Source organism: Leguminivora glycinivorella, chromosome 6 (assembly GCF_023078275.1).
Source record: "Leguminivora glycinivorella isolate SPB_JAAS2020 chromosome 6, LegGlyc_1.1, whole genome shotgun sequence".
Classification (NCBI taxonomy): domain Eukaryota; kingdom Metazoa; phylum Arthropoda; class Insecta; order Lepidoptera; family Tortricidae; genus Leguminivora; species Leguminivora glycinivorella.
In genome coordinates, this window is record NC_062976.1 from 11,130,711 (window position 1) to 11,202,799 (window position 72,089).

A 72,089-nucleotide genomic window follows, 5' to 3' on the forward strand; every position below is an offset into this window, starting at 1 on the left:
CTTTTCAATAATTGTCTCTATCGATTACCTATGAAATTAATTAGTGCAAAAAAGTGTAGTGAAACTAGTGAGTGATATTATGAATAAATATATTTTCGAATAAATATGTTATCGTCAGATAGTATCAAGTTTCGTATATCGACTTTATTTTCGAATTGACGGACTACCTGGCAAAGAAATACTTAGCTTATTTATCATGTACAGTCACCGGCATAAATAAGTGTTGATTTCTGTACCTTGTCGCTTTAAATTGACATTGACAATTTCGCATGACATTTCAAACAAGACGTTAATGTGACAAGGTATAGAAATCATCACATATTTATTCCGGTGACTGTACATGTCTGCGGGCGTAGCATACTAGTTGGATAAACTTTATCGCATCGGTGGCCCAGAAATCTGGGATAAAATGCTCGCAATAACTTAAGTTTGGCTAAAATATGAGGTACGTAGGGCGTCTAAATGTCCTGAGTTACGCAAAGTTCTTTGAAGTCCATTAAACTTATATGAGACCCACTTCTAAAAGTTTATAAAAGTCCTATATCATCCCAAGCCAAATTTAAATACCTCAGTGAAACCTCAGATGATCTTTTCATTCATTGAAAAATTTTATGTTACATACCCTGTTTTTTTTCAGTTAATTGAAATAACGCAAGAAAAAAAGATGACCGGAAAAGTAAAAGTAAGAGAACATTTTAGAAATTTATTCCTAGAGAAGTTAGTGCTACAGATAAATACCTAAATTCATGGGGTTACTGAGTAATTCTAAATATAATATGATAGAGGTAGAAACTCGTAGATATGATAATCAATGTTTGTATGTTTTGTAAACGCGATACTTGATGCATTTACATTAAGCATATCTACCCAAGTATCCTAGATGCCTTATTATCAACATAATATCGGTACACCCCCACACATATTAAAGACTCTGATTTTAAAATACAGATAAGTCAGTATTAACTCTAAAAGTTAGAAGTCAGTGTAGGCCGCGGCCTGGCGGGATGTATGCAATAATGGCGTGTCACATTGTATAGGTACTACTTAGTCACTGTACTCAGCTGAAAAATGCTTTTAATAATACGATTTTCTTGTCAACGGTAGACTTCAAAGTAACGATTCATACGATTTTAAAAGTGCAGAAGAACAAGGCAGTAGTAGATGTAAAAGAAGTTAGAAGTAAGTTTAGGCCGCGGCGTGGCGGGATGAGTGCGATAATGGCGTGTCACTCATGCGGCACTGGATGCTGCAGATTTACATCCCGGTGATTATGACTTCTTCATACACACGAAAAAATATACAGGGGCCTCTGTACAAGGGCGCTGTCTTAAGACTAAAGAATACTCATATTTTTGACGTTCTCAAGCAAAGGTATCACATTTTCGGTTAACATAACGATGACATTTCTAAGATTTTATCTCGCAACTTTATAAGAATAACCTGTTTTAATGTCCTTATACTGATGAAATGTGGTAACTTTTGCTTGAGTTCGCCACAATTTACCAATAACAGCGAGGTTTTTATTAAGTTTTGATTGGTGATTTGAAACTTTCTAATAAAAATTTAGACTCCAAATGATTGATATTTAGGAAATGAATTCTAAATCCTGTGTTAGAATTAGGTACGTCTCAAAATATTAATATGAATTGAGTGCCCAAAAGTAAACATCTATGATCTTATATCCGGTACACGTCTGAAAGTAATGAATCTAAATTATCGAGACTTCAATCATATTGATAATTTATGACGTGGCCGTAAAATTACGCCATGTGCAGTATCTGATTGTTGTGAAATTCCAAGTTCCAACATCCATGTTTTTTTTACCCAGTTACACCATAATGTAACCTTCAAACCAATGTTAAAAAGTAAACATTCACCTTCTAAGCGTTTCGTAATTTGCAATTTGAATTCGCAGACAAATTAATTCAGCGAAACTGAAGTAAAATGATGGTTGGCGTGAAAACAACGGTGTCCCAAAATATGCCGGAGTCCACACAATCTGCAAGGGCCATGTGGCGGCACTACACGCTTCTAATTTGAGGTTGGTTCTAGTATTTGTAAAAGTGACTTTCCAGTTGAGAAGGATCCGTATGCTTCCGGTGCAATAAGTAAAAGAGCCCAGAGTGGCGTAAGAACGATGATCCGAAATGTGCTGGAGTCCACGCATTCACAGGCCACGTGATGAGAACTGGCGGCATTTGTAAATCTGGCTTTCTAGGAAGGATTGCTTTACTAAGGACTGTTTTATAGGAATTTCTATTGGAAAATCCCTGGAATTTATTGCACTTGAAGCTTGTGGACCCTTCGTAATAGAATATGTTTTTATTTTAATTTTATTGTAGGTAGTTTAAGTGACGAGTGGCTTATCATGTAGCCTTCTTTTACCTAAATATGCAAAATGGGTTAACATACTACACATATAAACCTGCCCGACTCACAACAAACAACTAGACACCAATTTTACAATTCAGACGCGTTATCATTGAGAGTGTCACTTTTTTTTTAAATAACCTACGTAAAAAACTCGCTGTTATTGGTTATCACCAAATACTGAAAACTGAACGGTCCACGACGTGTCACCACTAAGTACAGGTGCGAATGAAGTTTGTGGCTACTTTGTTATTCAGTTCGCGTACTTCAATTTCAAAGGTGGTTTGTTATACCCTAACAAAGAAAATCTCTGAACGTATATGGACAGAAATAAAAAAATCTCCACTAACTAATTTTCGTTTTCGAGTCTCCTGTGAATACTCTTGAACGTGTGGAAAATATCTGAGGGCCTTTGACGTGTTTTCGCTTGTAGGAAGATAATAACCTGTCTTGTTTCGCGTCGTACGTCATCCGCGCTGTTTCTGTCTGTGCGCGTGGGAGAGAGGGGGATGGAGCGAGGCGGAATGTCGGTTTGTCACTGACGCATCATTTGCACTGTTTGCTAGACCGTTATATGAGTTTGTTTTTGGCAAACTTGCTGGTATTGCGAGGGCCTTTCAGGCCGGCTCGGGGAGCGTTAAGTTCACGCAGGAGAATTGGTTGCCTTCATTACAATTAACGGGCTCTGTTTTCGCGTCTGGCGAAATACTGTTATTTAGACTAATTAACCGAGTATTGTGATGTGATAGGGAAGAGAATAACAAAGGTTTTAAGTTCCATTCCGGTGCTTACAGCGAATAGTACAATACAAAACTTGCTTAGCAAATTGTAATGGCGTCGACTGAAATAGCTATCATTCGCGTTTATAATTAATGAAACTCGAAGATTGTTTAAGAATTGTTTTAGAAGAATTCTTTACGCTGTTTTAGGATGACAGTAAGTTAATAATAGAGGTAGATGAGTATGTAGCTATAGGAGTCATCGGAATTAGAAACATTTGAATTAATAATAGAGCTTATACTTACTTCAGCACATTTCAAGAAAACACATTTGTTTTTTTTTGCATTTTTTAATGAAACTGTGTCCCAACAATTTATTTCATTCACTATCTTCTGTCACTTTAATCAGTTACGATCCAGAAGGATATTTCCTAAATATCCAAAATTTTGACTTATGTTTTGACTTCTTTCGTTATTATATTAATGAATTACAAACATAAGGTTTAAACACTTTCAATATAAATGTATTTTAAATCCTATAACATTAATATAACTTATCCAAGGTTTATTATAATTAAATATTACATTTAAAAAAAAAACGGACAAAATAAAATACCTTAGAAAAGAAAATCACAATATGTTCAAATGTTCTTCAGCTCAATTCGCGTTGAATTGTGTCCCTCCCTTGTAATAACTAAATGTATATTAATGTACGTCCCATCCATTACAGTAATATTGTTTTCTTTTTATTATTCGACCTCTAAAGCTTCTACTATACTGAGCTAGTGCCGAGGCGTTCCCTTTTACGGTTTCAAGTAATGTCATTGTATGGTGCGGGCTACAAAGACGACAATGGTAAGAATCCAGTAATATTGTCCTTATGTCCGGCCGTATAGAAAATTGGACGAGTTTATGATCAAAATTTGCTCGTCACTTCAACTTGAAGTTTCTTGGGCAACATGTTCCTTGTAGGGAATTTTTACATAAATATTTCCTATAATTTTGCTGTTAAGTTAGATCACAAAACTTCGCGTTCGTTACCATAATAACTACCAGGCAGGCAAGCATGGTCGTATGATAAACGATATAACGTCAGGCCGTCCTTTTCGCACTATTTGTAAGTGTGGTAAGGACGCCCCGATGCGATAAAGTGTATCACACTAGTGTGCTACGGCCGCATGATAGGTTTCCCGCGTGCCATCGGCTACGTTCGTAGCGCGTAGCACGCGTAGGCAATGAATATACTGAGTTGTTACTAAGTTAAAAACAGAAATTACAATCTCCTTGGTAATATTACGACAGAATAATTTATTTAAAACATCCAAATAAGCGACAATGTAACATATAAAATAAAAACGCAGAAATTCCGTTTGCAACGTACAAAATTCCTTTTCAGACCTCTAAATATAGCACAGATGAAAGCAAAAGCCATGGCATCATTAATTCCCTTAGGTTAATTCCACAAAAATAATCTCAATTTAAAAAGCAAATTAGATGAGTCGGTAATACCTCGGGCCCATTCTCTCCAACGATGACGTAAGAATTTCATTACAGGAGAGTTCCCTACGCCCGCTGGCCCTTTTTCAAGAGGATTAAGTTGTAATCCTGCAGGAGGACTGAAATCATTCATTAGAATGCAATTCCTAGCTTTATTATGTCCAACACAATGTTTTCGCTGCCCGATAATGGATTTAAATCACTTTTTAAATGTGATTCATATGGTAAATTTCAGCACCACACGTTAGGGTGACCGCGTACTAAAGCGGATGGCGAAATAATTGACTGCGAGGCTAAAAATGAAATGTGCCCAAACTTTATTTAGTTTAATAACCGGACAAGTGTATAAATTAGGCCGTAAAGTGGAACAAATTACCTGTCACGAAAACAACTCGTTCATTAATTACCGAAAGAGGTACTGTAAACATCGTTGTGTAATTAATTGAATCAAGTGTTGTTAATTCGATATTTATGTTTTACTAAAAATTTAATAGTTAGGACCATAAATTATTGGTGTACCAACACCAGCTTCATAATGAGTTGGCGTAGGTAATGTAAGTAATAGGTAATAAAAGATAGATATTTTTTATACAATTATAATGTAATGCCATTAGGCGTACGTATCCAATGATTACATTAGGCGTATAAAGTACGCCTATACTATATGTAATCATAGAGGCGTATTTTATACTTTGTACTTGTAATTTCTCGGTGCTCCAGAAACTTAACGATTAAAGGCTATGTCTTTGCACCTAGAGTTTATTTTTCAAGTAGATATTATGAGTATTATAACCGTATGCGTTTATAAAATCAAAAAAAGATACCTTAATTACTTTGGCATACACTATACCAAAATAATTTTTAAATACAAACATTATGCAAATAGACAAAACCACATACAGGGGGTGGACATTAATATAATAAGGAAAACTGTTAATTTGAGACGAATCCATCACACATGGGGCCCTAATTCGACGTAACTCAGACAGCGCACACACAAGGACAGCGCGATGAGCCCTGGTATTAAATCTAGATTACCGTTTGGCGTTTCCGCCCGGCTGGATAATCAACGGGACTATATTAAAGCTATCACTCAGGCGCATGACAAGCACGAACCGCGTGTGACGTCACCATACTCGCCGATCGAACGTAAATTGTCGAGTATTGTCGTGACAATTACGAATTTACATGAGTTATGGAACGACCCTGCTTGAAAAATGGCTCTGGGTGTTTTTAATTGGTCTTGTTGCCTCCGTTGGGGCTGCACTCGACGTTTCACTTTTTCGGTTTTTTTTAGTTTGATGTGTTATTTCAGTTTCCATCATATTTTAATAGAGCAATAGTTACGTGCGCCTTTCACAATCGAGAAGCAGCAATTAATTTCGTAATAGCTACTGTTAAAGGAAGAAACAATGTCCTAGGGTCCTATAAAGTATTTTAAATGAATAGAAAATCAGAAATACGTGTGAGACGAATGATATATTGTCCAAGAAGAAATTGTACATATGTTACCATGGAAACCATGAATATTAATGTTGCTAGTCATAAGACATACATAGGTATACAAACTACATTCTGCAACATACTCCGCCGACAGAAAATAACAAATAGGCTTGAAATCAATAGCTTCTTAAATATATATATATACTACATTTTTATTAGCTTCTTGCATAGTTGCATTACACAGCTTTATATTTGAGTGGACTGTAATCTTTTAAGGTTTGTAAATTGAAATTATGTTAACACTTACTAAAAAACTTAATAAGCAGCTATGTAGGCAATTTCACAAGATTGCTGATGTAGTTATGAAATAGTAAATAACATAAGACACATTTTATAGAACAAAATAAACATTGGATGCAACCAGCATCAACATAAATAATCCATACCATGACTACCTACTCATAGAACAGTTATAATTTAGTAGGATTTTTAGCCATGTCATAATACACTGAACTAAATATCAACATAGCATATTATGAAAGTGTCACATAACACATTTTGTTTAAAGAAAAATATTATTCATCTAAAGGCAATATACAAACTTTGGTAATAGAAGTTGTATGCACTTTACCATTTGCCTTCTTTACTTCTAAGGCTCTTACCTTCCCATCCTGACCTGGAAAAACCTTGGTTACTCTAGCCATAGGCCAAGTCATAGGTGGAGTATCTATTTCACGCAAGATAACTAGAGCACCTACTTTAATATTAGGCAAAGCAGTCTTCCATTTAGGACGGTTTTGCAAGACATTTAGGTATTGTTTAGACCAATATCGCCAAAAGTGTTGCTGCAATGCAGTGCATTTCCGCCAAAACTTTAATCTATTATCAGGTAAGTTCGTGATATCCTGCTCAGGATAGCAAGTTAAGGGAGCACCGGTTAAAAAATGCCCCGGCGTTAAGTAGGAAAGATCCTCTGTATCTGATGACATTGGCGTTATCGGCCTACTGTTCAAAATACCTTCAATTTGAACAAGTAGTGTGTATAATAATTCATATGTTAAAACATGTGAGCCCAACATTCTTTTCAGATGGTATTTCAAACTTTTCACCGCCGCTTCCCATAAGGCTCCGAAGACAGGGGAGTAACTGTGTGCTACTCTGCGGCGGCGCCACCATAATGAAATTCAACTAATTATATGTTAAAATGATGTTCGTAAGACGTACAGTATGTACGTATAATTTTATGACTGTACCTATAGCGGGAAACGAAATAATGGGCTTTTATTGTGGCGCCGCTGCAGAGGATGCTCTGCAGCGGCGCCACTCAGTTCTCATAGATAGATATGACATCATCTACTTTTTTCTCATGGAAATTGATGTACCAATGCTGTTTATTATGTACGTATTGAAAAAATCACTATAACTTAGTAAATTTATGTACTTTCAGTAATTCCGCATTCCGCCTGAACGGTATGAGCTAGTATGTAAGGAGGTGTACCTACGGGTAAGCGAGAGGGAGATATGTTCCTCCCCGCTCGCTCCCGCGCTCGGCGCGTTTCGTTCTAGGTTTCAATAATTATTATTAAATTTATGCCCCTGTTGTACACTTTGCTTTTTACTTCGATTGCGAGGAATTAATTATATTTTTCTCGGCAATTTACACCACGAAATTGTCATAAAGCGAAAGAACATAATAGGTACATAAGATAACCAATTCCCGCCAACTTTTTTTTCAACATGTGATCAGAGTTTCAGACGCTTGGTTTTTTGCCAAGTCAAAAATTTTTTAAACGATAAGTAATCGAATCCTATTTTATTTAATTTACTTAATTTAATGACAGAAAATACGGAATTCTAATAAATTATAGCAAAAATAAAATAACCTATCAAAGTTTTGTCACCTACACAATTTTATTGCTCAATAAAATTGTGCAATATGTTTTAACTGTTTGTCTCTTGAGACCGATTACCTTAGTCTTAGGCCGGCACGGCAACAGACAGTCTTAAAATTCATAATCTTAAAAAACAAGAGTGTGTGTGGACTAGGGCTTCCAAATACCGGACCTTATCCAATACCGGTATTCATTCCGGTATTGGCGATTTCAATTCCGGGATCCCGGTATTGAAATCGGGAAAATATAAAAACCAAGTAATTTGCTTAAAATAACAAATTTTATTCAAAATATCGTTACTTTTCATGCGTGTTATATACTACAGCGGAATCTTGCCAATCCGACTTAGTGAGGTGTCAAATCGATTACATTTCCAACTTCATAAGTTTCGATTTCAACCCAAACGGTTCGCAAACTTATGTGGCCAAGTCCGTTCAACTTCTATTGTTTTTAAGTATACATAGTTCAAAGGGCTACGCCCTGTGCTCTTTATTTTTGTTATGAGTCCTCAGTCCCAAGTACGCAGTATAAAAGCAAACGGGAAAGAGCGCCAGATCTCTACTCAGGTGATTCTGTAAGTTAGATATCGCCGCCATATCGGACATTTCACAAGAAGACGCGGCTATAGCAAACCATGTTTTCTGCCAAATCGATCTCTTTAAGCTCGTGCGGAATAGAACCTTTTACATTTTAATAATAACAAGCCTTTGCATATATAACCAGATGGTTCAAACGGCATCCTTGCGACACTTACGGTTGTGGCTGTACAGCCCAATTCGATAGAGGATCCCTCGTCCGCACACACGGCAGGTGTATGCTCCCCCAGATGAGCGGGGTTTAGAGGCTTGCTCGTGACGCCTCATGCGTTTATCATTCAAGGAGGAGAACCAGGCATTGTCGTGCTTGGATTGAACGTCATGGACAACACGGCGCCACGTGGTTCGGTCTTCGGCCAGTCGTTGCCACGGGTCGCATGGAATATCAAATGTGACCATGTCACGCTTCACGCAATCTTTAAAGCGCAGCGTTGGCCGTCCGATCGGTCTTTTTGCATCTACAACATCTCCCAGCGTGGCAAACGAGTCCGCTCCATTCGATACACATGCCCGAGCCACCTCAATCGCCTCTTCTTTAGTATGGCTGTGATACTAGGAAGCTGCTGTGGCTCATTCATGCTGTGTTACATTTTATAGTCAGTGTTAATGGTGTAGTTGTGCTGTAGGTTTAACTATAATATCACTTTATTAAATAACAAGCATTAAGAAGCATTTCTCGATTATAGTTTCATCATTGACTTTTGAAATTAGAACATGAGATGATTTTTTTTTAGAAACACATTGTAATCAATATCCGTGGTACAATTTAGTGGTATTTTTAGGGTTCCGTAGTCAACTAGGAACCCTTATAGTTTCGCCATGTCTGTCTGTCCGTCCGTCCGTCCGTCCGTCCGTCCGTCCGCGGATAATCTCAGTAACCGTTAGCACTAGAAAGCTGAAATTTGGTACCAATATGTATATCAATCACGCCAACAAAGTGCAAAAATAAAAAATGGAAAAACATGTTTTATTAGGGTACCCCCCCTACATGTAAAGTGGGGGCTGATATTTTTTTTCATTCCAACCCCAACATGTGATATATTGTTGGATAGGTATTTAAAAATGAATAAGGGTTTACTTAGATCGTTTTTTGATAATATTAATATTTTCGGAAATAATCGCTCCTAAAGGAAAAAAAGTGCGTCCCCCCCCCCTCTAACTTTTGAACCATATGTTTAAAAAATATGAAAAAAATCACAAAAGTAGAACTTTATAAAGAATTTCTAGGAAAATTGTTTTGAACTTGATAGGTTCAGCAGTTTTTGAGAAAAATACGGAAAACTACGGAACCCTACACTGAGCGTGGCCCGACACGCTCTTGGCCGGTTTTGTATTTCGTGGCGCTAGAGGCGCTAATGCACTAATAAAATAAATCCGCCAAATCATTGAACAATTAGCCAAAAAAGCTGAATTGTCCGACATAGATTATCAAAAATCACATTAAGAAATAATCTATGGAATCACACATTACTTTGCGGAAATCCATGATAATCAAAATCAAAAAGATTATCCGCGGAATAGGAACACTTAATTTACGGATTAGAAAAGTATTTTTCTTGATTTTGATAGTTAAGGAGTGATTTCCCAATTTCGGTACTAAGTATAGGGAATGTTATGTACGGCAAAGTTTTGAGCTAGATAGAGTTCAACACACTAACGCACACGCATAGTAAAAATAGAGTAGCTACGGTATACGTTAGTTCGTATGCATTAACCAATTTTTTGAAAAGTTATATCTATGATATAGATGCATCAAGGCGATTTGTTTACAGAGGATTTGTGTCCTGTTGCAACTACGTTTGATGTGTTGCTCCTCTGTCACACTTACGTGCGAATTCACAAGTGCGACAAATGTGTCAAAAAATGTTCGCGGCCGACCCTCCTCAATGAATGCTTTTGACACGTATCTTTAATTCTTTATCTAGCTAATCATCGAAAAAACAATCATTTTCATACAAATATTGCAAAATACCAAACAGAGAATGTGTCAAATCGAAAAACGAGAGCAAGAAGAAGATTACGCGTGTAGTAACCATCGTGATGCAGAAATTTAACGTTTTTGATGAGTGATTTACGTTAATTTGGTAGTTACTAAAAATACCGGGATCCCGGTATTACTAAATTAAATACAGGTATTGGAATGTGCCCAAAAAAAGGCGGGATCCCGGGATCCCGTGATACCGGGATCCCGGTATTGGAAGCCCTAGTGTGGACGGTCGCGAAATTGTATGGAACTCCGTGCACTCAATCTGATTTTTGTACTGATTATGGCTTCCCACAGACAGTCTTAAAAATTCATAATCTTAAAAAAAAATTGTATGCAAATTGACACTGACAGATCTGTCAGTGTCTTGTCAGTGTCAGTTTGAACTGTCAGATTGCATACAAGTTTTTTTTAAGATTATGAATTTTTAAGACTGTCTGTGGGAAGCCTATGATTTTATCAAATTATGAATTTTAAGACTGTCTGTTGCCGTGCCGGCCTAAGACTAAGGTAATCGGTCTCAAGAGACAAACAGTTAAAACATATTGCACAATTTTATTGAGCAATAAAATTGTGTAGGTGACAAAACTTTGATAGGTTATTTTATTTTTGCTATAATTTATTAGAATTCCGTATTTTCTGTCATTAAATTAAGTAAGTAAATTAAATAAAATAGGATTCGATTACTTATCGTTTAAAAAATTTTTGACTTGGCAAAAAACCAAGCGTCTGAAACTCTGATCACATGTTGAAAAAAAGTTGGCGGGAATTGGTTATCTTATATACCTATTATGTTCTTTCGCTTTACGACAATTTCGTGGTGTAAATTGCCGAAAAAAATATAATTAATTCCTCGCAATCGAAGTAAAAAGCAAAGTGTACAACAGGGGCATAAATTTAATAATAATTATTGAAACCTAGAACGAAACGCGCCGAGCGCGGGAGCGAGCGGGAAGGAACATATCTCCCTCTCGCTTACCCGTAAGTACACCTCCTTACATACTAGCTCATACTTGGCTCATACCGTTCAGGCGGAATGCGGAATTACTGAAAGTACATAAATTTACTAAGTTATAGTGATTTTTTCAATACGTACATAATAAACAGCATTGGTACATCAATTTCCATGAGAAAAAAGTAGATGATGTCATATCTATCTATGAGAACTGAGTGGCGCCGCTGCAGAGCATCCTCTGCAGCGGCGCCACAATAAAAGCCCATTATTTCGTTTCCCGCTATAGGTACAGTCATAAAATTATACGTACATACTGTACGTCTTACGAACATCATTTTAACATATAATTAGTTGAATTTCATTATGGTGGCGCCGCCGCAGAGTAGCACACGAGTAACTAGGTATGAAATGGAATGTTGTTCCCAATTTGGCAGTTACATTTTGAACTTGCATTTGATGACATCTATTATTATTTAATTTATATAGCTCAGACAACTGAGTACTAGCTGACTTAAAAGTAGCAGCATTGTCACAATAAACCTCGGTTGGAACATTACGTCTTGCAATGAAACGTTTGAAGCTAGCCAAGAATGTATCAGTAGTCAGATCTGACACCAACTCTAAATGTACTGCTTTGGTAACGAAGCACACATACACAGCAATGTAACCTTTTGTAGTGATGACACTTCTCACTCTTGACTGCTTTATTAGGATTGGTCCCGCAAAGTCTATGCCAACCTTAGCAAACGCACGATCTATGTTGACCCTACCAGCGGGCAATGAACCCATCAGCTGTTTTGCGGTTATACCTTTTAGTCTAAAACATGTGAGACATTTATTTACAAACTTTTTTACCAATCGCAAACCATTTACTATATAATAGCGTTGACTTAAATTGCTAAGCACTTCTTTTTGACTGGCATGTAACAGCTTCAAATGTTCATTTTCAATAATAAGGTGAGTCACCTTAGACTCTTTAGGTAAGATTATCTGATGCTTTTGACTATAAGGTAAGGAAGAATGTTGCAAACGTCCACCTACTCTGAGAATGCCATTAGCATCAATGAAGGGATTGACAGACAGCAAATACGATGCAACTTGCCTACCTGCCCGCAATGAGGCTAGCTCTTTATCAAAGAACTTTTCCTGTTCATTTTTTATAATTAAATGCAATGCCTGAGTTGCCTCGCTAAATGTAATGAAATTAAGCTTAACTTTTTGTGAACCCAACCTCACATTTTTACAGAACCTTTGTATATAAGCAAGCACATTTACTGCCTTATTAATGTTAGAAAACTTATCTAACAAATCATTCGCAAGAGAAACCGATTGATATGATGCCATGCACACCGGCTTGGATCCATCTGCATGCTTGATCTCCGGTAAGTTGTCAGGTACATTCTTACAGTCATCGGTGAATTTATACTCTGGATCAGACATGCAAGCTGGACCACACCACCACAGTTGGTTACCTTGTAGTTCGCTGGGTTGTACACCTCGACTCAAACAGTCAGAGGGATTGAGGTCAGTTTTTATATACAACCATTGAAAACCCTTTGTATATTCGTTGATTAATTTGACTCTATTAGCAACATAAGCATTTAACTTTGTTGGATCCGTTTTTTGCCATGCCAGAACAACCTGAGAATCACTGAAAAGATGCACACTTTCAATAGAAATCTTCTTACTTAATGTATTGTATGCTCTCAAGCATAATTTTGCCATTAAAAGTGATGCATTTAATTCTAATCGTGGCACAGTCAATTTCTTGTCTTTAGATGCAATGCGACTCTTAGAACAAAGAAGAGACATAGATACTTTACCATGCTTGTCAGTGACTCTTAGATAAATAGCAGTCCCATATGCAGAAACTGAGGCATCACCAAATGCTACAAGCTGAGCAGACTGAATATTGTCAACAGTAACATTTCGTTTGATTTTAATCTCTTTCATTGCCTGCAAATCATTGTAAAAATCTAGCCATTCTTTAAATAGCATTGGTGAGGGCTCAGAGTCCCAGTCAGTACAAGACTGAGTCAACTTTTGCATGATTATTTTTGCTTGGACAAAAACGGGTCCAGCTAGACCTAACGGGTCATAAAACTGGCTTATATAGCTTAAAATTTGCCTTTTTGTCTTAGGGACATTTTTTGACATTGGACATGAAAGTTTAAAAGAATCAGAGTCAATATCTAACTTTAAACCCAAAGTTTTGATGTCCTTATTGAGTTCCAGTTCCCCAACAACCTGCTGTTCTACTGGAATGTTTGTCAAAATTGAAGGGTCATTGGCTGCCCATTTATGCAAAGTAAAACTACCTTTAGCAAGTAATTCTATCAATTGGTTTTGTGTGTCAACAATCTTTGCCAAGCTATTCTCTGTATGTATGATGTCATCTACATAGGTCGAGTTAAGTATTGCCGAACTGGCCAGAGGATATTGCCTCTCAAATCTTGTGGCCAGCTCATTCAGGCATTTTGTTGAAAGATAACTAGATGACTTCATGCCATAGGAGACAGTGTTTAATTGAATACACTTTATTGACTCATTTGGAGTGTCTCGCCAAAGAATGTTTTGCAAAGAACGCTGCTCTTTTTGAATTAATATATTGCGGAACATACGCCTAATGTCACAAGCAATGAAATACTTGTGTACCCTGAAAGACAACAGTATGTCAAATAACTCCTGCTGAACAATTGGGCCATTCATTAAAATATTATTCAGTGAAATCTTATTGCTTGTTAGCATTGATCCGTCAAAAACCACACGAAGCTTTGTAGAGACTGCATCGGGCCTCAAAACAGCTGAATGTCCCATAAAATAGACAGGATCTTTATTAAGATCATATGAGGAAATGTCAACATATGATCCATGACCTAAATCAATATATTCATGTATGAATCCTTATACCCGTCATACAACATCTGATCCTTCTGAAATCTCTTTTCTAGATTATAGAATCTTTTAAGAGCTAGCCCAAATGAATCTCCTAATGTATTGTTCACATCATAGATAGGTATTTTCAATGGCAAAGAAACTGTAAATTGATTATCTTCTAGTTTGACAGTTTCAGTGAACAATTTTTCGCACTGCTGTTGTTCAGATGTATGTTCCGCATATATTTCAGGTACTTTTTCTGTATGCCAAAAATTGGACATCGTATCACGTATATCAGTTTGACATTCTTGACAGAAAAGAGTGACAGCAGGTCGCTTAAGAATAGAAGATGGAACATCACCTCCTACAATGTAACCAAACTGTGTGTGTACCAAGCTGGGTGCGGCATCAGGATCGCGCAGCTCCTCAGGCTGCGACAACAGGCACTGAAAAAAGATATTTGCAGCCAATAAAATATCTATCTTGCTCGGGATATGAAAGGAGTCATCGGCTAATGTTATATTTTCAGGGATCTTAATTTTTGAAATATCAATTTTAGTTTGTGGCAACATTTCCTTGGTAAACTTGTCTACCACTAACAGTTTTACATTTGTTTTAAATGGATAAACACATGAGAAAATATCTAGTTGCAAACTATGTTTGATGCATTTATCATTTAAAGTTACACCAGTTATAGTAGTTCCAGGTGAGAGCGGATGACCTAGTTCCTTTGCCAGCTTTGCTGTAACAAAGGAATTCTGAGATGCACAGTCAAGCATAGCCTTGACAATGATCTCTTTCCCGCTTTTGGAAATCACCTTGACCTTAACCGTTGGCAACAACACCAGTGGCTCATTATTAACGTTAGCCAACGACACTGATGGCTTCTCTTCATTCACATGCAGCAATGAATTGTGGTTTTCCTTGCACTCCTTACACCTAAAATGAAATTTGCACTTTCCTGGGTGAGTGTTAAGGCAAGTTTTGCAAAGCTTTGTTTCCTTAACAAACTCAAGTCGCTCAGATATTGAAGCTAGAGAAAACTTAGGGCATGCATATAATTTATGTTGCTTACCACAGTATAGGCAGTCCTGGGATGGTTTAGTAGTGACAAACGATGATGAAGCTGCCTTAGCTACAGCTACCTTACTCGCAGCACCGCTTGCTGTATCACCCCGTCCCTCACTGTTCTCTAGGGCAAGTGCCCGACTTTCTAGAAATTTCAAAAAGTCACTTAAGGATGGTTGCATCAAAGAATCCCTACGTAAATGATACTCACGGTTGGATATTGGGTCAAGTTTTTTAGTTAACAGACAAATGAGAATGCTGTCCCATTTCTCTATAGCCTCACCTAGGTTCTTTAGTGCAGCTAAATGCTGTTTAGTTACAGAAATCAGTGAGCGCAAGGCACTATGACTCGATTTTGTTAGCATAGGCAACTCAAACAATGCATTTATATGTTCATTGATGATTCTAAATTTATTATCGTACCTATCTGCTAAAATTCTTAAAGCTTCGGCATAACTTTGACCTATGACAGGTAGGTTTTTGATTAAATCAAATGCTTCAGCTTTTAGGAAGCTTCGTAAGTAAAAAAGCTTTTGCACACTGTCAAAACCTTCATTATTATGAATAAGGGCATTGAACATTTCAATAAAAGGTCTATAATCGGTGTATTTACCTGAGAAAGTTTGCATCTCTATATTAGGTAATTTTAATTTAGAAGATACGTGAGGCGTCGCTGGCGCTACCGATCTAGCGTCTGAAGAGGTGGGTCCAGGTCCAGACAACTCTACGATGCGATTTCGCATCGCGGCGACACACTCGAAGTATGTGGTTTCGATGGGCTCGGGATCCTCCTGGTCTCCTACATCCAGTGTGAGCTGCTCATAGCCATCGAATGCCTCCTGGGCCCTCTCTATCATCAATTTCAACATCTCGATGTCATTGACGTAGGTCGAGTCCATTTTGTTTTTAATCCTCGTTAGCGCTGCTTTTTTAGCGCCCCGGCGCGCTATAAGCGCACGACGCTCTTCTTCGGATTTCTCCATGTTTTAAAACACCACACCATGCATAACCTTTTAACGTGCACACACACAACAAGCTAAATTTACTATATTTTTTCACCAAATTTTCTGAAACAAAATAATTGACAAGCACATTCAAACCCAAACGTTACTTGTTTGTTTCTGTCGCTCCTTTCCACGCGCGCGCGATATAGCTCGCAGCGCAGCGCAGTAAATTCGGAGATGCGTTTATAGAACGCGTTGCTGCCGGCTCGTCGAACGTTGCTGGCGCGGCACAATGGCGGCACCTTCAAAATCTGCTACGCCGAACGAGACGAACAGAAATTTTGCTTGATGGAATTCGCTCAAATTGACGCACTGATTTTAATAAAACACTTACTTGTTCCACGGCTGAAGGACCATGTTAAAGGAAGAAACAATATCCTAGGGTCCTAAAGAGTATTTTAAATGAATAAAAATCAGAAATACGTGTGAGACGAATGATATATTGTCCAAGAAGAAATTGTACATATGTTACCATGGAAACCATGAATATTAATGTTGCTAGTCATAAGACATACATAGGTATACAAACTACATTCTGCAACAGCTACATATCTGGCAGAGATGATTGTAGGAAGATTAACAATAAAATTATGAAATAGAAAGGGTTGTATCGGAATTAGTCGGATTATTGTGTTGTGCTACAGAAGGGACGCCCACTTATCGTGTTGACGTAGACGATGCAGTTTGAGCAATATTAAATCTGATTGACGGTGACCTTTCTGAATTTAAGTTCTAGAATCTATTCTGATACTGTAACCAATTATATAATAAAAGTATGAAGAAATTGCGGACTACGGTTTACTTACTTAAGTATAACTTATGCCTTTTAGTTACCCTAAGAATGCAACGTACGCGAGATACCCATGCTTATAAAAAATAAGAATTTATCTTTAGCTGTTTGCTCAAAGATATAAACAAACCAACGAATGATTTCCTTTAAAGCAACTCGCTGTTTCATTCCACCAGTTCCCATCATAATTAAACACTATCTTTCCATAACGGCATCAGGCTTTGTCATGATTACGGACGCGAGGGCATTTAGCTCGCGATACGTTCTCATTCGGAAAATCGCAAAGGATAAATTACAGTAGGTTGAATTGAAAATAAAAAAATGGTAACTAAAAGTATTACAGGAATGCGTAACAGTTTGTTGGCTTCCTTCTCTTGTTTAGTTGCCAAGTGGGACGTGCCGTCTTTTTAAAGTCACGACCAGACCTGCTCAATTGTTCATGTACCAAATTACTACAATCGAGGTCTCCAGCGCGGGACGCAGCACACTAGCCAGATAAACCCTATCGCGGCGGTGTGTCCCTCTTTGCATTTAAAAATAGTGCGGAAAGGACGGACACGCGATCGTGCTTGCCCACCAGAGTAGTTAGTACATATTTACAATCCATATTTAACATTTCTTCTAGAGTTTCTTTAAATATGAAACTGGTTGTAAATAATATGTTGTTGTTGTTGTTCGGCATTATCCCTTGTTACATGCACCGGATCTTCTGTACAGCCTTGTTATTGTGTTCCCAAACAGAGTATTTTTACAAGCGACGCGATTCCCTACCGCGCCTGCGTTAATTGGATGCACTGACCGCGATGCAGGCGGGATGAAAATATTAACGCCGCAAAATATATCGGGAGATTGGGATGTTTCCAGGTGGGTTGCTCCATTATCTAGCGAATATTATGGGGAATCGTTTTATCCGCTGGCATATTATGCATTTCAGTCGATGATAAACACCATGGTTCACTTCATTTTCATAACATATGATTAACATGGAGTTATAAATTCCACAGGCTGATGAACGGTTTTAGAAAAAAAAATACAGTGAAAAGTATTGTTATGAAGAAGCCGGTTTTAAAGTCACGACGGTGTTCCCACACTGGCTGTTACAAATGTTATATAACATGGTGACAGGGATTGGCGATGGCACGCTGTCCCTGTCGAACAATGTTATGCAACATTCATAACAGCCCAATGAACTTATTTTATTCGACAAGAAATTACTATTACAAAATACAGTTACAGTAATCACATCGGAAACCTGACACAATGTATACATCAATGAATGCTATTTTTACTATGGTACTTAATATTGGTATGCATTAATTATAATTCGATTGAATTGAAATTCTTTTATTAAATGTGTGAAAACACAATAGTCAACATTAGAACATTAACCTTTTCCAGTACAATAATCAACCAAACGTAATTAGTGGTTGATGTCCGATTCAACAATACCGGTCAAATATTAGTATTGAAATGGTCTCCGGTGCAAATCGGTTCCATTTACGGGTAGCCTGGGTTAATCATGCTGTGTTTGTGTTATTACTAATGTTTGTTATGGATGTAGAATTTATTGGGTTATTTAATTATTGCAATCAGTTTTCAGTAATAACATTGTGCAATGTAAGTGATAAAATCACGTTTTCACTCAATTGACGGGTCATAGGTACATTGTGTTGTTATATGTACATTGATTTCATTACGTACTTTAGAATTAAGTAGGTATTAAATATATTCCAAACGTCCTATAATGAAGAATAAAGTGAATGTCGTTGCGTAAATGCTATGTTGATAAAACGTCGTTACACCCCGCCCACAGTCAGATAAATTTGCATTGTGAATTTAACAAGTTCGACGTGTTGCGGGTTTATCCTTTTGAAACAAAAATATTTTAGTAAACAGAATAAATCACAATATTGATGATACAAATGTGTACGGGCAACAAGGTCAAACTTGTTAAAAGATTGAATCAGCCAATCATATGTTTAAAACAATATGTGACATGTTGCTTTTATAAAATCGACTTGTTGATTCAAATAAAACATTGAGTTATAACTTAACAAAATCTAACTTGTTGTTGGAACCAAAGAGCACGTAGGCGCTATTTTAACCAAAAAAAATTTTTAACGAACATGAAATCTAGTTGTTTTTTCTCTCAGTGCATTACTAATCTATTTAAAAAAGTACCATACTATCACATGACACAACTTAGACTTTCGCAAAAACACATCATAAATGCACCTGAACATGCTATACACATTGAGCTACGTTTAGAAATTATGGTAAGTCTAGAAAAAATTAACCAGTGTAAGTTTAATGGTATTAAAAATGCTTATTATTATGACAATTTCGAATTGAAACTGTATGTTAAAAGTGTTAACTGCGCACAGCAAGGTCCGTTTATTTATTACGCGATAAGAAGTTATTTACAATATATTGATTTAAACTAACACGATCTTCACTCATATTATTAAATTAAAACGGGACTTAATCGCGTAAAACTTACGTACGTAAAACTTAAGTCCCGTTTTAATTTAATAATATAAGTTATTTACAGTTAAACAACACTTATTTATTTATGAATGGCGTCGCTCCTAGTTCCGAGTCGCATTAAGCCAAAACGAAATATTTGTATTAAAATTAAGTATAAAGTAAGTATTAAATTTTGTTGCTATGTTGTTTGGTAACAAAGGGAATGAACCTTGTTCTTTTAACGATACTAAATAGAAAAGAGGTGTTTAACAGAATGCTTACAATATGTTCGAGCCCAATTAAAATAAAGGCATACAAATACTTTCAATGTAAGTTTAAGTTATATCTGCACCGGTTACAACCAGATAATGACTCTAGCGAGTCCAGCGTTACTGCTGCAGTGTCACTGATAATGATTTCTATCTACCTATATTATTGTATTCTTCATTCACACTCATTGTATTTTAAATAAAACAGGCAGGCAAGTATGGTCTCGCGATAAATGATAAAACATCAGGCCGTCCCTATCGCACTCTTGGTAAGTGCGATAGGGACGGCCAGATGTTTTATCATTTATGCCAGATTTAGAATCTCAATATCAGAATAGAATGGCATATTTTTTATTAGAAAGCACACAGATAATAAGCAATTTTACACTGACATAAAATAGTAATAAAGTGCCACGAAATGGCCTCAGCTCAGCATATTGCTGGCGACTTCCAGCTAGTCTTCCGGTGAGACCATTAAGTGACAAAAATCACGAAAGGTAACATACAAAAGAAGAAACATAAGGAACCATAAAAACATAAATTTAAAATAAAAACATGACAAAAATAAAAACATGGCTAGACAGTTTACGTTTTGATGGCGACCGAACCTGAATCGGTCTTGTATTACCTGTCATAATCTACGCATGATGAAAATCGTGACGATTACCACATCAAAGTCCGTCCTTCAGTTTAGGTATCAGAGTAATTAAACACTTAGCGACCGCGTCAAGTACCCGGCAATAATGTCGCAGCAGTAATGTAGCGGCAGTTGCCATCTAAAAATCACCTTTTAAACTCATCAGGCAGGCTTCTACTAATAATAACTAATCGTCTTGTTAATTAGTGTAGCTTCCAGCTCCATGCGACCGTCTTTATTGTTTTTGCTCAAGATTTAGTGGAGCTATGGGTTATTTGTCAAAATGCCGACAAATAGCTTATCTTATTAAAACAAATGACTGAAGTGACTTAAAATAATCTATGGTACATATACTATAATTATTATTTTTCAAATCTTTCTGTAAACTGGTTTAATAAATGCATTTCTTATGTACAAGTGCATAATAGTTGTGTGCGTGCACACGCTGTTTCAACGTGTGTATTAAATCATTAATTTATTATGTAATTTGTTTAAACCGTTATTTGAAATGGCATCAAGGTAATCGAACTTGTAAAATGAACGCGTAGCGCGCATAGATGCAAATAACTATTGTGCCACACCATGTCAAGCCGTGCTACGGATACGATCTGCGGCGCTTCTACGCCTTATACTTCAGTTGATACAAATGTGTTTCACAGAACGTTCATCTCGATGTATTACATACTACTACTACTACTACTACTACTAGTAAAGTGACTGTGCTGGTTTTCGCCTAGCGCTAGTTTTCGTCCGTTTGACGAAATTTTAATATCAAAAGTGATGTTGTTTCACAAGTATAAAATTCAAAAATAGGTACATTTTTAATTGCTATTCTGCGTGGTCAAAAACGTGCGTATGAGAATTTAAACTTAAACATGTGACCTATGTCGTTTCTATTTTGTAGTAGACATATCCCATTGCTTTCAAAATTTTGGAACTCTGACAAGTAATACCTAGACCTAGCATTTACATTACAGTCCTCTCGTAATGTTAAGAATCGTCAAGAGACCGAAACAGGTGGATACCTAAGAGTGTTTTAACACTTCCCAGCGAAGCTCTCTTCATGTTTACTGAGTGGCTAAAGCCATACACATATGTGTATACTAGTGTTATCCACAGTTCGATGCACTATTTTGACAAATCACTATGCACAAATGTTGTCACACTTTAGCCAGTGCTGTTTTTATCGATGTTATAATTGTTAACAAATAAAGCCCATGATACACTATTATGTCACATTTTATTTTTCGGAAGTGACAACCCTAACCTAAAATTTCAAAAAATCATATCTCCTTATTCCTGCGTTTGTTGCGCTTGAATTTTTTTGTGGTAATAATCATAATTGTGTTTAACTTTTGTGTATCAAAAAAACCTGCGACCGTGAAGAGAATCGCCAGAAAAAAAAGATTTTACATATCATAGAAATTCATTATTTGACGATGACGACTAAATGAGAGTAAATCTTTATGTTTATATAGATAAATTGGTTCTTTTAAACCATGTTTAGTATACCAGATAAGATAACATTCATTGATTAATCTGCTTTGAACTAGTATAATAAGCGTTTCTATGGTTTCTCAGGACTTTTCTCGATTTTTTTGATATCTCAAAAACTATGGTATTTAGAACCATGGGAGTTTTAAAATAAGATTTTTTTGGTCATCGTTCATCCAAAAACCGCATAAAATAGGCATGGCCGCAACTAAGGCAATTTCACACACTGTGCGTTACATGTTTATTTAAATTACTTTCAGTGAGTTCTTGTAGTACCCGAACAAGTATTCTTGTATACCCTTAACGCGTTACGCGTTTTCTGATTGGTTTCTGAACCAGAAATATATGATACTAGCTTTTGCCCGCGGCTTCGCTCGCGTTAGAAAGAGTGAAAAGTAGCCTATGTCACTCTCCGTACCTTCAACTATCTCCACATAAAAAATCATGTCAATTCGTCGCTCCCTTTTTCCGTGAAAGATGGACAAACAAACATACACACACACACACACTTTCCCATTTATAATAATAGTATGGACTAGCAAATAACACTCATAACTAATACAAAAGCCTGTAGCGAAACGCCGCAGTAATGTAGTCTGGCTCTGTCGCGCCAATACGTAAGAGCGATAGAGATAGATAACTACGAAAGAGGTATTATCGTGAGCGTTTCATGAACGTTTGTGCATTCGGCTATAAGTAGGTATAAACCAAGATGACCAAGACCAAGCAGAATATTGCATAAAACTCAATATCATTTACTTTGATTACGGTGTGCGAATTGCGCGGACTAATTTTGCAGCACGAACAGAAATATAATTACCTCAATATAAAATATATTTAAAGCCGATTTATATTAATGTTATTTTATTAAATAAAACAATATTAGTTTGACCCGCAATACGCTAAATCCTAAAGTTTAATTCAATGTTGTGAATAACTTCCCAAACTACACAACGGAATGTGCTGCATAGATACCTGTGAGATTCCGTCCCGACATTAAGCGCGAGCTATAAGAGTGCCGCGGCTGGCATTCATTTTAGTACCTAAAAGAGCGATTCAATAAAATAATCATTTTTAGCTTTAAGCGTACATTTGTTTTGTATAGTCGTTCCGTTTCTGTAAGGCAGAAAATAGCATTATTATTTGCAAAAGGTAAGAAGTTGTAATACGGAGGAAACAGTTTTGACCCGAAACACAGTAAACATAATGCTTAAAGTGATGGAAAGAAGTGATTGTGTCTGGTGAACAATAGAAATTTAATCCTGTATAGGGTTGTCACAAGTAAACAAAATAACACAACATAAATAATTCTTTCTAAGCTAAGTTTTGAATACCTGATCACGAGTATCACGACATATTAGCAACACGAATAAAGTTGAATAAGATTCTATATATTATTCAATCTATTAAGTAGAGCCCATTTAAGATAAAAGCTGTCTATTGAGTTTTACGTTTTGTTTTAGTTTCCATAATGTAATTTTGTTCATGCAAATAAATGAATTTCGTTAGTTTCGATGTGTAAAATAATTATTAATAATAACACGCCTCTGAATTTCTTATATCAGGTGTGATCGCAAGCAAGCTTCGTGGCCTAATCATGGTACTCGACTGAAAAGCTTTGTATTATATCACGATTGTATAAAATACTATTAACCGGACTTCACAATCCCATGTGTTCAAATTTTCTAGTAGAATTTTCCCGTCCGTGGCTTTTCGGTCCATTCATCCTCATACAATTGTCATGTGATAGGTAAATTTCAATAAAATATATTGATTCACTTCACGAATGATCTTTTACTGACAAGTAGTCATATTAAAATGAACACATTAATTTCCTACTACATACATTGGCCCTAGTACGACACTCCCGATGGTGGCACAGTGGCAACCCTAAACTCCAATATTTTTTATCGCTTTTTCAATTTTACATTTTTTGTAGTGACGTTCATTTGACATTGAACCTTAACACATATTATTACGTTAGCTTTTTGTACATGTAATCAATGACTTAAGCCATTTCTAAAATTGATTAACTAATTATCTTAATTTTATGGCTCTTTTGCCTTAGCCCGCCGGACAAACTATACGATAGCCGAAGTGTGCAAACTGTGGAATGAATGCGATTACTGAAAGTATGAAGAACAATATGCAACCAGCGGTCGACGCTGCGTTGATCATTTTATAACAATCACGTGTTACTGAATATTGTCACAACTCGCTTCTTATAAACAAACGTAATGTAGGAAATTATATAAAAATAAAATATTATAAAACTTAGGGCCAATTGCATCGAGAACATTAATTAGGGTACTATCAACGTCAGACAAGAATGAGGTATGAAATTTCCCATACAATAATAGTTATTTTCCCCTCACTAGCTCGGAAACACGTGTTTTGTCCTTTAATACCAGCGGGTAAAAACACATTTTATCCACTAGTGGGTAAAGTAATTTGACCTTCAATATAGGCAAATTTCCTGCTTTGAAATTGATAAAAGTGGGTTAATCTAGTGATGACGATGATTTACCACCTGTGGAACTACTGGAAGCAGTGATAAACGCATTTTTTGCGTTGTAGTTTCCTCGCTGTAGTGAGGGGAAAAGTTTTGTGTTACACTCGGGTGCAAATGTAAATTTACTTCTCGTGTGTTAAAAAACTCGCAAGTTCAGGATTCTATTTTCGAACCACTCGCTTCGCTCGTGGTTCAACTATAGAATCCTTTCACTTGCTCGTTTTTCAATTCCACACTCGGCGTTAAAATACAACTTTGCCCCCTTGTATAACAAATAACTATTGTTATACAAGGGGGCAAAGTTGTATTTTAACGCCGAGTGTGGAATTGGAAAACGAGCAAGTGAAAGGATTCTATAGTTGAACCACGAGCAAAGCGAGTGGTTCGAAAATAGAATCCTGAACTTGCGAGTTTTTTAACACACGAGAAGTAAAATACATTTGCACCCGAGTGTAACACAAAACTTTTCCCCTCACTACAGCGAGGAAACTACAACGCAAAAAATGCGTTTATCACTGCTTCCACAGTAGTTCCACAGGTGGTAAATCATCTTTATTACTAGATTCACCTACTTTTATCAATTTTGAAGCAGTTGATTTGACTTTATTCAAGGTCAAATTACTTTACCCACTAGTGGATAAAATGCGTTTTTACCCGCTGGTATTAAAGGACAAAACACGTGTTTCCGAGCTAGTGAGGGGAAAAATATATTTAACGTATCAACGGTGATTACACTGATTACACGGTCAGGTGTTTAGCTAAAATGTCATACCTGTATGCGTGTGTAGTACCTAATCAAAATAAATGAAATTCAAATATGTAGATTAAAAATTGAATGGACTCTTTGAGTATTCAGATTAATTTAGATTTACTCGCAGGAATACTGGGCAGTGTGTCGCGAGTTACCTGTATTAGAACTACGTTGGTTCCGGCGACCGCGACTTGTTCGCCGTTACAATTAAACTCCTACAAAATACGGTTTGCAACGCCCGCTCTAACTGCGGCTTGTAATGAACTAATGACCGGAACTTTATTAATTGTATTATAACAAGTTTCGTCGCGATATCATCTATAAAAAAAAAATAGTAGTAGTAAGTAGTTTCCTTGCTTTTGTGTTTAATATTAAAGTATTTAAACTCGAAGTTTCCCAACGTGCCATGGTGTATACATATTATTTAGATGTCAAATTGGTGGATCAAGTCCATGAACACCACGCTGCACTGCAAAACCTAATGATGTAGTGTGGAAGGCAGCTAAGACGAAATGGGACTGGGCTGATCACGTCTGCCGAATGAGTTGTGTGACGTAATCACTACGCAGTGGGAGCTCGAAAGGTCAAATCGGGGATCTGGCAGACCCCGTCAACGAGTGCGGAATGAACTAGACTCTTTCTTGAAGGAGTAATAATAATAATATACCTATACAAAGAAAAGGCATGGAAAATAATTTTTGAGGTCACTAAATACGATATAGCAGGTAAAAACCTCTTCCTTTAGAAACTCCAAACAAAATTAACTAATTAACAATACCTACTCGGGCGACATCACCCGAATGAAGTTGGCGGAATCGCAAATACTTATTTAAAAAGTCCCTTCAGATCACAATGCGCCTTTATTTTCACCTTGATCCGACCGGTCTTTGCCGGTCTTTGTCAGAATACAAGATTGAGAACGCTTGTTTGGATTAGGACTTTTGAAATGGTTCGGAATAAGCGAGCTTATTTGTTGCGAATGTATACGATAATGCGTACAATGTTCGTGTTTGTTTGACTTTTCTATACGTGTGTAAAGAGTTTAACATATTCGTACAGGGTTTTGTTTATCCACGTTTAGAATTTTGTTTGCTTGAATTTTAATTAAAATGTGTACGCCTGATATTTAAAGTTATTTTTTAAATAAACTCTTCAGGCAGCTAAACATAAATCTCAGTTTACAAATATTGTATAAAGCAATACTAAAACAAAATTTGACACATTTTCCTCGATACAAACAAAACTGAATAGTAATAGGTTTCGTTTTTCGGCAGCCGTCCCTGTTTTTTCCTTCAGTAGAGCTGTCAAAGGGTTCCAACTTTTATCATCACGGAACTCGACTCTTAGTAAATAACTCTGTTTAATTATGTTTGCGTTAGGATTCGGATCACGTCGGCGCGAGCTAATTTTTGTGGAGTACGTCACCCGCAGCACCGCCCCTTAATTGGTGTATTCATCAGCGACATAGTTTCGTGAATGCGGTCCTTTTGATCACTAAAGCCCACTTTCACGAACGTTAATCCGGATTCACACGTGTGTTTACACCTTTATACTGTGATTTTGTAATGTGAAAGTCTCCGACACTGTAGCAGCATTAAAAGGTTACTTTTTCAGACTATAAAATGCGTTAGGATTGAGAAAGTATTTGAAAAAAGTGACTTTCTTTATCTAACTTATAATAAATCTGGTTTGAAAGCAGAATTAGTCTTATTAGCAGAGTTAATCTTGTCTGAGTCCCATAACACAAGCCTGAGCTTACCGTGGAACTTAGTCAATCTGTGGAGGATATTCCCTATAATAGTTGTACCAATTGTATTTATTATTTAAATAACAAATTCTTAGTCTTAAATATTTACTTTTTATTTAATCTTTATAATGGAGGGCATGATGTTCTTATTTATATATGAATTTAAGTACATAAATCTATTCACAAAATTGTATTTACAACCAATATTTATTGAGAAAATAATGAAGTTCGTATTCATTACACTTGTAGTGTTTTCATTATTCTTTTAAATTTATCAGAATTTGATTATTCAAACTGCAATGTATTCCTTATCACAACACGCAATGATCTGATTAACATGCTCATGCTCGCTTGCTCAGGCCAATCAGCCACGCAAATACCGACTACATACATAGTTTAAATAGATGCTGATATCCAATAATACACATGATGCCTTATAACTCGGGTTATTCGAGTGTGCGGCCGGCTAATCCCACTAGCGCCCTCAAGTGGACTGACGCGGAACATATCATGTGTACACGTATTAACCATTTGCTATTTACATTACATATTAATTGATATTCATATCGAGTTGTAGTAAGAATTAATTAGTTCTATATAATCGGGTTCTATAGAAAGTTTTTGGTGGAATGATAAATATATTTTTTTAATAAATACAATGTTGCTTGAAAAGATATTGTAGTCGCAAAACACAGATCAGAAAGCATCAACTAGACCCCCTGTGGTGAACGAAGTTGCCCGCAGCGGTTACGTGCGTAGCAGAATGCAAAAACGCTCACGAAACGCTCTCGAAACGAAACGCTCGCTCGTAGATATCTATCTCTATCGCTCTTGCGTATTGGCGCGACAGAGCCAGACAGACTACCTTTCGCGACGTTTCGTTTTCTTTTCGCGCTGTAGGAATGCCATTCAGTTACGGGGCCTGGTTCGTCAAACACACAAATAAGACACACCGACGGCAGTAAATAAAAGGATATTTTGTGCCTACTTTACTGCCATACGAAACTGCTGACCTTAGTATAAACGTAACTACTATTTAAATACACATAAATCAACTCACGGCAGTAATTCTAAAAGGCGCAGGGAAAGCACAAGTAACAGCTCAAGTTTCATTGCTACTCTTAACAATTAAGGGGTTTAATAAAACATGTAATTACAGTGACAGGTAGCCTGCGTTTTCACATTATCCGATCCGGTATCAGATGTCGGACCGATATCCCATATATTTGATATATTTATGCCGCCATCTACGATTTTTTTCTTTGAAATCCTTCCTACACCCGATATCGGATAGGATAATGTGAAAACGCACTAACAGCACAATTAGAGCCCATATACCATAGTCAACTTCTACGACACCTAATCAGAGAAAAAAAAGATGGTGGTGAAATTCTTCTACACGGGTAACTACTATTCCTGCGTAGAAATTCTTTTAAAAAAGTGGTTCTCTTTTGATTGGAGTTCCCTTCATCTAATCAACATTCAAGGAGCAGCGGCCGCAGAGCTGTCTCCATAAATTACATATCAAGTATGTGTACGGGCCTTATGAAAAATGTTTTCGTTACGCTCCCCCGGCTACCGGCCCGCAGTATAATCTGTGTAGTATATTAATCGTTGATCCATAATATGCTAATGAAAGTTTACTAAGCTATATTTTGTCACGTTTATCCCTTAGTTGTTTTATGCCGTTTTATGAAAATAAGGATTTTAAAAAACGATTAAAGATTAAAAAGATAAAAGAAAATAAATCAATTCGCGTTGAATTATGTCTTTATTTATGAAACATTGGAAAGTAAATCGTGTCGGTCCAGTTGAATCCGACTAATCACAGTTTTAATTGAAAATATTACCGATGTGTAAGTACTTATTGCAAAATTGTTAGATTACACCTAATTAATTGACTTCAGAAAATGTACCATTGAAATTAACGGAGAATGAAAGGTGTAAACTATGATATTAGTACAACGTTAAAATACTGGTTCATGTATTTATACTGCAGCAAAGTTGCGGAACTCCGTGGTTGCAGGAGCCTTTATGCAAACAAAATATATTGGCCTCCTGATATGTTAGCTCGTTAACTTTGCTATTAGTTTCTCTCAAAGCAGGGGCAGACATAAATAAGCAAGTTTCTATTGCGGGCGACATGTCGAACTAGCCTTTGATTGTAACTTATTTTATCCTTGAATTAAGTTTTTACGGAATATGCTACAAGGATATTAAATTTAAAAGAAACTCTTATTTTTGCATTAAAATAATAATCTTAAAATCGCGTCATTTTATTTATAAAATTCCGCCCCAAGCCCTAACACATACATATAATTTTTATGTCGATCCACGAGGATTTTGTAATCGTTTTTGATATAAAATTAGATAACAGAGCACAAAACTGGGGCAACAACAGCTTGACGACTTAAATTCTTCTTCGTCTATACTGTATTTGTATTTACTATTAAAGCTACATGCTCTCTGTGTGATGGCACACCTCGGACACTGGCGATCAAATATATGAAAGAGGCGCGTTCCTAGCACACAGTCTAAGCTTGTGTAGGTGAACGCCTACTATGCTTGTATGAGTGAAAAATGACAGGTCGACTGTTCGCGTTTTTGACAGGCGGTAACTGTGAGGTAAGCGAGAGGGGGTGGGCGGCACATTCAGTGGGGAGCGGGAGTGTCCATACTGTACGATAGTATTATTTATTATACTGTGGTGATGGTACTACACTTTAATTTAAAGATAAACTAAAACAACAAAAAAAAATTACCCTGTCAACACTATGTACCTAAGTTGAAAAAGCCACAAGAATAGTCTACATTCACACAGTTTCAGTACAACAGAACACTCATACCTAGTCCCATTTATCCAAACCAACCGGTAATAATTCAAACATATACCTATACTTGGCTCGGAGTTGTACAGCCGAGTGTAAATTCGGCAGGCCACTCCAATAAAGCACTTGACGTCTGATAGAGAGCCATATGCCGCGCGGAGCCAATCCGCTTGCGCCGAGACAAAGGACTTGGCTCGACTCGACTCATCAAGCGATCTCTGAATACGTAAACACGTGGACCTTGCGATTTTGTAACTTACAATTAGACTAGAATGAAATTTTTAGACACAATGCCAGAGAAACAAAATTATGTAAAGAATATTTGCTCTCATCTTTTTAGAATAGAAAACAAGGTTTTTTCTTTAGAACGAAAGTTGACACAGCCTTGCACTGTGTGCACCATATGGCCTGGCCCCGTAGCCGAATGGCATTTCTACGACGCGAAACGAAAACGAAACGCCGCGAAAGGTAGTCTGGCTCTGTCACGCCAATACGCAAGAGCGATAGAGATAGATATCGAATACCGAGATACGAGCGTTTCGTTTCGCACGCTGTGTAAATTGTTGAACATTTACTCAACCAAACATCAGCCGAGTTTAAACAATTCTTATTTATATGATGATGACGATGATGGTTTTGGTTAAAGAGGAGATATAGCGACATATTGCTATGTCATCTAAGAAATATTGTTAAAAATTGGGCTGAGAGAACAATTCTCTTTAAAAAAATCTACCAAGACAGCATATTTTAACCGATCGTGAACGCTACACCAGACAATAGTTATTTGTTATACAAGGGGGCAAAGTTGTATTTTAACGCCGAGTGTGGAATTGAAAAACGAGCAAGTGAAAGGATTCTATAGTTGAACCACGAGCGAAGCGAGTGGTTCGAGAATAAAATCCTGAACTTGCGAGTTTTTTAACGCACGAGAAGTAATAGTTATTTGTTATACAAGGGGGCAAAGTTGTATTTTAACGCTGAGTGTGGAATTGAAAAACGAGCAAGTGAATGGATTCTATAGTTGAACCACGAGCGAAGTTTTTCAATACGCGTTTATCACTGCTTCCAGTAGTTCTACAGGTGGTAAATCATCTTTATTACTAGATTCACCTACTTTTATCAATTTTAAAGCAAGTAATTTGACTTTATTCAAAGTCAAATTACTTTACCCACTAATGGATAAAATGCGTTTTTACCCGCTGGTATTAAAGGACAAAACATGTGTTTCCGAGCTAGCGAGGGGAAAAATATAAATACATCTATAGATGTCGAGAGATATGTAGTGTTTGCAAGCGTGAAAAACTTTACCACTTTGACGTTCCATGTAAATCTCTCATATAGGTCAAAAATACCACAATATTCACCACAATGTAAACTACGTTCTAACATCCATAACAGTAAAATACTTGACATAAACCTTGCGCCTTATTCCCACATCGGCGTGTAAACAAACGGCCATCCAGCCGTTTAGGAGGCATTAATGGCGTCAAGTCGTTAGATTAATTAACGGCTGCACTTTACAGCGGGGATTGGACATGCTCCTGGGTTGTACAGCTCTGAGCTTAGACAACTAGTACAATGCTAGGTTATTCCAAAATATATGCCAATAAATGTAAAATAATGATTGTTTTTCCTTCTAATGATCCTTAACTTGGGCGAAATAACTATTTAAAAAGTAGAGAAGAATGCGGACTACGTTTTAAATATAATTATTAAAGAGAGTATAGCTTTGTACAGTCATTAATGGCTGCACGTTATTTACAGCGTGGACATATTCTCGCCTTTTTGGTATTCGCCGAATATTGCCAAAATGCATAGCTATTGTACTAAAAAATATGTCGAGGATGTAGTTCTAAAAATCGCGCGGGTGCGTGTCGAGACAAGAGAATTCCTTTGGCAGGATTGGTCCTTGGAACGCAGGGCTGAATATAAAAACCGGAGCCACCAAAAACTGTGATTTAAATTTTGAAGGCGAGTGACTCTCACCATTTCATGATATTTTTATTATGAAAGCTACCAGAAAGCGTATGAAGTAAAATAATGTAAAATTTGTAAAAATATGTCTACCAAAGATATTTTGTTCTCACAACCACGTAAAGTTCACGTTATTGATCGTTTTTGAGCTTTTGCACACCCAACTACTTAAAAAATAAATCCATACTAATATTATAAAGATGATTATTATGGAGACGATGGGACCTTGGTCGGCAGACATGAAATCTTTCATGGGTGCCCTGTCGACACGGCTGATAGACGCATCCGGCGACCCGAGGGCTGGCTTACCTCTCCCAGCGTATATCGCTGGCAATTCAGAGAGGTAATGCGGCCAGCGTCCTGGGGTCGATGCCGCATGAAGACTCACTGGACGGGGTTTTTTATGCATTTTTTTTATGATTTATTTTTCTCTTCTTTATAGTACCTATTATTTAACTTTTAGAATATATTTTTTTATTTATTATAAGTTTATTTTTAAGTTAGTTAGTTCAATTAGTTATATTTTAGTTATGTATAGTTATTTTAAGTCTTTTTACAAATTAAACTACTATCATATTATAAATGGAAAAGTGTATGTGTCTGTTTGTTTGTCCGTCTTTCACGGCAAAGCGGAGCGACGAATTGACGTAATTTTTTAAGTGGAGACAGTTGAAGGGATGGAGAGTGACATAGGCTACTTTTTGTCTCTTTCTAACGTGAGCGAAGCCGCTGGCAAAAACTAGTAGTCTATAAAGACGATCGGTCTGGCGCAGTCGGTAGTGACCCTGCCTGCTGCGCCGCGGTCCCGGGTTCGAATCCCGGTAAGGGCATTTATTTGTGTGATGAGCACAGATATTGTAACAGTTAAAATTGGGCTGATTGCTGTTACTCACCGGTTCGCACAGGGTTAGCATGAGCTCTTTCAAATATGTCCTCAGGGCGCCTTACTGGGTTGTGATGTAAATAAAAGTTGCGAATATGCTGGAGAAAGCCTTTTAATTCTGGATATACTACGTCACAGTCACTCTTTGAAGATTGTCCACTGATGTTAAGATAAAGTTCAAATTAAGCTTAACTAACCTTGCAATCACTTTTTAATTACACATACGGAATCCTGTACGCTGACGCTGATGCCTTCAGGAAGCAGGTCCCAGGGTTAAGGTGTGAGGTGGAAAGCAAGCTCAAACACAGGATGCGGTCCGAGGTTCATTTCCCATCAGCTATGGCATTCTCTCGTGCAATTGATCAGGATTTCATAGCGACACAAGGACCCCTATAACAATTCGAAACCCAGCTGTAGAACCAAAGTAATCTTGCAAAGCTGACACGTGCTATGTATAGTTTTGAGGTTAAGTAGCGGTACTTACAGTATTGGGAATTAATTTTCTTCAAAGTAGTGCTTTCTCCAGGTTTTTTTATGTTAATATGTTACGACTATTCATTTTAACCGCCCAGGCTGCAAGGTGGGACCTCCGGTGAACCACATTTTATAAAAATCAATTTTCAGTCTTGTTTCCCAGGCGCTGTTCGTATTAGAAAAGAACGTCGGACTCTGACGCGCGCGCCAGCTATCGTCTGCGGATGTTTTTGTAACTAACTCCTTATCTACTTGGCTAACACGTATGTGCGCGCGAGTGGATGCCTTGAGCGGGCTTGTTAGTTCGATATTTTATCCCGAGAGGGCGCTGAAGTTAAATTAGTGACTTATTTATAATTAATTTATTAAAAACACAATTTTTTATTTTATGTTAAATATTTATGTTACACATCCGTTCCAGTTGGGTTAAAAAGTTTTTCGTAGCGAATAAACTTTTTTCTCATATATCTATATTTGTATGTACATTGTTAATAATTTAATATTATTATGCATAGGCATTTAGGCAAGACTATTTTCTCATGCGTAAATATTTACTATGTACTAACTTTATTGCTAAATATACGTTAAACGACAATTATGTTTGGCAGACAGTGAACATGCAATACCACCCGCCTGAATACTATATTTTCTACCTAACAATTTAATGTATTAAAGTATTTATTCTTACCTACTAATCTTACAAATAAGACGTGGCCAACGTCATAATTAAAGACGAGTACCAACACGTTTTAAGTAGTTGGGCTCATAAAATTTAATACTACTTGTTCAAAACTTACCTATACACCTTATCGTTGTGTTTAGGTATTCACTATAATTTTTTTTTTTTCAATTAAGTAAAAGGTGGATCCAATAAACCATGGTTTGATCAAGTGACACGTGTTTTATTTAAGTATTTAAGTATTGGTATCCATAAGGATACACGCTTAAGGTTTTAAGTCAAGATTTATCATAAAGTACCTACTTTCTAGATTCCCGGTACTATTATGTTAAGTATTTTATTAATTTCATGACCGATGGGTTAATAATTATATCGCGTAATCGTATATGTTGTGTTCGATGCACACAGATGTGGCATGTTTACGTGATCGACTGACCCCGTTTTCCGCTAGGTAATAACAAGTCACATTCCATTCTTATCTCTGTCACAGCTTACTATAGCCAAAGGGTTCACTAGTGATTAATTTAGAAAATGCATTCATACATCATATCTTACAATCTGCACTTATTATTAATGTATTAAGGACATTCTCGTCACGCGATATTGTCGATCTGCGATACTCAGGATTTTCACTAGCCTACTCCGCATTTTTTTTTAAATCCGGACTGCTTTCTGATATCCTAGCCAACCTATCTATAAGATAATTAGCACGCCGTGAAAGCTTTACAAGAAGTCTTCGGTCACCTACCTTGCTGGGTTCCGGAAGTTCTGATTCTAGACTCGCGATCTTTAGACTGCAAAGCTTGAGCTCGGACGCCGCATCCGGTGTTCCAGACGGTTCTCCCCTCATGCTTCCTCTCCTTGCTAGTTTGTAGACCTGGCGGATCCGCTTCCTCAAGGCATCCACGTTCACATCACTATCTGTGGATACACCAAGTACACCAAGTTCATATACCAATTCATCCTTATGCAAATAATCAATATACTTTTGGATAGACATCTTATATTAAGTTTAGTACAGTAGGTATTAATGTAGTCACAGGTATCCAAGGATGATGAAGTTAAGTTGAGCCAAATTATTTAAATTATTAAGTAAAATTAATTTCCTTGTACGCCTGAGACTATTCAATATCAATTATTTTTAACACAATATAGTAAAATTTGTTTTATGTAAAATTAAGTTACACTTCCTTACACGTGGTTAATAGCTGGGGAGTTTATTGCAAAACCTTAAATTTTTTGACCAAAGCATGAAACTTGGCACAGTTGTTCCTTATATCAAAATAAGCCGATTAAGATCGGGAGCCTTCGGGAGCCTCCCCCCTGGGGCCCGGGAGGGGGGGTCAAAGTACCGCTTCACCCGGCTTGGTTTGAAGAATTCTAACTTACCCCGTTTAGTTAATAGGTCATGTTTGGTATCGTTTTCGAGTAAATCAATAACGTAGAATTCGTTTTTAGTACTAAAATTATAATTTAATGGTAAATAAAATAAAAAAAAATAAAAAATTTGAAATTTTCATCCATGATTTACAAATTCAGGTCATCATAAATGACAAACTGTTTGCTTTTTCTATAAATAAAAAATATGACATGATAGCCTATTTAATATAGATTATAAAAAATATAACTTTTATCCACCTTTACTAACGTTAAGTTCCACAAAAAAATTACTTTAAGACGCGCGGCGTCGGGACGCCGCGAGCGTAATTTTAAAATGCCTTTATTTTAGAAACTATTAGACCCCGTTTAGCTATTAGGTCATTCATGTTTGATATCGTTTTCGAGTAAATCAATAACGTAGAATTCATTTTTGGTACTAAAATTATAATTTAATGGTAAGTAAAATTAAAAAAATTGAAATTTTCATCCATGATTTACAAATTCAAGTCATCATAAATGACAAACTGTTTGCTTTTTCTATAAATAAAAAATATGATATGAAAGCCTATTTAATATAGATTATAAAAAATATAACTTTAATCCACCTTCACAAACGTTAAGTTCCACAAAAATTACTTTAAGACGCGCGGCGTCGGGACGCCGTGAGCGTAATTTTAAAATACCTCTATTTTAAAAACTCTATTACACCCGGTTTAGCTATTAGGTCGTGTTTGATATAGTTTTCGAGTAAATTAATAACAAAGAATTTATTTTTGGTACTACAATTATAATTTAATGGTAAATAAAAAAAAAATATTCATCTATGATTTGCAAATTCAAGTCAACAAAAATGTCAACTGTTTGCTTTTTCTTTAAATAAAAAATATGATGTAAAAGCCTATGCGTATGTCACCAAACACCCAGACAAGTTTGGTGGAAACTTCCTTCACGAACTGCTTGGTGTCTGATGACCATGGTCCAAATGATTCAAATGCAATTGCCGCAAATATGTAGTTGTTTTTTAAAAATGCATATTTGGGCGTTGAAACTGGGCGTTTTGCAGCAGCAGTCCCTGGTTTCTGGGCCGAACGTTAGACGTTGGACGGAGCCAAGGTATCCACACAGGTCACGCCCCACGCCAAGGGTAGTCCCAGAAACCAAGGCAAAAGCGAGCAACCATCAGGCCGCTTTCCGTCTGCTGCTGACAAGCTGACAGGTTCGAGGGTTGTCGGTATGTTCGCTGTGCCGAGAGCCTTGCGGATTAAATCGTTAAGTGCAGCGTGTCACAAAATTCGGCCAGCACTAGACTGGCAGTGGAGTCCATGGTGTCCTAATGCGTCGGCAGCAAGGATGTGGTTGGCATGTCTTTAGCCCCAGTCTTAGACAAATGGCAGTATATGATGAAGTAAGGCAGCCTCGGAAGGAGGTATGTTCTCCAAGTGTCGATCTTTTCTAGTAAAGAAGTTCTTCCGGCACTCATTCACTGCTGCGTAAGGAACCTTGATCTGAGTGCATTGTCATTTTATTTAAACAGATTTTGCAACTATGAAATTACAACATTTTGGTGGATCACCTTCACTATTACACACTTACCTATCATACAAAATAATTACAAACTTTAGTAGAATTTGATTAGCCTATCTATGATATTGCTCCATCTCGTAATAGTTTGAAGCCTTGGGTGGCCATGTTTCTCCCTTGTTGATCGTTTCAAGCTGCGTTTATCATACCTATCCCATACTATGTCTAATCTGGAAACGTTTTCTTTTGGCTTTGAAGCTTAGCCAGGCCACCCAAGGTGTCAAACTATTACAAGATGGAGCAATATCAGAGGCAAATCAGATTCTACTAAAGTTTGTAATAATTTTGTATGATACGTAACGTAAGTGGGTAATACTGAAGGTTACGTGATCCACCAAAAAGTTGTAATTTGATAGTTGTAGACTCTAAAATGATAATGCACATATTGTTTCAGACCAAGTCGTTGCGTAACGGTGAATGAGTGGTCGAAGTACCTACCTCTTTAGGTACCAGAAAAGATCGACAATTGGAGAACATACCTCCTTCAGAGGCTGCCTTGCATCAGCATATACTGCGCACAGTGTACCAGGGGCCCATTTCTCGAAGCTACAAGTTACAATTTTCAATTGGTTGTCAATGTCTAATATGACAAGTTGCAAAGAGACTTCCGCTTGTAACTTGTAACTTGGACTTCCGGTTCGGGTGCCATCTTAGTGGCATCGCGTCGCGAATAATTTCTCCTTCTTTTGCTCATTAATGTTGTTTAAAGTGTAATATCGATAGCTTATTATGCAGTAAACTAATGTTATAGTGAGAAGCTGATGAAGAATTAATCTCGAAACGCGTTTAGCCCCTTTTTTGTCATCGACGGCCGATAGTCCACGTGCCCTTGTAAAATCTAGCTATCAATTTACAAGTGCCTACTACCGAACAACGTCGCACTTACCTTGACACTGGCAAAATAGTCCCATCAAGTGGGACTGAGGCCATTTATTAAAAAAAAAACTTGTAACTTTCAGTTTTGAGAAATGGGACTCAGGGCGTTCTTGTTTGGAGTCAGGCGTTGGTGCCACACCAAAATTTGCCAAGTCCGTCTTCTTGGGGATGGAAGGAAGAAGGAGACGAATGGGTAGTGTGGTACCCATTCGTCTCCTTCTTCCTTCCATTCCAGTCAGGCAACACTGAAGTGGCCAGTATATGCTTAGAAGTTACAAGATGTAAATGTAAATCAGGTTGCAAACACGATGCAACTGCATAAAGAGGGTAGAGCCTTCTTTATGCAGTTCCATATGTACCCAGCTATGTCTCTGTGAAGGGAATGTATAGTATGAGTATGAGTAATCTGTCAATTAGGACACCACAGACTAAACTATAAGTGCTAACTTTTCAGTGTTGGATACTCTATGGCAGTTCCGACTCAATTATAATAAGCTCATTATAATTGACTTTAGTTAACTATAATAATTTCAAAAATAGAACTTCATACAATTTCTATACTAATTTGCGATATCTGGCAAATTTTCCTGCATCTGAAACACATTTTTTTTATCTGTCGCGTTATTGGCCAATCAGAGACGGTTATTACAAACAATTGGTTGCTAGGTAGGTAATTCGATGTTGATACAACGGTGAACGACTCTATTGACATTAATTTTAACTTGCATGAATGGTGATATTTCCGTCCATTGATGATGAAGATGATGACTCGTAGAAAAAGTATTGTATACAATAGTGATATAATTAAGCTTTTCACTCTCGTACCGTACTACACATGGTACTTGACTGAAAAGTTTTGTATTATATCACGATTGTATAAAATACTATTATATAAATTTCTTACAGGATTCACTACAATGAATAAATAACAGGTACAGTCGGTCTTTAGAGCGTGTGGTCCGACCCGAGTGTTGCCGTTGTCGACACCGGAGTCAATAATAATGAATCTTTTTCTATTTATGCATTAACACACCTCTGACACTGGCGATGAAAGAGGCGCGTTCCCCGCACACAGTCTAAGCTCGCGTAGGTGAACGCGTACTATCCTTTGTGAATAGGCTTTAATATCATATTTTTATATTTATAGAAAAAGCAAACCGTTTGACATTTAAATATGGTGACTTGAATTTGCAACTCACAGAAAAAACATTTTTTTTTTATTTCATTTAACATTAAATGGTCATTTTAGTACCAAAACTAAATTCTACGTTATTTATTTACTCGAAAACGATACTAAACATGACCTAATAGCTAAACGGGTTCTAATAGAGTTTTTTAAAATAAAGGCATTTTAAAATTACGCTCGCGGCGTCCCGACGCCGCGCGGCTTAAAGGTTTTTTTTCTAAAACTTAACGTTAGTAAAGGTGGGTAAAAGTTATATTATTCATAATCTATATTAAATAGGCTTTCATATCATATTTTTTATTTGTAGAAAAAGCAAACAGTTTGACATTTATGATGACTTGAATTTGTAAATCATAGATGAAAACTTCAATCTTTTCATTTTTTTTTATTTTATTTACCATTAAATTATAATTTTAGTACTAAAAATGAATTCTACGTTATTGATTTACTCGAAAACGATACCAAACATGACCTATGAACTAAACGGGGTATGTTAGAATTTTTCAAAGCAAGCCGGGTGAAGCGGTAATTTGACCCCCCCTCCCGAGCCCCAGGGGGGAGGCTCCCGAAGGCTCCCGATCTTAATCGGCTTATTTTGATATAAGGAACAACTGTGCCAAGTTTCATGCTTTGGTCAAGAAAATAAAGGTTTGGCCTCTTTTTGTCGATAAACGTCCCCACTATAACCTTAAACTATAAAATTAAACTCGCTATTTTAACACTTTAAGTCCATAACTTTCCAGATAATTATTTATCATCACAACTCAGTTTTTCCAGTTTAAGGCCAAACGGTGGGCAGCCACTTTGTAACAGTTAAAATTGGGCTGATTGCTGTTACTCACCGGTTCGCACAGGGTTAGCATGAGCTCTTTCAAATATGTCCTCAGGGCGCCTTACTGGGTTGTGATGTAAATAAAAGTTGCGAATATGCTGGAGAAAGCCTTTTAATTCTGGATATACTACGTCACAGTCACTCTTTGAAGATTGTCCACTGATGTTAAGATAAAGTTCAAATTAAGCTTAACTAACCTTGCAATCACTTTTTAATTACACATACGGAATCCTGTACGCTGACGCTGATGCCTTCAGGAAGCAGGTCCCAGGGTTAAGGTGTGAGGTGGAAAGCAAGCTCAAACACAGGATGCGGTCCGAGGTTCATTTCCCATCAGCTATGGCATTCTCTCGTGCAATTGATCAGGATTTCATAGCGACACAAGGACCCCTATAACAATTCGAAACCCAGCTGTAGAACCAAAGTAATCTTGCAAAGCTGACACGTGCTATGTATAGTTTTGAGGTTAAGTAGCGGTACTTACAGTATTGGGAATTAATTTTCTTCAAAGTAGTGCTTTCTCCAGGTTTTTTTATGTTAATATGTTACGACTATTCATTTTAACCGCCCAGGCTGCAAGGTGGGACCTCCGGTGAACCACATTTTATAAAAATCAATTTTCAGTCTTGTTTCCCAGGCGCTGTTCGTATTAGAAAAGAACGTCGGACTCTGACGCGCGCGCCAGCTATCGTCTGCGGATGTTTTTGTAACTAACTCCTTATCTACTTGGCTAACACGTATGTGCGCGCGAGTGGATGCCTTGAGCGGGCTTGTTAGTTCGATATTTTATCCCGAGAGGGCGCTGAAGTTAAATTAGTGACTTATTTATAATTAATTTATTAAAAACACAATTTTTTATTTTATGTTAAATATTTATGTTACAATATTTGTTCCTGAGTCACGGATGTTTTCTTTGTATATAAGTATTTGTATATTATATATATTGTTGTCTGAGTACCCACAACACAAGCTTTCTTGAGCTTACCGTGGGACTCAGTCAATCTGTGTAAGAATGTCCTATAATATTTATATTTATATAAAGACGACATTGAGAGTAAAATTATGAATGCGATATGGCATTAAGTTCGCCTATTGTACATTGTGATTCTTTGTTCAATAAAGATTAAATAAATAAATATTTTTTATGACGACGAATTGGTGTACATAGTACATTAGTGTACATTAGCGCCCGCTGCTGGCGGTGCCAGCGGCGCAGTGTCACGCAAAAACTCACCGCTTCCTCGAGCTTCGACACTTCTCAATGCGCGACTGACGTCAGCACCTGATTCCGATTTGTTTGCTTGGAGATGGAAGACAGTGTATCTTGAGTGTCTGAGGTATTGTGAGACGATGGATGATAGGCCTTCCACGGCCGGTGTATGATATTGTAAAATAATTGTATGTTATGTGTATCGTTGAAATATTTTTTTTGAAATTGTATGTTTTTGTCCATGTTAGTTTAAAAACTTATTAAATAAATAAATAAATAACTTATTCGTATTCTATTTTGTACATTCTAAACCAACATAAGTCAACACTGCTATAAGAAAGGTCTCCGAAATCCGGCTGCAGTATGGCCCGCCATTATCCAGTCGGACGGGGACAAACGACATCGTCAGGTGATATCAGTTGCAGCTGCTCCAGATTCACTTACGGACTGATGGCAATGCAACTTGATACAGCTTAAAGACTATTTCCACCTTTGAAACTATATAGAAACGATTTTGTTTGTGTTTGGCCTGATGGTTTGTTTATATGGATTATATGAAAAAGGCGCGTCGCACACAGTCTAAACTCGTGTAGGTGAACGCGTACCATGCTAGTATGGTTGAGATATAAATTAAATTAAAAATTAAAATTTATTTATTTCAAGTAACACAACTCATAATTTACAATAAAATATAAAAAATACACAGACACAACACACATACTAAAAAGTCAAGCAGCTGTGATTGACACACTGATAGGATAACCCTTATCTATAGTTATTCCTCACTGTGTCAACCACAGGTGCATGAAGCCTATATGACAGGTCGATTGGTCGCGTTTCTGACAGGCTGTAACTATAAGGTAACCGAGAGCGGGTGAGTGGCACTTTCAGCGGCGAGCGGAGATGGCGATAGTAATTATATACTCTTTATTATACTGTGCCATTAGTCTACCATTTGTATTTTTTTTATCTGTGCAATATATTTTAAATACATAAATAAATATCTGAATACTGGTTAAGGGTCAAAGTAATATTTGCATTATTTTATCGATTTTAATGTCCATACTTCTGTTTATTAGTATGAGCATAGTTACGATGTGAATTAAGCTAATTAGATCCAATTGTAGTATCAAGATCACATTATTTCATTAGCGCCTAAAACAAGCAGTAGTTAGACAAGATTGATATGTATATTGGCTTATTAAGTTACAAAAAATACATAAATTATAAGTTGAAACATTTATTAATTAACAGTAAAGTTTAATTACAACTCTTAGGCACAGAGAAAAGTTACTAAATGAAAGAATAGACATCTATATATACAACAAATAATCAAATAATGAACTACTTATCTAGAAAATTCCAATTTGGGTTATAATTATAAACCTAAGATTTTTGTAACAGTTGTTAAGGGAAATCAGTCAGTGATAACAAAATGAAGTCGCAAATTTCTAACAATAGATATATACGATTATTATATTATACTACCTATATTTCCCTGTGATATTTTCTCAGGTATTATCTAGATAAGTGATTAAAAGATAAGTCTAAACGAATAGTCCAATAGGTACGGCGCTGAGATATCTCCGAGCTGCGACGCATAAACACCGCTTGAAGCGGGACTTTGTTTTAATTAAGACCATCTGCTTAATAATTTGTAGAGCTGTAAATTATAAAAACGACTTGCTTATTCTGAGAAAAATATGGAGAAAAGACGCTTAGAGAAGTTTCTTTACTCGATTGACAATGCTAAGTTAAAAATAAAAGCGCAAAGTACTTACTTACTTTGTTTATTTTCATACCTACGTACTAAAAATTTAAATATTTAACAGTAATGTCTAGGTATTTTTTTTTCATCCTTTCTCAAACATTATTTACTACAAAATAAGCTACTCTAAAAGTATGTTTTTTGTTATCCGACATTTTAAACAATTATAAAGTTAAATTTTATGTGTGATGATGGTAGGGCAAGTAAAATTTTATAAATACAGTACAAAATAGTGATGTTCTGATAAAATACCCTTTCTTGCAAAAATTGATTGAGTTTCAAAAATTTATTATTCTCATCCCATTTTCTCAAAACGAGATTTTTGGGAAACATACAAGTAGATGAAACTGCTGAGAACAATTTCGTTGACGTTCATTTAATAAATTTGGTTCCGATCTTCGCTTTGAAAGTTCAAATCTCAAGGATAATGCTGCAATTAACATTTATTTCAGAATTTATTTAGCTTTTATTAATATCTTGAACAATTTTATAATTTTTCTTAGGTAAATAAAAAAAAAACATACAAAACCTGAAAGCACGTATCGCAAACAAAGTAAAAAGCGTTTTATTGGTGCGTAATTACACGTAACTAGCCTTTGTGTTGCGCGCCCGGCAACTATAAACGAGATGTTAAAACGCTAACATGGCCGTTTACCGTTACAATTAATTGCACAATTTTAATTACTTCTCATTCCGTAACATAGAGATTTCCTGCGAGTACAGGCATGTAGGTCATAAAGACACGCGCGGCACTCATCAAGCCCTCGATATTTCACTGCATTACGAGCCGTGCGGCGGACAACTGAAGTTAATTGGATGCGCTGGCTACAGCGGGCCATGAAATATGAAACAAGCTGAGCGCGTTTATCCACAGGTGAGCGCAAACCTATTATCCTTGTGTAGGTGTAGAAGTAGCTCGGCGTAACATGTGGCGTCTCGTTATCGAAGCGGCTTCCGTTACCGCCGAGGATAACGGCGGCGGTGACAGTTGACGAGTCGGCAACGTCGCGCGTCGGCCCACGTCGAGCTATTTACAAAATACCGACTCGCGATAAAGGCAGGCTAATTTCAATAGAAATACGCTAGTGATTATGTTACAATGCGGGCTTTGCATGATGCTATTTTCACATTAACTTTTGTAAAACATGCAAACTGGTTTAGATTTAGAAAACATAGAACGGAACCACGATTTTCGAATGAAAAATCATAACTAAAAAGCAAAACTGCAGTTCCGTAGAGTAATAATTCATACAAAATTTTCCGATTTTTATTTCGAAACACTCGCAATAGACGGAGAGCTGGCAGGATTTTGGAGTAGGTCCTTGAGGCAACCTGGAAAGGTGCTCAGATGCTTCTCTGATCATAGCCAACATCAGGTCTGCAAGTCTGGCAGCTGGGGAGCGGGGCTTTATCGAGCTATGAATTTTTGAAGATTTAATTTTTTGAGGCCCAAAAAAGGTGTTTGAGGCAACCTAGAATTATTAAAAAGTGAAAATAGAGTTCCTCAGAAGTCGCCTAGTATTTATGCCAGATCATTTGGCCGGGTCCTTCACCGTGCCAGAACGGTACAAAGTGGTAAAAAAAAAAATTCCAAAAAAGGTTCTTGAGGCAGTCTGTCATTTTTACCAGTGAAAGATGAGGGTCTAAATAGCTATGGAAAAATAATGCCATGACATGAGGTGGGGTCCGTACCCTGCCATTCGATCTTGAAAGTCAATTTTTTAGTTTTTCGTAAATAACTCGTAAACGGTGGCCCGCAGCAAAAAAATATGTTAAACAGAAAATATCTACATAAAATTTCCTATATGAAAGGTTATATACGTTTTTTCGATAGGATCAATATATAAATGGATAATTTAGTAAGAAAGTTTTTTTTAATCGATTACATGCTCCGTTTTTCGTCAATACCTCGTAAACGGTGGCCCACAGCAAAAAATTATGTTAAACAGAAAATATCTACATAAAATTTCCTATAAGAAAGGTTATATAAGTTTTTTCGCTAGGATCAATTTTTTAGTTGGAAAGTATTTTTAAATAGATTTTTGGGCCGTTTTTTGTTGATAACTCAAAAACGGTGGCTCACAGCCAAAAATAATGTTAGACAGAATTAATCTACATAATATTTTCTACAAGAAAGGTTCTATAAGATTTTTCGCTAGGATCAATATTTTAGTTGGAAAGTATTTTTAAATAGATTTCATGGGCAGTTTTTTGTTAATAACTCGAAATCGGTGGCTCACAGCCAAAAATAATGTTATACAGAATTAATCTAAATAATATTTCCTACAAGAAAGGTTCTATAACATTTTTCGCTAGAATCAATATTTTAGTTGGAAAGTATTTTTGAATAGATTTCATGGGCCGTTTTTTGTTAATAACTCGAAATCGGTGGCTCACAGCCAAAACTAATGTTTCACAGAATTAATCTTCATAATATTTCCTACAAGAAAGGTTCTTTAATATTTTTCGCTAGAATCAATATTTTAGTTGGAAAGTATTTTTCCAACTTCCCGGACCGCCGGCGAGTCCATCAGGGACGCTCCGGGCCTTAGGCCCTACGCGGAGCTCGGCCTTCGGCCTTCGCTCGGCTCCGAAGCTCCACCGTTGGGCCTTCGGCCCGCCGGTTACGCTTGTTTAAGACACTTTTGTAAGGAAATTGTATGGGAGCACTTTATGCCCGCAGTGAAATTACTTTGATTTGGCCCGGGTGGGAGCCTAAAGGTGAGCTCCGTTCCTGCGGCCCTCCGCGGGGTCGGCCTTCGGCCTCCCACCCTGAAGCTTGCCCTGCGGGCTCGCGAAAATACTTGAAAAAATTATTTTGCCATAACGGCGGCCATCTTGGATTTTCGAAAAAAATTTTTTGACATTTGTATTTTAGGGGCCCATACCTCTCCGCATGCAAAATTTCAGCGCGCTCGGACCAACTTGAAAAAAAAAGTCGGCCATTTTGAATTTTTTTGATGCAACTTTTTTCTACTCGGGCTCCTGTATGACATTTGATCGAGCACCCCCCGGCTATCTCTTACGGTTTAAAAGTTGCCATACAAAAAAAGTGGATTTTTTTTTTCCCTTTTGTAGCATTTTTCAAATTTTTTTTATATCATTCTAATCTAGACCCTAGAGAGATTCTATGACCAAAATTTGAGCACTCTAGGATAAACTTGAAAAATCGACAAAAAACAAGTCGGCCATTTTGAAAAAAATGGCGGCCTCAAAAACTGCCCAGGGTCCTCTATGACATTTGGTCGAGCACCCCCCCAATATCTCCCCCCGTTTAGCCAGGCCGTCCAACATTTTTTGACCCAAGAGTCGCAGACCAGATTCCATATTTTTCCCACACGTCTCCCCGCTCCCTCTATACAAAGACACTTCGACCGTCGAAATCGGTTTAGCCGTTCTCCAGATATAGGGAGAGGTTAGAAATCAGTGGGGTTGCAGCTATATATAAGACCGTATGCCTGTTTGCCACCCACGGGATCAAGATTTATTAAGTCGCAGTATACAGCATTTCTCGGAACTAGCTACTTACGAAAGCAAGGAGCGCCGGACGATCGAACGCAAGTCCGTTGTCTACGACCTACGAGCGCTCGGCGCAGACTGAGCGGGCCCGTATCAACACAGTGTATTTTATTCGAATTTTAGGTGCTTTAAAAAAATGTCTGTCGACAGAAAGGTATGTCCTATATGTATAATTTTTTTCTTATATGTCAACAAGAAGTTCTAGTTTAGGATAATATTATTTAAGAGTTACAATAAATGCAGGAATCCCAGGAAAAATACATAATGTAAACCTCTTTTTATCGAAAAAATGGGGAAGATACGGAAGGTTATTTATTAAATCCACCATTTCAAATAAATCTTAAAATGTCAAACTATGATTACCTCGTACAGCACGGGGAGCATGGTCGCGCGATAGACGATAAAATAGCAGGCCGTCCCTATCGCACTATTTGTAAGTGCGATATCCGGACGGCCTGATATTTTATCGTCTATCGCGCGACCATGCTTCCCGTGCTGGATATAACAAATAGGATTGTGATCATTTATTACCCCAAATAACATATTTAACAGCACAATCACGATTCTAAACGAGTGATCCCACTACGAAATTTGAAAACGTCTACCGAAAAAACTGGTTTGTTTTAAGTATAAAAAGACATATTTTAAAATATTATATTATGATTAACTAGCTTAAGATATGTTCTTTTAGGAACATTATCAGTTTTTTTAATAATCACTTAAGTATAGTTTCTTTATAGTTTTGAATGAAAAATGTTACATTTTGCAAAAAACGCTCTTCTTTAGGAATAAGGCCTCTTAACCTTGGTTGATTCCGTTTCGCGCTACTTAGATAGAGGGATGCAGGTGGACGTGCTGTACTTTGATTTAAAAAAAGCCTTTGATCGCGTAGATAACGACGTACTCTTAAGCAAATTATGCAGCATTGGTTTCTCGCCTAAACTGTTTTGCCTTTTTGCTAGTTATCTACGTGATAGACGGCAATATGTGCAGCACGGATGCTTTGTGTCGACTGTCGAGTGCCTACCCCACCCGTTCCGGGGTCAGTCAGGGCTCTATTCTGGGTCCTCTGCTCTTTGGTGTTATGGTCAATGATCTGGCCTTGGTGCCTAAGCATGCGCAATGCCTACTCTATGCTGACGACCTGAAACTAATTTACAGGGTCCAGGAAGATTCTGACTTACAATCTTTACAAAGTGATATTGATCGGGTTTATGAATTGAGTCTTGTAAACAAACTTCTGAAACTTCAGTTCAATGTTGACAACTGTGCGGTTATTACTTTTTGTAAAGCGCGTAGTCCCCTGTGTAGGCAGTAAGTATCTCCTGGGGTGGAAACCCATCGCCCGTGTCACATTGATACGGGACTTGGGGGTTGTTTTAGATTCCCACCTTAACTTTCATGAGCACATGACAATGCTTGCTGCAGACTGTTACCGCAGGCTTGGGTTTGTTGTCCGCAACGCCAAAGAATTTGACAATCCCAGGGATATAAAGCTTCTTTATACTGCCGTCATGAGAAGTAAGCTTGAGACAGCCTCAGCCTTTTGGAATCCCCATGAAGCGCCCTACATCCTGCTGCTCGAAAAGGTCCAAAAAAATATTTTTGCGTTTCTTTTATAAAAAAATGTACGGGTATTACCGATTCTTGTACCCAACAAAATTCCTTTTGGGGACGTTGGGTTTCTTCTCGTTAGAAGTTAGGCGTAATGTCGTGCTGATGTCTGTTGCATGTGGTATTTTGAAGGGGGAGTCAGATTGCCCGGTTTTAGTATCCCAGCTGGTCCGTCTATTTGTTCCCTCTGTGACGAAATATGCTTTTCGTGATGCCTACATTCACGAAAAGCATATAACCCCTACTGGCGGTGCCGGCCGCTCGAACCGTGTTTTGCCGCAAGTAACCGCTAGTTCGTGCACTGCAAATAGTGAATGAGTTTTTAGACGTGGCACCTAATGTTGATATTCTTGCGAGCAGATGGGCGTTTATACGTGACGAATGCATGAGGTTTTGTGTGGGATTGGATGCTAGGCCTTCATCTGTTATTTATTAGTTATGTTATGGTATGTAATGTTTTGATTTTGCTGTTTATTTAATATTTAATTTTGTGTTACTTGTTGTAATGTTTATTTAAAATTCACGGTGCTTTAGTTTTGTATACTGTCATACTGTGTAATTTTCTTTGTGTAAATAAATAAATAAATCTATATAAATATAATAATATTTTTTAAAGTTATCATTATCAATTTTAGGATCAATAGATCCTAGCGAAAAAACGTACAAAACTTTTATTGTAGCAAATTTTATGTTTGTTATTCCCGTTGAAGATTGATTTAGCTGTGGACCACCGTTTTCGAGTTATTTGCAAAAAACGGCTCGTGTAATCTATTTAAAATACTGTCCTACTAAAATATTGATCCTAACGAAAAATCATACATAACGTTTCTTGTAGCAAATATTATATAGATTATTTCTGTTTAATATTATTTCTGGTAATGGGGCACCGTTTTTGATGTTATTAACAAAAAGCGGCCCATGTAATCTATTTCAAAATACTTTCCAACTAAAATATTGATCCTAGCGAAAAAACGTATAGAACCTTTCTTATAGGAAATTTTATGTAGATTTTATTCTCGTGAACATTTTATTTAGCTGTGGGCCACCGTTTACGAGGTATTTACAAAAAACGGCCCATGAAATCTATTAAAAAATATTTTCCAACTAAAATATTGATCCTAGCGAAAAATCTTATAGAACCTTTCTTGTAGGAAATATTATGACGATTAATTCTGTATACCATTATTTTTGCTGTGAGCCACCGTTTTTGAGTTATCAACAAAAAACGGCCCATGAAATCTATTTAAAAATACTTCCCAACTAAAATATTGATCCTAGCGAAATATATTATAGAACCTTTCTTGTAGGAAATATTATGAAGATTAATTCTGTGTAACATTAGTTTTGGCTGTGAGCCACCGATTTCGAGTTATTAACAAAAAACGGCCCATGAAATGTATTTAAAAATACTTTCCAACTAAAATATTGATTCTAGCGAAAAAACGTATAGAACCTTTCTTGTAGGAAATATTATGTAGATTAATTCTGTCTAACATTATTTTTGGCTGTGAGCCCCCGTTTTTGAGTTATCAACAAAAAACGGCCCAAATATCTATTTAAAAATACTTTCCAACTAAAAAATTGATCCTAGCGAAAAAAGTTATAAAACCTTTCTTATAGGAAATTTTATGTAGATATTTTCTGTTTAACATAATTTTTTGCTGTGGGCCACCGTTTACGAGGTATTGACGAAAAACGGAGCATGTAATCGATTAAAAAAAACTTTCTTACTAAATTATCCATTTATATATTGATCCTATCGAAAAAACGTACATAACCTTTCTTGTAGGAAATTTTATGTAGATATTTTCTGTTTAACATATTTTTTTGCTGTGGGCCACCGTTTACGAGTTATTTACGAAAAACTAAAAAATTTACTTTCAAGATCGAATGGCAGGGTACGGACCCCACCTCATGTCATGGCATTATTTTTCCATGGCTATTTAGACCCTCATCTTTCACTGGTAAAAATGACAGACTGCCTCAAGAACCTTTTTTGGAATTTTTTTTTTTACCACTTTGTACCGTTCTGGCACGGTGAAGGACCCGGCCAAATGATCTGGCATAAATACTATGCGACTTCTGAGGAACTCTATTTTCACTTTTTAATAATTCCAGGTTGCCTCAAATACCTTTTTTGGGCCTCAAAAAATTAAATCTTTAAAAATTCATAGCTCGATAAAGCCCCGCTCCCCAGCTGCCAGACTTGCAGACCTGATGTTGGCTATGATCAGAGAAGCATCTGAGCACCTTTCCAGGTTGCCTCAAGGACCTACTCCAAAATCCTGCCAGCTCTTGGACCACAACAATACGATTCAAACGGACTGTGTAATAACGGCGCATCAAAATCTCTCCGCTAGATTTGTCGACTCGATCGAAAAAATCACCGGTTCTACTCGACGGCGGTGGGTAATCCACGTGTGCCGTTGTGTGTGAAATTGAAATTAAAATTCTATTAAAGCGGAAAGATTCGAATAGAACATAAACATCTTTTTAGGGTTCCGTACCAAAAAAGTACAACATGAACCCTTATGGTGCGACTCTGTCCGTCTGTCACATTACCAAGTATCTCGAGAACTACACTAATGCTAATCAACTTGAAATTTTGAATATCTGTGAATATTGTAAACCTCTACAAGTAGAAAGTATAATTTTTTTAAACTTATTAATTTTAATTGTAGAAAATGGTCAAAATGAGAGGGGGGCAAACTGTAAATTTCAAGTTACTAGGTCAAGTGGGGTATCGTTAGAAAGAGCTCAAATTGAACGTAAATAAACTATTTTTAATATTTTTTTTGTTATGAAAAAACAATTTTTGTAGGAAAATGTAAAAAAAATACCCCCCCCCCGCCCCTATTCTCCGAAGTTTACCAACGAAAAATTATGAAAATTTTAGGAAATATTGGTTTTTATGCCAAATATTACAGGAGAAATGAAATCGTGTTTGCATCTCGGAAACTTTTTTTTTAATTCACAAAAAACTTTTCAGATGTTTTTTAACCACCCTTGAATGTATATCGTACTTCAAATGAATACGAGATATTACGTAAACCATCTTCTTTCAAATAAAGTAGAAACTGTTTAAAACGGTTAACATTATAAATAATTATCCCTGAAAAACGAACATACTATAAAGGTCGAACAAATTAGTTAGCGAATTCACCGAGAGATGGCGCTAATACACTATAATGCTCATTAGTACTTCTAGCTTCTAGTCAAGTCATTAGAGTTATATGAGATACATGAGATTGTTTTAACTAAGTAGTTTGAAATAAGTTTGTACGGAACCCTCGGTGTTACGAGTTAAGTTTATACATCGGTTATTTTGTATTAATTGTCATCGTCATGAGCCGAGGTTTCGTTTTAACGCGCATTGTCTCCAAGTGTAATCGTGTAGCCACTAACATAAATACCAATGTATTACAGTATTACTATTGTAAATTTTATTATAGAGCTAGAAAAAATAATGCAAACGACGGATAGAATGTTCATCCAATAGGACATAATTATTTTTATAATAAAATAGTATTTAAGTAAAAGATACAAATTATTGGTTAAAAATAGTACCAGAATCAGAAGCGGAAATCAATAAAATGAGGTTGTATTATGTTTTTACAACTTTACAAAATAAAATAAAACTATGGAAACGGATTAAATCGCGTATAATGAATTTAAAATACATCCCGACGTTTCGAACTCTTTACAGCGTTCGTGCCTGTCATATGTGGGACAGACGAAACGAAGCATTTCCACACGGGTGAAGGAACACATAGCGGATGTCAAGCACCGTCGGCAAAGGTCTGCAGTCTCTGAACATGTCATGGATAAAGTCAATCATGCTATAAAGTTTGACAAGCCTCTGGTTCTCGCTAAGGAGAAGCGATATATACCCAGAATGTTGCGAGAGGCCATTGAGATCAAGAAATATCCAAACTTTAATAGAGAGGATGGCTTTACTTTACCACCGGCTTGGGATCCAGTAGTACATCTGATAATGGAACAAGCACGACGAAGGCTGTGAGGCATTTGTGTTGTATGGTGTTGGACATTTGCAGTTTGTTTCTTTGTCAATTTTGTGTAGATTAATTGGTTAATTATTTTTTAACAGAGTAATGGTAAATTTTTTGAATATTGTATAACTAGCTTTATTAATAGTGTGTGAACCTGCCTTAGAAATCTATATTATTTGTGGTCATGGTTCGTTAATATTTCTTGTAAGTGGGTAGCTTTTGCACATTTTAATTTTTCCTCAGTCACCCGTTGACCACGAACGCTGTAAAGAGTTCGAAACGTCGGGATGTATTTTAAATTCATTATACGCGATTTAATCCGTTTCCATAGTTTTATTTCATGAGTAACTATCGCGGTAACCGAAGACAATATTATTTACAAAATAACTTGATTTATCCACGACACACCAATTATAATAAATCACAACGCCTTACAGAAGATCACAGCCAAATAGCACTAGACCCTACTCATAGTGTTGTGTTCCTGCCGGTAAGTAAGGCTGCCAGAGCTCTACGAGGGTGCGATGTGCTGGCAACGGAAGGACCTATACGGAACTAATTTGTTCCGTCTATTGTCCTTTGAGTCGTCGGTATTCCAAACCCTCCTTAGATCGTGTACACTCTTTTTTGCTGTGTACTTAACTCAGCAAAAAGGAGTGTACAAGTTTCTAATGGGTTGGCAACGCGCACGTGACACTCCTTGAGTTGCAGGCGTCCACAGATGACGGTGACCGCTTTCCATCAGGCGGACCGTATGCTTGTTTGCCACCGACGTAGAATAAAAAAAATGTGACGTGTTTTCATATTAAGTTAAAAAGAGCTAGCGATTCGGCAACATGTAACAGGAAAAATCTCAGATTACACAAATAACAATTGAATATTTGTCGGCTTAGTAATACTCTCCGAGAATTATATCTCATTTTTAGGGTTCCGTACTAAAAAGGTACAAAAGGAACCCTTATGGTGCCGCTCTGTCCGTCTGTCTGTCTGTCTGTCCGACTGTCACATTACTTAATATCTCGAGAATGACTTATGCTATCGATATGAAATTTGGAATAGTTATGAACATTGTTAACTAATTAAATTTATTAATATAAATTATAGAAAATGGCCAAAATGAAAGGGAGCGTTAGAAAGAGCTCAAACTACATCGCGTTTGTAAGATTTTTAAGGTCGGGTCAGGAGGGCGATTTTTGAATCTTGCATACGGGATTTTGTCACTAAAATGCCGATTGAAAACGGTGACTTGCTTATTATTTTCAATCACAATTTTCTGAATTCGAACACGTGAGACTCAAAAATCGGCCCGCAGGAGCGTCCTTGCGTTAAGTCATAATCATAAACTATTGAAGTCAAAATGTCTTGCTTTTCATTGGGCGTTCTCTAATAAATATTAACATTGTATATTAAATATAATATTACTTGTTAATCTTGTTATGAGGGAAATTGAGTCTAGTCAGGTCTGTAAAGTTAAATTGATGATTTGAAAAAATTGATTATTGAAAGTTTATACGGAACCCTCGGTGGGCGAATCCGACCCGCAATTTGCCGGTTTTTTATTTGTAATGTATACAGTTGGTATAAAAGACATGTTTCTCGAATGTTATATATTCCGGTGAGCATATCTAGACAGTCTGGCGGCGGCCTGGTTCGCCCGGGACATCTAGGATTCCGGACGGAATACCCTCTATTCAGAGCGATGACTTGTAGTTTTTATCTCTTACGCATTGTATAATGGCTTCAAGAAATGTACAAAAGAAATACGCGATGAAAATGTTATATGTTTTAGAAGCTTATTTGCATGTAGATATATCAATAATTATTTTAAAATTGAGTGAATTTATAAGTCATGTTTAGCTTCACTTTATGATTAGGTTTATTTTGGTCCGTCACTCTTTTGATTTATTTAAGTTACTGCAAAGTTTAAATAAACATGCTACAGTCCAGAGAAACGTCAGGCACAATCAATAGACTATCATGTACTTTTTGATATATTGCAATATGATTAGCAAATTTTGATGTCTGACAGCCTACATATCAGACATCAAAACTTGCCAAACCTCTATATACCTACTACGTATAACATAACGGTTAAAAAAATAGAACGCAATCGGAGACTTCTAGCTTCTGAACAGCTAGAAAACATTAGCGCTCGACAAATTTCCTATTTCATTTTCTTTAAATAATAACTAAACATCTTGAATACTTAGAAGTATATCTAAACACATGAATACCCAAATACATATTTCTATTTCTAAGTATTACTTAGCAGCGAATGCAACGGTCCCCGCGTAGAATGTAGATCGCATGTATATACTATACTATGAATAACAAAGGGTGTCATTAGTGTTCATGATATGCAGAAACGTGTTCTAGAAATAGAACAATAGAGATAAATCCGCGGCACTGCGCATGAACCGTTCGACAATGAAAAGAATGTGAATGTAACTAGAAAAATTATGTTCTGTGAATTATAGGCAATTTCAGAGATTTTCATGTAATTTGGTATGTTCATTCTCTTTGTTCATTATTATTATCTAAATAAAATTCCAGTATCTCTATGTGTGCTCGTGTTAAACTTAAAACTACTGAACGGACAGTCATGCAGTTTGCAACTAGCAATAAAGTGATTATTGAGCAAGGTTTAAGTGTATAATTTGGTAAATTTTGTGCAACCCCTTAGAAAGTGGGGCCGATCAAATATTATTATTATTAAAAATACTAAATACTATTATTTTTGTTTGTATTAAAATACTGCAATAAAAATGGTTTTAATAAGATGGCCTTCAAGGTACTTACCTAGGTTACTAGATAAGTTTTGCAATACACAAATATGACACAAGGAAGTGGCCAAGCACTATTTTTTTTTAAAACTATAGTTCCATAGACAATGTTTGGCGGGAAAACATTTTCGTTTTTTTTTTTAATTTCTTAAGAAAAAAAAAGTTTGAAGTTTAATCATGTCGGCGTGGTCTAGAGACGACATAAGAATTGTAATTCGCTACAACTTTGAGAGAGGCTTGTCGTTAGATGACTGTCTTAAGGAAATGCAAACTGTTTTTAAAGAAAACTGCCCTCATCGTACGACTGTTTATCGTTGGTTTTGTGAATTTAAACGCGGGAATTTTGAGGTTTCTGATGCACCAAGATCAGGACGGCCTAGTGACGTGTGTTTTTCAGATAACGTATCCAAAGTAGAAGAAATGCTGCGAGTTGACCGTCGAATGACCTATAGGCAAATAGAAGAATCCCTGGGCATTAGTGCACCAAGTGTTCACAAAATTTTGCACGACATTCTCGGAGTAAGAAAAGTTTGCACTCTATGGGTACCTCACGACCTTACCGAGGAGCAAAGGGCCTGTCGAGTTAAATGGTGTAAGAAAATGTTAAAACAATATGAAAACGGGTCAAGTGCTTATGTAAACAGCATTATCACAGGAGATGAAACATGGCTGTATTATTATGACGTGCCATCAAAAAGTAAAAATAAAGTTTGGCTCTTTGAAAATGAACCTACGCCAACACAACCCCGTAAATCTAAATCTGTTAAGAAAAAGATGATAGCTGTATTTTTTACAAACCGTGGTATAGTGGATCGAGTTGTTCTAGAGAGTCAGCGTACGGTAACAGCTACCTGGTACACTACAGAATGTTTACCTCGGGTGCTAAATAAACTTCAGGAAATCCGTCCCAACTCAAGACTCGGTACTTGGCATTTTCACCATGATAACGCACCGGCACATCGGGCGGCTCAAACAGTCAATTTTTTAAAGAATACCGGGATAAAAATGATTGAGCATCCGCCATACAGCCCCGATCTAGCACCATGCGACTTTGCATTATTCCCTGTTATCAAAGATAAGCTGAAAGGTAGAAAATTCACCAATGATGAGGAACTTTTAAGGGCCTGGGACAATGAGTGTGCTTTACTTCCAGAAAAAAAATGGAAAGATATTTTTGATGATTGGTTTTTACGCATGACTAAGTGTATTAATTGTGACGGAAAATACTTTGAACGATTGTAAAAAATAAAGTTGTTTTGCAAAATTTACCTAGTAACCTAATTTTAAATAAAATTATGGACTGATCTGGCTTAAATTTTAAATTGTTTCTGGTTTTTATGGTGATATTACTCACCCGATCGAGTTTTTAAACTTTTTGACTTCATATTAATATTCATTCGTTGAATTCAATAACATATCAACATTTTCTACGAGTAAATCGCAAAAGTTTAACGCTTTCCTGCTACGAGAATGCCGTAGCACGCGTCTACGATATTATGTGTAGCATTGTCGTAGTACGCGCTACAGTTCCCAATAGTTCAGATTATAATTTACGCGGCCAATGATGATCAGTATTACTTTTTTTTTATTTGCCAGTCCAAGTTTGTAACTATGAATATTTTGATTTTTCTTTCGGCACTATAACATATTTTTTTCATTTCATAATGTAACAATGAATGCTACAAAAATACAGTTAACTTTAAAAACCTACTTTAATTGATTATTATTTTATATTAAGGTCGCCCGCGTCAAGTAAAATGATCAAGAATACTTTTTTAGGGTTCCGTAGTCAACTAGGAACCCTTGTAGTTTCGCCATGTCTGTCTGTCCGTCCGTCCGTCCGTCCGTCCGCCCGTCCGTCCGCGGATAATCTCAGTAACCGTAAGCACTAGAAAGCTGAAATTTGGTACAAGTATGTATATCAATCACGCCAACAAAGTGCAAAAATAAAAAATGGAAAAAATGTTTTATTAGGGTACCCCCCCCTACATGTAAAGTGGGGGCTGATATTTTTTTCATTCCAACCCCAACGTGTGATATATTGTTGGATAGGTATTTAAAAATGAATAAGGGTTTACTAAGATCGTTTTTTGATAATATTAATATTTTCGGAAATAATCGCTCCTAAACGAAAAAAAAATGCGTCCCCCCCCCCTCTAACTTTTGAACCATATGTTTAAAAAATATGAAAAAAATCACAAAAGTAGAACTTTATAAACACTTTCTAGGAAAATTATTTTGAACTTGATAAGTTCAGTAGTTTTTGAGAAAAATACGGAAAACTACGGAACGTGGCCCGACACGCTCTTGGCCGGTTTTTTTGAAGTGAGAGTGAACTTTAGAGTGCACCTACTGCACTAACTGTTAAATTTGGAAGATAAATAGAATAGAATAGAATAGAATACATTTTATTCGTAAACACACAAAAGAGAAAAATATTACAAATAGGAACACATAAAAACGAGAAGGTGCCACGAAATGGTTCAGCCTCAGCATATTGCTGGCGACTTCTAGCGCTGATCTTCCGTGTAAACCATTCGGTAAAAAACAATCACGACAGGTAACATAAATAGCAAAAACGATTCATTTAATTACCATACTTTTATCCGAATAAAGTCAATTCAATAAGAGGAATGATGATTTGATGAAGTTGAATACAGAAACCAAAATACATAGCTCATTTATGGAATATTTATAATCAGCTCATTATAAACAATAAGTAAATACACGGTGCTCGTGAGCATTGAGAGAGATTTTAGCAACATATTCCTGATTCCATTTTAAAATAATCATTCTTATATATTAAAACCGAAATAAATTACACATATGAAAGAAAAAGTGACCAAGTCCTCTGGTGCCTGAGGCTGGAATCGAACCAGCGTACTTTCCAATCGCGGGAAATGCCTCTTAATCCGCTCGGCCACCCAGGTCACAGCTGTCGAGGTCGAAATTATCTCTCATATGAGTAATCTATACAAGGACTCGTAGCGCCCTTCTGTCCACCCCTAGGGCAGAACGGTATGGTTCTTGCCCCCCGTGTAAACCAAACTCAGGTTGGTTTCGACACAGCTCGAGAGATGGCGCTGCTAAATCAATTCTAATGAACACAAGTTAAATTATAATCTATTGAAAATATTTCAACTTGTGCTGTCTTAAAGTAGTCACACTACTATGTATATAAATTAAAACCAGCGCCATCTCTCGAGCTGTGTCGAAACCAACCTGAGTTTGGTTTACACGGGGGGCAAGAACCATACCGTTCTGCCCTAGGGGTGGACAGAAGGGCGCTACGAGTCCTTGTATAGATTACTCATATGAGAGATAATTTCGACCTCGACAGCTGTGACCTGGGTGGCCGAGCGGATTAAGTGGCATTTCCCGCGATTGGAAAGTACGCTGGTTCGATTCCAGCCTCAGGCACCAGAGGACTTGGTCACTTTTTCTTTCATATGTGTAATTTATTTCGGTTTTAATTTATATACATAGTAGTGTGACTACTTTAAGACAGCACAAGTTGAAATATTTTCAATAGATTATAATTTAACTTGTGTTCATTAGAACATTCTTATATACTTTTCTGGATTTCGCCTAGTTTCAGAGTTATTACCAATTCAAAAAAAAATTCCTTCTGTTACTCAGTACAAAAGGCTTTTTTAACGATGTTGTTGGAGAATAGTCTCACTATCCTCATTGATAGGTGTCAAAATGTGAGAAGTAAAACCTTTCAAAAAAGAGGTTTTTCGAAAAAAAAAAGTCAAATCTCATTTTAAGTGCCAGTTTTTGTATGACATTTACTTTTATGTGAAAACACTTTCAAAAATAGTATTTTTTTTTTTTTTTTTTTTTCAAAATGTTTTCATCTCTATTTACTTTTTTTATTTCTTTTGGCTTCAGTAATAGTTAACATCTCTCGCTATGCTCACGAGCACCGTGTATAAAAAGTGACAAAGTGATCCAAAATGTTCGGTATAACGTCTCATAAGACATTTCAATTTTAATTCATAGATTTAATTGTTAAACACGAAATTAACAAACCCCTCATCTGTAAATCATGTTTAATTTCCCAGCTTTATTACTCGCAACTCGGTGATTAAATAAGATGGCACGTCGTATGGAGTTTGAGAGGAGCACTCATAAATCCAGAAATTAGCGAGATCTCGCTGGAGTGTGTAAACAGAAGTTTGGATCTTGCGACGGTCTTGCTACTTTTATCCTGTGCGAGCTCGCTTTTAGTTTTGGCTAGTTTTTAGGGTTCGGCTACGCGGAAAAAGTGTATTTTATTTGAGGTTTGCAATAATTTTTATTACGCGAAAATGTCTGCGCTGCGAGCGATACTACATATTTTTAAAATAACAAAAAAAAAATCTCACCTCCGGCAAGACTCGAACCTGCGACTTCCTGCATATTATACATCGCAGAAGGTCGCAGGGCAGGTGTCAAATAATTAATAGAATAGCCAATACATTTGCCAATCATACCAGACTAGTTCTGAATCGGGCTATTATAGTCTTTCTGTGGACGAAATACGTATACAATCTCTGTTATGGAACAGCCAAATTGTTTGACCTGGGGGGTTACCATGACGTACTAAAGACGTTCAGTTTAGGTTGAGAGAAAGGGACACAGCTATAGCAGTTACATAGCTCCGTCCCTCTCTCTCAACCTAAACTGAACGGCTTTAGCACGTCATGGTAACCCCTCTGTACACGATTTCCTTCTCTAAATCTACAAACTTTTGTAGCACATTAATAGAAGCTAAAATAGCCCTTCTGTAAACGTGCGAAGAGCTTTGTGATATGCAGATAAGTTTGTGCCTCCATATTGGTGTACAAGTCTGAATCCGTTGCCATGGGGACGTTAACGGCTTCGCGCGTCGACCCGGTATGAAATCGGGTGACAAAGAAAGATAAACTTCAGATATTATTACAAGTTTCGTAATACATACCGTCCTTCCTCATATTATGAGATTGTTTTGGCTTGTTTATTCAGTTTTCACGGCAGAACGGGTTTACCAATTTCTCTGAAATATTGTAGATGGATCAGTTCGTGTTTTATGGAAATTGTTTTTTAAATGAGACGAGCAGATTATCATGTTCAAAAGAAATAAAGTACACCAATAATTATTTAATCAACAATGTAGTATACATTTTAAAGTTTCATTTATTATAAGTATTTTTTTACGCAAGAGATGATAAAAGTGTTCAAACCAATTGCATCACATTTGCTCGCGTTTTAATCCTTTGGACAGGGCAACAAGTATATTATTATGAATTGTGGTCGCTGGCTAGTGGCTGTACACTGCTTTGTCTCGCGACAAAGCCGGGCAGGACAGCGGGCCATATTGCCGCCACGGCTCATATTGCGTTATTTACCGGCCCGCAGAGGACAACTTTTTAATGGCACGATAACAGACCACCCGAGACCGGCGTTGCCGTTAAATCTCGAGCTCATAAATACGTTATGTAAACCCGCCCTAATAATTAGTCGGTTACGGCGTGTAGTTAAGTTTTATGGACCGGCCTCGAGAGCGGAAACTCTCAAGAAAAATGCTATTTAATTTGTCTGCCTCTTCTGAGCGACAATGCGGAAATGTTGTGTTATTTCGGACGGTTGGTTTTTCTACCCTTTTGGTATCGTTGTTTTAATGCGATTGGATTTTCCTCGAAATCCTTTGGGACAGTATTGAATATGTATAGTTGGGTTAACTTAGAGACCTTCACGTACGGACCCTCGGTAACTTTGAATATTTAAAATTTAGAGTAGGTACCTATTACTTTTCATTGCTTAGTAAGTTATCGTTGCAGTTGATATTGTTGAGTAAAATGCATAACACATAAAAAGTAAAAAGTGTGAGTTCCCAGAGTTTCTTAAAAAACCCCTCTTTTTCAAATTCCCATGCATATAATTTTTGGTCAAAAATATCTTAAAAATACTTTACCATTTTCTTATTCATACATTTTCATGCCATAAACCAACAGGCCTTTAATCAAGTAATTCAATCATAAAAAATACTGCTCTAGTACAAACGTAGTCCAATCTAGAGAAAATTGAGCATACGAGATGAATCATTGATAAGGATCCCGCGTGGCGGCCTGCGAGAGGCGGCGACGCAGGACGAGCGCGGGGGCGCCGCGGGGGGCCGGCCGGCCCACCACGGCCGACAATTACCTTATGCTCGTCGTGCTGCCAGTGCCACCCGAGCACCCGACTTGCCAACTCCTCTACAAGTTTCTTTAAATGTTCTTTCAACAGTTCACAAACTCCGGCGTTAGTTTGAAGCGTCTGGCGGAAGCGTTCTTAAGCGCGTGCTGTATTACAACGAGTACAGCGACGAAGCGAGATACGGAGTCATGCGGTCAGCCAAAAGGACACAAACCTACTGACAAGCTGGGTGTTGCGGGAGCCTAGCGGGGCGAGGGGGTGGGACGCGCCATTGGCTCGCCGGGGCACGCCTTCCGCCGCCGCCGGTGCCGCCGCCGCCGCCGCCGCCGCGCCGTCGCCGACGACGACCACTTTCAACCAACTCCTCAACTACCTAGTAACAACTATGATAACTTACCACTTCCTAGTCCCACGTTTTAAGTAACAGTGTTGCTGCTAAATTCCCAACACCCCGTCATTCTTTGTTTGTTTAATTGTAGTCATTACTGCCTTACATAAATGTATATAAAAAAAAACTAGATATACTTACCTAACATATTCATAAGTAAAATACAACACCAATTTATCCTTCACTAGCGACCCGCCCCGTCTTCGCACGGGTACTATACCTACATGTAAACCTTCCTCTAGAATCACTCTATCTATTAAAGATTTATGCATACATAGGGACATAGGGACAGAGAAAGCGACTTTGTTTTATACTATGTAGTGATAGTCATGAGCAGCCTAGCGATTTGACCAAACTTTTAACTTACTTAATGTTATTTTACACAAGTTTTGAAAAATATTTTTCTAAAAAAGGATGCGAAAGTACAGGGTACAGGTACACAACTTAAGCAAACATACTTATGCTGCATCCCAATTCCCGCGAAATAACTTAAATTTTAAGTGCAGATAGAAAGCGTGAGTATGAATAGACGTTATACACATAACGGCACAACTTTGCTCAACAAGATCTACGCAAACTCGAAACTTTGCATTCAAACTTTTAAGCAATAACCTAGTACATCCAAGAACTTATACTTTGGAAAAGAATAAAAGTAGAAAATCTTCAAGAGTTCCTGGTATAAACTTCCATCAATGTCACAATAAATACAATAAAATAATTTGCATGAAAATGCGAATTTAGTGTGAATGAAATTGTCTTTGCAAGAAAGTTCCTGAAGCCACGGGAATAATACAGACACGGTAGCTCACTTATTGTTATTTCATAAGTATTTTTTTATAGAAAATTTAAGAGAAAAAAAAATGTGTTTCGTAGCAAGTTATATTGCTGTAGGCTACTAGACTCATATCGAATTAAGCACAATAAATGATTGCCTTCTGTAGTATTTGACATAAAAAAACAATATTTATAGATTTTGGGTATTAAAAGTGTAGGTATGATGACTACGTATTTTCGATTTCGATTAAAAATGTTTGTAATTTTTTATTTATTTTGGCCACCCAAAACGCTTTCAGCGATGTAGTGCCGACATCGAATTCGAACTTACTTTATGTCAAAAGAAACACTGACATAATGAACTTTATGCCTCATACTTAAAAGTCAGAAAACGTTGTTTTCTAATATAATGACCGGATGCACAGATACTCTATAAATTAAAATGACTGTGTTGTTTTCGCCTGAATACATAAAAGTATGCTTTAAAAATGTTTTTTGCTGTTTTTAGGTCATAATAAAATATGGTAATATTTTATTTCGGTTAATTGGACAGTACTTAATCATATAAGACAGACTTTAAAAAAGGGTCAAGTAGCCTATTGTTCAGTTTAAGACATGCATATTGGTTTCTTACATTTTTTTAGCATAATGAGAAGTCAAATTTCTGGTGGCGACCATTTAATGCATTCTAATATTTCTAATGTAATTAACTCTCGTATACACATAACTATTCTAATATGTCCGAATTCTTGACATAACTTGTTATTGAAATAAGTTTCAATAACTTTCAGTTTCATTTTATTTCTTAAACGCAGTCTCATCCACATCGACATGAGTACGTTGCCAATCCTCACTTACAATGCCCACACGTGGTCACTTACAAATTTACTGTTACCAAACTGAAGGCACAACTCGGACACTGGCGATCAAATATATGAAAGAGTCTAAGCTCGTGTAGATGAACGCGTACTATGCTTGTGTGAGTGAAATATGACAGGTCGACTGTTCGCGTTTTTGACAGGTGGTAACTGTGAGGTAACCGAGAGGGGGTGGGCGGCACTTTCAGAGGGGAGCGGGAGTGGCCATACTGTACGGTAGTACTCTTTATTATACTGTGTTGAAGGTTTGCCAAAGCTCAAACGGAGCGCAACATATTTAAAGGTTGGAACCATTGCGTTGTGGTCAAAACCACCGGACTATATGGGAAGCTTTTGACAAGAGTAGGATACTTTAATGGCTTTTTTAAATATCTCCTAGTAGTGGTTTCATCCGGCTTACTATTTATTCACTGTGTACAATTTTTCAAAGAAATTGTACTGAGCTGACTTCCACAGGATCGCCATCGATGTCATGAAACAAAATTAAACACCTTAAAGGACTTTAAGCGTATTTTGAGCAAAATTATTCTCTCTATCCAATAATTTGACAGAACACGGGCAAAGCAGCCTGCCGACAGTAGGGCAATACTGTCGAGTACACGTCAAAGCAAACAAATCACTTTACCATACATTTGGTGAAACTGTGCCCCATTCTATCTACCCAATGTGAGGTCCCGTTGTTAGACGACATCTCGTTAACTGTTTATAAGAGCCGCAAAATTCAGCTATCTGTATGTAAGTATTGTAAATTTAAGTCACTATCCATGAACCAATTTCTTGGAGTTTACTCCAAGAAAATTACTGGCTAATTAAGTTGTAAAAACAAACAATGAAATAAGTATTAATGAAAAATACGTTGCGATTGTAATGTATGTAATACAGAATAATGTGATTCTATTATTTATTTTTTCTACTCCCGTACTGTTATTCGTGAGTTACAAGGTCGTGCATAGAACTTAAAAACCCTACATAAAAGATGTCAGGACAAGTCTATCTAGTCTATACCCTGAAAACATTTAGTAGAAGTAGCACGATATAGCTGTTACAGTTCAGTAAATACATTGCTACCAACTTAACAAATCAATTCGCAGAGTCGAGACGTTCATTGGCGACGCGTCGAATCGCATTCAAATGTATGAGAACTCGATACAACTCGGCTCGATTCGTCTTAGTGGCCAGGCTTCAAAGAACCATACCATAGACAGTTTTATTTTCATGTTTGCACTCAAACTGTATATTCAAAATGGTAGGCGGTCCACTAGATAACTAAGATGACTGAAAGTAGGTAGTATTTGTTGATTTATAATTTTCTTTCCAAATAAGTGCTTGGTCGTAGAAAAAGTATTGTATGCAACGGTGTTTAACTGAGTCAAAAAATGCTCGTGGCGTCTTTATTAACAATTTTCGGCTTCGCCTCAAATTGTTACCCACGCCACTCACCTTTTTTGGCCTCTTTTAACCACCAGTTGCATAAAATACTATAAAAATTGGCTAATTAAGTTCTAAACAAACAAAGAAATAAGTATTAATGAAAAATACCTTGCGATTTTAATGTATGTAATGCGGAATGTGTGTTGAATCTCAATACAATCCACATAAACTAATGTCATACACCGTGTTAATTTTTATTTTCTGTTAAATTCTACACGTCGTTATGTTTATTATCACTATTATCAGGAACCACCTGGTATATCACGTTTTGTTAAGTTCGAAAAAAAGCGTGAGAGATCCTTAAGAATAACATTTAAGTTAGTGTCAAGTAAATGACGTTACGTTGGCGTTTATAGATTTTGGATAAAACATACAGGGTGCGAGAAAAAGGTCAATCGCCAATCGATCCCATTCCTATCAAAAATTAAAAGCTTGTATGTAAAGGGACGGCTAGAAAATCCACAAATCGAGATAAACATTTTCTTTACAAACTTTTGCTCCTCGATAGAAATGGGATCGTTTGGCATCAAAGAAAAAAAGCTTGCTTAAAATAATGCTTAATAAGTGAGACAGTATAAAAAAACTCTCGAAATTGTAAAATCAGCCCCGGGTTGATCTAATTGCTTGCTCTATACAGTAAGTAATTATGGTAATTCATTTTATGATAATTAAAGTTATAGGTAATAATAGTAAGCAAATTTAAATTATGCTAAATCATCGTTATGCGAGATAAGTATTACGCATTTTTAATATTATGTTTATTCAATGTTATGAACAATGATGTTATGCCAAATCTGTTATGCGAATTAATGATAGGCGAAATAGAGGGCACCCAGTTAGAACACTAAGAAGGTTAAGTAAATCCAAATCTTCGTTAGTGTGATTTTCGACACGGTGTAGTGTACTTAACAGAAAAGTATCTTGAGTGGGATATAATTAAGATTTGCTTTATCTGTAGACCGCTACCAAAAGTAAAATAGTTATTTGTTTTACAAGGGGGCAAAGTTGTTGTTTAACCACACGTGCCTATATTGATACCCGAGCAAGCGAAAGATTCCAATATTTACAGCATAATGGGGTTTCAAGGCACGAAGGTTAAATAAACTTTGCCACCTAGTGAAACAAAATTTTTCACCACACCAACACGAACAAAATACTGACTATAAAACATCAATATAAATAAAATCCATTAATTTATTCAATATTTATAATTCAAAATAATTATTTATAGGTAAAATCTACCAGCAGCATACTAATTTTGTAATGACATTGTTAGATAATTTAGATTTGTAGAATACTAACTATATATTTAAGTTATTTATTATTATGTAATTGCGTACTAACAACAATGATCTCCGTTGGTCCTTTAAATAAATAAAAGAATTGAATTGAATAATACATCAAGTTAAAATTTGTATGAAATTACTTTGCGCTCTTGTGGATAAAATGCAATTTTGCTATCTGTTTTCGAATAGCAAAGAGAGCTTTTATCAGTTGGTGTGGTGAAAAATAATTTAACCTATACATTGACCATCACAATCAGGCACATCGTTAAAACAATACCTTAATTATGGCAGCTATGCTATTTCGCGGGACAAAAGCTGAGAATTAAAATTCCACCGATTCGTCCATACAATGCACGGAGAGCTATTAATAGACGTTGGAGAATGGACAGAGGAGCGAGGCCGTGCAGAGCCGCTACCATGGGTTTTTGACGTTTTAGACTACTTTACTCGATAGAAAATTACAGAAAATGACATTGTACGGAGAAAGTGAACAGGCCCCGTAGCCGAATGGCATTTCTGCAACGCGAAACGCCACCGAAACGCCGCAGAAATGTAGTCAGGCTCTGTCGCGAACATACGCAAGAGCGATAGAGATAGACAGCTACGAAAGAGATAATATCGTGCGAGTTCTGTGAGCGTTTGTGCATTCGGCTACGCACACAGCCCCCAAACAACTACTTGAACTAAAAATTACATATATTTTCACATAACACATTCGAAAACGGGATCTTTCTTCCATTTTAAGGAATAAAGTGGTACTTGCCAGTATAAAATATTAACACAACGAAAATACATTATAATTACATAATACTTTTTGTCGAATAAGTGCATACATCACGATTATTCATATTTTGGAACATACCTAGTAATTTCCTCGGCGGTGATTTGAAAAGCAGTACATGTCATATGGTAGCCAAATAGCTACGCTCAGAGTACGAAGCCGAATGGCACAAACGCTCACGAAACGCTCACGAAACGAAACGCTCGTAGATATCTATCTCTATCGCTCTTGCGTATTGGCGCGACAGAGCCAGACTACCTTTCCTGGCGTCTCTTTTTCGTTTCGCGTCGCAGAAATGCCATTCGGCTACGGCACCAGGATACAATTATGGAATTCTTTGAATCGTTTATTAGGATTCAAAGTACGCCGTCGCCGTAAATATGCCATTTTGTTCCCTTGTGACTCAATCTACTATTTCCGTGAGGTTTACTTTCTTTCTAGTGACATAATATTATAAAACGTCACTCATGGTAGGGCCTCAGTTGTGCATTTCTGTACCGCAGTCACGTGCGGCGGGGTGAGCACAACTCGCAGTCCGAATTATTGCCGTGTGTTAACTTAAATAAATCGATTGTTTCCAGGTACGTACATAGTTAGCGAATATTCTATGGGGACATCTTGATGTAGATATCTGTAAAAAATAAAATAAATAATATTGGGGGACACCTTACACAAATCAACATAGCCCCAAACCAAGCAAAGCTTGTACCTACTAAGGGTGATAGGCGACGATATACTTACTTATATAGATCAATACCTATGTATTGATCTATATAAGTAAGTATATCGTATAAGTTATATACATAGACAAATGTCCATGACAAATATCTGTGTTCATTACACAAATGAATACCCTTACCGGGATTCGAACCCGGGACCGCGGCTTAGCAGGCAGGGTAACTACGCGCTAGACCAGACTGGTCGTCGGTGGTTATAAGTAATCGTTTTTTTTTTTTCTCCGCGAATTTTTCTTCTGCAGCCACTTAAAATATTCACTCTTAACTAACTTACTCTTCATGTGTCGGTAATAAATGTATTGGCATATCATTTTTAAGAGTATTAAGTGCAGTAAAACTGGTAAAAAATTAATAATGCCCTTTCCTGAACCTCAAACCATATCTATTCAATTCAGTTTCGCGTCTGTAAGCGTGGAGAAATAACAGGATTTCATATATATATATATATATATATAGATAATATTTGTATGTATTAATTATATAATAAGTTTATTAAGTATATATGTATAATATAATATTATTTATGTATTTTATCACTATTTTGTATAGTACTTCAGCTGTTTTCGATTAATTCTAATAGGCATTAAGTCCGCCATTTGTACATTTTTTTATTTATGTGCAATAAAATAAAACTATGGAAACGGATTAAATCGCGTATAATGAATTTAAAATACATCCCGACGTTTCGAACTCTTTACAGCGTTCGTGGTCAACGGGTGACTGAGGAAAAATTAAAATGTGCAAAAGCTACCCACTTACAAGAAATATTAACGAACCATGACCACAAATAATATAGATTTCTAAGGCAGGTTCACTATTAATAAAGCTAGTTATACAATATTCAAAAAATTTAACCATTACTCTGTTAAAAAATAATTAACCAATTAATCTATACAAAATTGACAAAGAAACAAACTGCAAATGTCCAACACCATACAACACAAATGCCTCACAGCCTTCGTCGTGCTTGTTCCATTATCAGATGTACTACTGGATCCCAAGCCGGTGGTAAAGTAAAGCCATCCTCTCTATTAAAGTTTGGATATTTCTTGATCTCAATGGCCTCTCGCAACATTCTGGGTATATATCGCTTCTCCTTAGCGAGAACCAGAGGCTTGTCAAACTTTATAGCATGATTGACTTTATCCATGACATGTTCAGAGACTGCAGACCTTTGCCGACGGTGCTTGACATCCGCTATGTGTTCCTTCACCCGTGTGGAAATGCTTCGTTTCGTCTGTCCCACATATGACAGGCAGACCCCACATATCACAGTAGACTGTGAGTGCGGCCTGTCATATGTGGGACAGACGAAACACACTGTACACTCCCGCGCTTTGTAGAGGAGTTTGACATTTCACAGGCCTCAGGAATTAATCCGTTTCCATAGTTTTATTTCATGAGTAACTATCGCGGTAACCGAAGACAATATTATATGTGCAATAAAGTTTAAATAAATAAATATCCGATACCTAGAATTAAAAGAACATTTACATATTTAGCCATAGTTAGGCAACTAGATGAAGAGCCCAAGAAGTTAATCTTCGCAACATATGTACATAGCTATAAGACGTTAAAATAGCAGTAACGCGAGAAATACTCGCACGCACACCCGCATATGATTTCGCATTGAAATCCCTTTGTGCATTTGGCTACGGCAGCGCCATAGCGATATAAGTTTAAACTGTCTCGGCCGTGATATATTATACGGACTGTTAAGTGGCATGCAAAATGTATTTATACTTTGTACTTCCTTAAATCGTTATGGCACTTCGCCAAGTGAAACAATCTTCCGCCGGCCACGATAACGGCAATACTCATGATTTTATTACATGACGCTGTAATAAAAATTTTAATAAACCACGTTTCGAGTACATTAATGCGGCCATTAATTTAATTATGACAAGTTAAATGATAAGTTTGGTGTTATTTATCAGTATTTTCAAGTAGTAAATTATTAAATGGCTTGTTGCAGCTCTTTGCGCTTTTAATATATATTTCTCTGGGAAATGGATGACAAAAGCGTAATTAAAGTAAAATGTTGACTGTCGAATAAACATGTGCCTTATTTATTTCCATATACAAAACAGAGCCGAGAATTTTAAGGAATTTTATAATGAATTTGATAAATAATTTATTAAATAATCGACGTACAAATTAAAGTTACGGCGCATGGACAATGACATCGTTTGTTATTTTATTAATTGTAACCGTTTATGTAAAAAGATTGCTGCCGTCATCTGTAGCAACCTGAAACACCAGACAGAGTGTAGGTGATTCCGACTTTTAAGATGGGAGTATTATTTAAGGCAACTTTTAGAGGTACTGCGTCAAAAATAGGTAGTACCTACTTGTCGCATAATATTAAATATTTTATATATCTAACAAAGTAACGCACTCACTCACTACATGTACGTTTAAATAATTATAGAATTTAACTAAATTCCTCCGCAGACGAACGCCCGAACGCAGCCAGAGGCATTTAAATACTTCGAGGTACGGCGCAGCACTTCGTAGCAAAGTGCAGCAAAAAAGAGTTGAGAAATAAACACACGGCCTGATTTGAATAGAATATAGAATAGAATAGAATAAACATTTATTCGTGAACACAGACAAGACAAAGAACACATAATAACAACAAGACAGAAAGTAATGAAGTGCCACGAAATGGCCTCATCTCAGCGTGTTGCTGGTGACTTCCAGCGCTGATCTTCCGATGAGACCATCAAGTGAGAAAGATTCACGGAGGGCAACAGACAGAAGAAATGCAAAACACATATACAAGAAAAATGGAAATGGATTTGGTCAAATGCTTTTAAGATATCACAGCATATGATGGAAAAATTACAATTTGAGACCGACAGATCGATGAGTCATAGTTGACGTGCATGTTTAAAAAATATAGGTATTGCATTTTACATATTTTCATCACACTCGCACACTAAATGTGATTTAGGACGCAGGCGGAGCGTGAGTTATAGAAAAATCGTTCTCCCAGGGGAGTTATGAAATTTCTAGTACCGTATTTAACTTTTTTTATCTTTTTACATATTTTTATATTACAAGTGCGATGAAAAACATTATGTGTAACTCGGGCAGTATTAATATTACAAACTCGAGTATTGAAATCGCTCCTACAAGCCGTCGCGATTTAACTTACTCTCGTCAGTAATATAATATACTCAAGTTCCTCCCCTTGTTGCACAATATTGGTGTACATGAAAAAAAATTGGTAAATGACATTCTACTGTCATTTATAACATCAAAATGTAAAATAAAATTTGGGGCCGCAATTGTTGCTATGTTTGTTGTTATAAACAATAAACATTTGGACTTCCTAAAATTTGAATAAGCATTTTTTTTCCATTCCATACACAACCGCTCCACATTAACATATAATATACTATTATTGCTAAAATCTTCAACATTTATGCCATTGCGCAATAAATGACATCACCTGACAGCTACTTCACACTCCAATATACACGTCAAGCGTCGTGAAACAGGAATTAATACGACATCAAGCACTAACAATAGCTCACTTCTTGACGTGAAGTGAGGCCTCTAAGATTCATATTAAATAAATCGCCTCACAGTTGATACTCGCGCGGGTCAATGAGGCGTGACGTTGACGAGGGTCTCACATCCACCAATATGCACGGAATACCGCCTTGGACCATGTTTGACATGACACGATTCAGGTGAAAATAACCTTTTTCCACACTATCGGGGAAAGTAAACGTTTACAATTAGATTGTGACCATTTCGTACTCTAATGTTTAATACCTTAAGTGGTATTTTTTAACAGTTCAAATTAAGTAACAATCTTTTCTTTCACCACACGAATTGGTAAAGGCTCTTGAATTTTCAGAAATAGATGAGAAATTTTGAACTTGATTTCCTAAGACAGCTGATGGAATTTTCCTTTAATGATTATTTCGAACCAAAATTAATGTTACAATATACTATACTATAATACTATTATATTGTAACATTAATTTTAAGTAAGATTACATTGAGGCACTCTGTTCGGTCCTTGTTTGTTTATTTTCTTTCTGATTCTTGGAGACGTCAAGAGTCTTTTAGGGTCCCCCCACATCTGGCGTCTCGCGAGCGTCGCGTCGTGCCAACTGTATCCTGGGCAAAGCCTGACGCCGCGTCGACTTCGCGTCGACGCGGCGTCTTTTTCCATACAGTTGGCACGACGCGACGCTCGCGAGACGCCAGATGTGGCACCCTAAAGTTATTCTAGTTATCTTTTATTTGTAACAGTTAGTGTCTTGATGAATACTTTTGCTTACTAAATTGTATCTTGTTTTTTAAGATGTAATGTTTTGAAAAGAAGTGGCTCGCCGAGTTTCTTGCCGGTCCTATAGTGGATACCCCCCTCCAAATGAGGGGGGACTGAAATCTTCTCGACGTTGAGGCGTAGGGTTATAGCCGGCGTAGCTTTTTTTGACGTTCATGCCTACTTGGAAAATAAATATTTCATTTCATTTCAAATGATTAAAATATTCATGAGTTTGGTATTTTCTTTGTGAACATTTTTGTGTTTCACTCGGCGGCAAACTGTGTTTAGCTTTCGTTCCATGAAAACTTCTAAACTTATCGAACCGCTACGGTCGTGGTTCAATATTTCGCTGGCTCGGGTATCAATATTAGCGCACGAGGTGTTCAATACCAACTTTGCTGGCTTTTAACTAATACAAAAAAAAATTAACTGTGTCCTTATGCATCTCGTGAATAAATACTCAATCATATTGCAACAAATGTAGGTATACCATTCCCCGTATAATATAGCTAATGTGGGTCAAAACCGAAATTAAACCCACATTCGCGACGCAAAGATTTCCCGGGCGAGTTTAAATAACTGATAAAGGCGGTGCAGTGAATGGTATTCAGATATTTTTATAGTTGATCGGGCGGCAACCCTTGTCACTGTCACTGCGCATTATCTGCGAGTTTCATATTGAACTGCAGGTTG

At 36.8% G+C, this 72,089-nt stretch overlaps 2 protein-coding genes and 2 long non-coding RNA genes across 4 annotated transcripts; all 4 read right to left on the reverse strand.

Moving 5' to 3' along the window:
- Window positions 1-6,021: 6,021 nt before the first annotated feature.
- LOC125227562 lies at window positions 6,022-14,350 on the reverse strand. Its single transcript, XM_048131898.1, has 2 exons — window positions 11,854-14,350; window positions 6,022-7,175 (listed from the first exon to the last, which is right to left on the reverse strand). Exons 1-2 carry the CDS (start codon window positions 14,271-14,273, stop codon window positions 6,605-6,607), a joined length of 2,991 nt encoding a protein of 996 aa, XP_047987855.1. The 5' UTR covers window positions 14,274-14,350; the 3' UTR covers window positions 6,022-6,604.
- On the reverse strand, window positions 14,333-16,463 carry LOC125227000. Its single transcript, XM_048131191.1, has 2 exons — window positions 16,015-16,463; window positions 14,333-15,546 (listed from the first exon to the last, which is right to left on the reverse strand). Exons 1-2 carry the CDS (start codon window positions 16,382-16,384, stop codon window positions 14,333-14,335), a joined length of 1,584 nt encoding a protein of 527 aa, XP_047987148.1. The 5' UTR covers window positions 16,385-16,463.
- Window positions 16,464-32,850: 16,387 nt separating this feature from the next.
- Window positions 32,851-34,650, reverse strand: LOC125227567. The gene is made up of 2 exons (XR_007177200.1): window positions 33,241-34,650; window positions 32,851-33,146 (listed from the first exon to the last, which is right to left on the reverse strand). It is a non-coding gene; the product is annotated as an uncharacterized LOC125227567 (long non-coding RNA).
- Window positions 34,651-39,858: 5,208 nt separating this feature from the next.
- On the reverse strand, window positions 39,859-40,640 carry LOC125227566. Its single transcript, XR_007177199.1, has 2 exons — window positions 40,249-40,640; window positions 39,859-40,154 (listed from the first exon to the last, which is right to left on the reverse strand). It is a non-coding gene; the product is annotated as an uncharacterized LOC125227566 (long non-coding RNA).
- Window positions 40,641-72,089: the final 31,449 nt, after the last annotated feature.

Bases quoted from the DNA above. Each gene is read 5' to 3' on its own strand.
- LOC125227562 (XM_048131898.1), bottom strand. From the start codon at position 14,273: ATGGGACATTCAGCTGTTTTGAGGCCCGATGCAGTCTCTACAAAGCTT. The intron at 7,176-11,853 runs TTACTCGTGTGC...AGTAGCACACAG, and splicing joins ACATTCCATTTCATACCTAG to TTACTCCCCTGTCTTCGGAG.
- LOC125227000 (XM_048131191.1), bottom strand. From the start codon at position 16,384: ATGGAGAAATCCGAAGAAGAGCGTCGTGCGCTTATAGCGCGCCGGGGC. The intron at 15,547-16,014 runs GTAAATACACCG...TGAAATTTCTAG, and splicing joins AGAGATGCAAACTTTCTCAG to AAAGTCGGGCACTTGCCCTA.